At 38.8% G+C, this 66,092-nt stretch overlaps 2 pseudogenes; both read right to left on the bottom strand.

The window, feature by feature from the left end:
* Positions 1–11,429: 11,429 nt before the first annotated feature.
* Positions 11,430–50,198, bottom strand: LOC110540885 (5'-nucleotidase domain-containing protein 2-like; annotated as a pseudogene).
* Positions 50,199–54,868: 4,670 nt separating this feature from the next.
* LOC110566665 (PRELI domain-containing protein 1, mitochondrial-like) lies at positions 54,869–55,475 on the bottom strand (annotated as a pseudogene).
* Positions 55,476–66,092: the final 10,617 nt, after the last annotated feature.

Genomic DNA, 66,092 nt, shown 5'->3' with positions numbered 1-66,092 from the left:
GATTCAGGCAAGGTTTAACCCAATGGTTTTCAACGTTTCAGTGCTATGACCTTTAATACCTCACATTGTTTTCCTCACTTTGTGGTACCCTCCAAACATAACATAATTTTCTTGCAACTTCATAGTTGTAATTTTGTTACTGGTGTGAAACACATGTAAATACCTGATGTTCAGAATATGTGATTGACACTTCCCCAAAGGCATTGCAACCCACAGGTTGAGAACCACTTGATTAGTATCTAATTCAATGTGACTGCCTCTTTACAACATGAGTAGAAAACACACACACACACACACACACACACAAAATGGAGATAAAGTGATTTTAAAAGAAGAAGTAAAATTCTTACTACTTACAGAAAAGAGTGGTTGCATGTAACTTCTAAAGATATAGCAAGAAATCTTCAGATAAATAAACATATTCAGCAAGACTGAAGGACATACAATCATATGTAGAAATTACTTCTATTGTGTTATTATATACTATGATTGCTTATAGGCATCTCTATCATTATATATAATCATATGTAGAAATTACCTCTATTGTGTTATTATAGACATAAATGTCTCTGATTACTTATAGGCATCTAGACATCTCTATCATTATATATATATACATATATGTGTGTGTGTGTGTGTGTATTTACACAGAAATTATATCTATTGTTATACACTAAAAAGGAATAAATGGCCACTGGGGTTACATATACAATATAAATCTATTTGTTTGTTTATTTATTTATTTATTTATTTATTATACTTTTTATTTTTTATAATAATCACAGGTTATTTACTTTGTATCCCAGCCATTGCCTCCTTCCTCATTCCCTCCCAATCTCCCCTCCCTTCCTCACCTCTTCTCTGCCCCTCTCCAAGTCCACTGATAGGGGAGGTCTTCCTCCCCTTCCATCTGGCCCTAACTTATCAGGTCTCATCAGGACTGGCTGCAATGTCCTTAGCTGTCACCTAGCAAGGCTGTTCCTCCCTCGGGTGGGGGGAGGTCAAAGAGCCGCCATTGAGTTCATATCAAAAATAGTCCTTGTTCCCCTTACTAGGGAACCCACTTGAATACTGAGCTATTATGGGCTATATATGTTTCTCCAACCAAGGACCATGTATGGATATAACCTACAACCTAATTTTAAAATGTTGGATTTTTATGTTTTGATGAAAATTTACCAAAACATATATAGTGATCCTGAATTTAAAACACACTAACATTGTTGAAACAAATTAAAAAAATCTAAGAAGATAGTGGAATGTTTTATATTCATGACTGAACCATCATGGCAAAACTGTCAGTTATCACAGTTAATCCACAAGTACTGCTTAACATGGCATGTTTAACAAGGGGCTAGAGCCAAGCATATAGAAAGTACTCACCAAGTGAACAGTTATTAAACAAGTAATCCAAATAGAAAATGGAGCAAAAAATAGAAATGGGCATTTCATCAGAAAATATGCAAGTAGAAATAAGCATTTGCAATATGTTTGGTATCATTCATTAGTCCCTTGTGAAATACAAATTAAAGCCACAATGAGTTATTGTTACTCACTTTCTAAAATGAATAAAAAAAATTAAGAAATTTCATACAGCATGTAAGCACAAATTCAAACTAATTTCACACATTGTTGATGTAACTGTAAATTTTCACAGCAATTCTGGAAATTACTAGACAGTTTTTAAACAAAAGTTAAATGTGGAACTCCAATACAACCCACAAACTGTTCTCTGATATGTTTATTGCTTGGGAATGAAGAGGTTTTCACATAAAAGCCAGCGTAAGATAGTTTGGAACAGACATTTTCATAGCATGCTAGAACTACCAACAACCCTGTCACTCCTCAGTCTAGCAGGGTTAAGTCTCATAGTGGCATACTCTTCAATAGCATAAGGAAAAAAAAAACTGATAGGCATAAAGGTGTAAATAAATCTCCAGAGAATCAAGCTCCATGAAAAAAGTCAGAGAAGACCATACAAAATATGTTTCCATCTATGTGATTGCATCGACTAGCAAAATAGTATGGAAATAGAGGAAAGAATTGTAAAGAATCAAGGAATTAATGTGAATGGCAATTTGATTAGTAAGGGCAACATTAGAGAACTTTAAGTGTCAGCCAGGCTCTATAATTGGATTATTATAATATCAACATCCTAGTGTGATAGTAAAAAGTAATATAGACATAAATGTTTATGTGGGAGTCATTTGTTTAGATTTTAAACACTGAAGCACACTGTAACCCAGGACAATCCAGAACTTTCTATGTACCCCAGCTTGGCCTTGAGCTTCTCTTTCATGTCCCCAAGTGCTTTATAAGATTTACTATTTACTATTGTGAGTGCAAACTTGTACAATCACTTTGAAAATCAATTTGGCAGTTTCTCAGAAAACTGGGAATAACTCTCTCTCAAGACCCAGCTATACCACTCTTGGGAATATACCCAAAAGATGCTCTACCATGTCACAAGGAAATTGCTCAACTGTGTTCATACTAGCTATTTGTAATAGCCAGAATCTGGAAATGGATAAAGACATACATGGTATGTATTCACATATAAGTGGATTTTAGCCATGTAGTACAGGGGAGATAGAATAAACAGCAGAAGTGGTTGAAGAGAAGGAATACAGTAGAAGAGGGAGCTGAGAGAAATGAGGATGGAGCCCAGACCTGTGAGAACAGAGGTAGGAGAACAGAGAGCCTGCAGAGAGAAGAGATATGGTGGACGTGGGCAGCTCTGTGACATGCTGGAGACCTAAGCAGGGGTCAAGGAGACTGAAGATGACACCCTCCGACTATACAGGACTCCTAGGTGAGGGAGGGTAACAATAACACACCCACAAAAACTTTGACACCAAATTTACCCTGATTTTCAGGGATAAAAATAGAACTGAGATTGAGGGAATGTCCAATTAATACTTAGCCCAATCTGAGACCCACTCCATGGGAGAGAGCTAACCCCTGACACTATTAACTATACTCTGCTCTGCTCACAGACAGGGGCCCAGCATACTTGTCCTCTGAGTGGCTCCACCCAGCAGCAGATTGAAACAGATGTTGAGACTCACAGCTAAACATTGGGTAAAGTGTAGAGAGTCTTGTGGAAAAGTGGGGGGAAGGATAGAAAGACCTGGATGTGGCAGGAGTGCCACCAGAACAATATAGCCAACTAACCGGAATGCAGACTATCCTGCAGACACTGTAGCACCCACCAAGGACCATGCATAGACTGGACCTAGACCCCACACACAGATGTAGCTGATGGGCAACTCAGGCTTCATGTGGATTCCCTAGTAAGGAAAGCAGAAGCTGTCTCTCATATGCACTCTGTTGCCTGCTTTTTGATCACTCCCTTGTAGCAAGGCTGCCTTGCCAGGCAGTAGAGGAAGAGGACGGACTTGGTCCTGGTATGACTTGATGAGATGGGGTTGGGAGTGGGGGCTTCCTCTTTTCTGAGGAATAGAAGAAGAGGGATGGGGAAAGAAGGAGGGAGGAAGAATAAGATGAGAAGGAGAAGAGGGAAGGGATTCTATTGAGTTGTAAAGTGAATCAATTAAATAATGTAGAAAAATTTACTATTTGGAGCAACTATATAAATTTTAGCCAATTTCTCACTGTATGTTTTCTTCTTATAACTACATGCATATATACATACATATGTATAGACATGCATACATACATACACATTTATAGCAAAATTAAAACTTTTATAATGAAATATTTCATAAGATGAATAATACAAGAAAGGTATTCATATATTCAAAATTAAACACACATGAAGGGATTAAACCCGCTAATAAAGGTTTTTAAAGCTATAGAAATAAAAAGAAATAAAAGTTCAATACATTCATATGCAGGCATTTCTTTTCTCTGCCTTTTCAACTTCTCATATGTATGGATATATATTTATTTACAAATATTTAACTTCAAAATGTATATAACATTACTTATTCAATGAATTTTCCTGATATTCTATATAAAAGTTTACTCAGTTTAAATTTGAAATCTGATAAGATATAACAAGTCCATGTAGCAACCATACCAGTCTAGATATAAAAAAACTTCTATTGTGATTTCAGCCAATTTTAGTCTGTTCCCTCTTATTAAACACATGTAGTATTTTTGTGTTGTTTGGAACACTCTTAAAGAACAATCCCGCGAATCTGCCATTTCACTTGTCTTTTGGCCACTAAACACACACTCAGATGGCCTACTCTGCTTCTCATTTCATATGCTGCTCAAGCTCTCTCCTCTCTCACCTGCTCTTTGCAAATGCATTTAAGACTTCAGGAAGCCTTCATTCTTCTAATGCAGCAGAGAGATTTGTATTTTTTATGTAGCAGTTTTAATATTGAGATTTAACTAGACACAACAATATCTTTTTTTTTTTCCCAGAAAAATACAAACCTCTCACAGGCTGGGATATTAGGACAATTTATTTCTTCTGTATAGACTTAGATTTTTTTCAGACGCCTACTCTATTTAAAGTTCTTAAACACTTCTAAGTAGATTAGTAGGGAAAGGGGCTATAGACCTATTTTGGCGACTTCCTCCTGATTAGGGTCATTAGGTTCTTTGGGGGATATACCAATCTTAGTAATTAGAATACCAGCAATCAGAAAATCATAGTAGCAACACCAAAGAACAAGCAGCAGCAGCTGTGGTAGCACCACTCAACAGAAATACCAAGACTCCACCAAATGACAAGTCCACAAACTCCACCAAAGAAGCAAAAGAAGTCCTCTGGAGCATTTCTCTCTGTGAAAACCAACAAAGCATTGCAAACTGTTGCAAAGCATACTGATGCAAAATGCATTGTCTCACTGTGTGTGGCCTTCTATTTATTTCTTCTCAGAGTCCTCACAAGAAGTTTTCCAGATCCTTAAAACTATGCTGCTTCCGTGAGATAGTTTCTAGCTGACAGACATCACTCACCTTTACACAAGGGCTACTTTCTGCAAGGTTGTGGTATGATTGGTGTTTGAGAGGGCATTCCCATATCTCACACTTAGGACCAAAACAAACAAACAAACAAACAAACAAACAAACAAACTATTAAGATGACACAACTGAGTTTCCAAAGAAATCAGAAACTTTCACTTAACTTCTACAACATTTTTCTTAAAGGGCTAAGTCTGTGAAATGATTTTATATAGTCTTTTGCTGCTGAGTTGGATAATTAAATGAAACCCAGGTGAATCCTTTGTCATTGAATCCTTATGGCCTCCAATGATTCTTATCCCCAAGATAAACTGAAAGTATCATAGATAAAGGAATTTGATTGAAATCTTTACCAAGTAGTTAAGAAATCCTGCAAAAGCATGAGAAGGAAGGTCTATACCTCTTCTGATAATGAAAGAGTGATTGTAAATCTTATTGGAAGGACAGACGAAGGACAAACCCACATCCTTCAGTTCCCACACTCAATCTTGTATTTTAATAGATATGTTAGCAAAGAATGTATGCCTCAGAAAGTGAAAGAAAATCTCTAGGAAATGACCTGAGTCCTAATTTAGTTCTCAGTAGTGGTAGTTATCATGACAAGGTAATGCAGACGACAAATATAGAGCATAACAGTGAAATTGGCATGTCTGCAAACAGCTGTGCTATTCTGAATGGAAGAAACCACTAGACCTCTAACGTTTTTGAAAATTAGATAAATGCAAGCATCTTCCATGTAAGCACATAAGTGATGGCAAGAGCTCTTTATGGCTTGCACTATGCTGAGGCTTTGCAACCATTGTTGGTCTAACAAAGCCTTGGCTAGGGGCCATGTCCTTGCTGAGAGGCCCAGCTTTTAGTCTTTAGTAATTGTGGGTCTATTTAAAAAAATAGAAAACCCCTTTTTTCCTTTAGAAGCTTCAAATTTTAGTATAAGTGATCATCTGTGCTTTTACTGCTACTATTATAATCAAATATATTTTTAAAAAGTTTATCTTCAATGGCTCAGCATAATGGTATATGCTTGTAATGACAGCACTCAAGATGCTGTAACAGAATTACAGCAAAGCCACCCCATGTTACAGAGCTAGACCCTGTACAAAAAAAAAAAAGTTTAAAAACTAAAGAAAAAATGAATGAAAGATTAATCTTCAAACAAGTGGGTGTGTTTCAACTATTCAGGGGAAATTTATGAATTTTTGTGAAGAAAAGCAGTGCGAATTCTGAGTTGTTTCTTGTTGCCATACCTAAAAAGCCTTGAAAAGTCCTACAACAATGATTACGGGTTGGGCATCTATCTTACTTGTAGAAGTTGGAATATGATGAAAGCAATTGTATTACTGCACCTATTACAATATTTTATGTCAGGAAGATAGTAAGATAAGTCTTCCATAATAGCATATGACTTTGTATTCTAGCATGCTGGTAATGGAGTCTGTGTGCTTCAGGAGGCAAGAGAAGAAATCTGTGTCCTATTACTCCAGATTGTGAGTTTCCCCCCCTTTTTCAAAGGTAAATATATTCTGTCTGCATAAATAAAACTCTTTTTTGTTTTTCTTTTTTTAATACAGAGTTTCTCTGTGTAGCCCTGAATGTCTGGAAACTCATTCTGTAGATCAAACTGGCCTCAAAATCAGAGATCTGCCAGCCTCTGCCTCCTCAGTGCTGGGATTAAAGTTTTGGGCCTCTACCACCAGCTAAAACTCTTTTATTTTTTATTTTTTATTAGTTACATTTTATTAACTCTGTATCCCAGCTCTATCCTGCTCCCCCATTCCCTCCCAAACCCTCCCTCCCTCTTTCATCTCCTCCCTGCCCCTTTCCAAGTCCACTGACTGGGGAGGACCTCCTCCTCTTTCATCTGACCCTAGCTTATCAGGTCTCTTCAGGACTGGCTTCAAAGTCCTCCTCTGTGGCCAGTCAGGACTGCTCCTCCCATGGGGGGTGGGGAGGTCAAAGCAGATACTAAGACTCATAACCAAACCTTCAGCAGAGTGCAGGGAATTAGAGGAAAGAAGGAGTTTGTATGACTTGGAAAGGATAGGAGCTCCACAAGAACCAAATATATCTGGGTACACGGGTCTTTTCTGAGACTGACACTCCATTAAGGACCATGTATGGATATAACCTAGAACCACTGCTTGGATGAAGCCTGTGGTAACTCAGTAACCAATTGGTTTCCCATAGTAAGGGGAACAAGGACTATTTCTGACAGGAACTCAATGGCAGCTAAAACTTTTAATGTTAATGTTTTAAAGTACTTATGGAGATGACCAACTTGAAGAGAAGGATGACAGTAGTTTCTGCATCATGATTGTCAATACCCTGAATCATGCACTGTGAGGAAATTGATTCTTCTGAGCTAAATAAGCTGGGGAATGGATTGTTCCTCATCCTTCCAGATCAGCATGCAATGTAGTCAACACCTTGGCGTTATTAGCATGATATGGGCTGAAGGCTCTGCTTAGATTGTTGAATAACTCAAACTATGCAGTAAAATATGTGTATTATTATAGTTAGTTATTTCTGCTATACATAAAGGTATGTTTTATGAGTGAATTCAGCCTTTTATGTCACTGATGATCAGTGTGCTGAAATGATTTTGAAACAAAGATTTCATTTCATTCAAATATTTGAAAGTTTGCACAAGAATCCATCATGTTTAGAATTATAGCACATGCTCTGTTCATGTCTAGGCTTTTTTGCTTACATGAGGAAATAAAATTACAGGATGAGTTTGTATGTAATAGTGATCACATAAAGTTGCTATATGCAAACCTTCTGAATCAGTGTAAAGTTGTAATACATGGAATAATATTTATCATTACATATCTTAGTGTCTTTGATTTCTAATAGACATAAAGAATAAGGATATGGTAGTCAAACAATTCATTTATGTAGTACAAAGCATTAAAAAAAAGCCCACATTCCCAGGGAAAATGAAATGTAGAAAATAGAACTGAATTAAAATGAGCGATTAATTTATTCAGTATTTTACTACTGTGATAAAACAGATGTTCTGATTAAAAAGGAAAACAATACTGCTGAGTGGACAGTCATGTTTCATTTTTCTTTTATTTCTAAAGTACCTGGATTTGATCTTGCTCGGCAAACCCTGTGGCCGATTACAGGGCAGATAAAATGCATTCTAATAAATGAATAGCTTCAAATGTAGGCTTCAAAATCTTGAGGGAGAAAGTAGTTGTTTAGTGAGCAAATTTTGAATCATAAATAAGTTTATTAAAGGAGAATTTAAAAAAATTTGAATAAAGACAATATATTAATTACCACCACCAATATGCAGCTTCTACAAATAGATCTTCTAATTTTTTCCCACAAAAATAATATAATTAAATGTAGAATATTGTATTTGAATTTAGAAAATTGTAGAATTTAATATCAGAGACATAATGTTATAAGATGGCCAGCAGAAAATCAGTCTATTGCAAAGAAAGATCTAAACATGTTTAGAGTAACAATCACGACACTGAAAATAAATCCTGAACACAGAATTCTCCCAAGTCTGGAGAGAGAGAGAAAAACACACTTAGCAGAGTGTGATGAGGCGACCTAGATTGTCTGGCAGAACTGGTGTATCCAGAGGTTCAATGAAAGGGTATTGCCTGTGTCCCTCTAACTGTTCTCCTCTTCCTGAAAACGTATTAGGTAATATTGCTCCCTGTCAACGAGTTACAAGGAGATGAAAATGGAGTTCCGATGAGTAAGGAAGTTGAAGGAAGAAATGTTGGGAAACTCAAACCAACAAAGTCTACTGTTGAGAGTGTGTTCCTGAATATGAGAGAGACACTGAAACCCAGAGAGACAGAGAGGGACTGTGATTCTGACTTTCATTTTATCTATATCGACTTGCTTACTCTCTTGATGGGGAATGCAGATTTACCCATTATAGCGCTGTCTTTTTAGGGCAAAGCCATTGAAACAAGGCCATCTCTGATCATTTGGCAGCTGGCAATACTCAAACTGCTGGCCCCGAGGTATTTGTGAAAGTGCCCTTTCTCTTTGTGACAGAGATTTAACTTCCACAAAAATAAGTGTGATCTGTTTCCTCGAACGGATGTGGCGATTGATGCGTGCAAACAATGGGATAGGCGAAGTGAGAGCACAGAAACGGCTTTCGCATCCTTATCTGTGCTCTGATAGCAAGTAATGTGTAGTAACATTTCTGGTACATCTGCATTTTTTTTCTCGTTAAAATAACACGAAAATACTATAGTAAGGTCCTTTCATTTTAATCCCAGGTGTAGTGATATGGGGCTGCTTTGGACTGTCTACAGGAGGCGACTATGTTTTGCCTCCAGGAGTGTGGTTTTGCCAGCTGCAGAAAATTTCTGTGGTTGTGTAATGTTTGGAATTCTGAGACCTTTTCAGGGGATGTACAGATGCTGGATCCATGAGGGCCAGGTGGGCGGTTCTTGGTCACATGGGGTGGGCAGTTCTTGGTCATGTGGGGTGGGCGGTTGTGGTTTATGGGTAGCCATGGTCAAAGAAGAAGCAAAAGGAAAGAAGTTAGATTCAGAGATCCCTCTTTTTCTTTCTCACCTCCTCTCTCTTTCCTTTCCCTTCTATTCTTACTTCTCTCCTACCTACTGCTAGGAATGCAACTGGGAGAATAGAGGGTGGGGGAAGGCCCACGAAGTAGCAAATTGCAGCTACAGTACACTTCAGCCACTTCCCCTAGGTCGATGGTGAAAGTTCATCCTTAGTTACTTACTACAAATGTTTCTGAAGCAGTTTCCATCTTGGATTTCGATAGCATGTGTCTAGCATTATTCTTGGAGCTTGACAAAATAGTTAATTTCTTATAATCTGTTTTCTCAATGGGGTATTTGTTTCTGAGGTCAATAATTGTAACTTACTGATGGTTATTATATAGCCCAAACAATGGATATATGTCCTGGTGTGGAGTACTTACTAGCAGTCTGCACAATTGATTTAAATTAAGTGGATTATAAATAATACCAAGGTATCTCACGAAGGTATTAGGCAACTGTATCAGTATTTCCCTTCCAAGACTCAGAAAACATCAATAAAGAGGAAGCAGAATGTAAGGGCCAGAGGCCCTACCAGAGTCCCATAAAAGGTTCTATTCTAGACAAGACACACTGATCACTTTCTTGAAATACAGTGTCTGTGGTTCCCTGCACAAGATCAAGAAAGACCCAATTCCAATATAGATGAGAGATAAAATCTCCAAAGCCCACTTTTTACACAGAAAATATTGGCAGTCAATTGTCACTTAGGAGGGAGGGTCATTCTTTTTGGTGGATGTGGTCACTGGTAGGATTTTCATGTTTTACTGGATGCTCTTAAACCCCTGTATACATGAGCAGCAATAACTTAGTTATAACACCATTTTCTAGGAAAGGCATAAAATTGGAAGGAAGATATGTGGAGGGGGGAACTGAGGAAAGTTAGAGGGCAGAGAATAGAGATTAGGTATGATCATATATTATATACATATATATAGCATTCATAAGAATAAAGAAAAACAAACTATCATTCCTTTGAGATAGCCACTCTGCATCTCTCACCAGTTTTTCCATGTGTCTACTCTTCGAATGGGATCTGACATTTCCTTACTTCTACTGCCATTTACCTATCTCCAGTCCTATTTTATACTACCTGTTTCTAAAGTGGTTTTCAAGTAGTCTTCATATAAACATTGAAATGATGACTCTACTCAGGCACTAAGCCCCAAATAGGACTCAGTTGCCACCTGCTTCCCAAGGCTCTCTTGCAGCTTCTTCACTCAAGCTGCTTCACGAAAGTAAGTAAATTGCATGGTATATCTACTAGCCAGAATTTCCACTCTTTCACCTTTTCTCTGATAGAACTAAGGGTGATGAATGTCCTCTTGCTGACACTGAAGATTATATACATATATGGATTCAATAAATAAGCCATAGAAACAACAGGAAGACCATTACTGTTCAAGGGATGTCTGATGATAATGAAGAAAAGAAACTAGGGAGAGTGTTTAAGAAGAAACTACCTGCGGTGATACTGTAACCAAACATCAAAACTCCAGAGAAATAATTGAGCTGTGGAGTGAAAAACACAGGAACACATGCCAGCAACTGACATAGACTGGACTGGGTAGGAACAGTCAGCTGGACGTTCATGGATCATTAGTTCTTATAGATTCCTGGCGTTTAACTAAGGGTTTCCTGGGAGTGAGCAGAATTTCCCTTCCATTCTGTAGCACACGTTTGAAAACCTCCTAGTTAAATACTTAGGGGTGGTCCTCCTTTTAACTTCGACTAGTGTAATTATTTCTTCTTCTACTACTACTTCTTCTTTTCTTCTTTTTCTTCTTCTTCTTCTCTTTCTTTTCCCCTCCTTCTACTCCTCCCCTTCCTCCTCCTCCTCCTTCTTTGTCTTCTGGAAGATAGAGACCACTCTTTTTGTTTGTCAGGGTGTCTGGGGCTGAAAGGACAGATGGACTGTCCAGAACGATAAAAGTGCCTTCATGAGATGTGAGCCATGTTACCAAGAAAGGGTGCGTTCATGCAGCTGTTTCATCGCAGAGGAGTGCCTCATGCTTCAGGGGTGTGTGGTGCAGGTAGAAAGTGACGTCTACACAGTGGTTAAGCAAACTGTTGAGTGAGGCCATGTAGAGGTAGGAGAAGCACATGAAGAGCCTGGAGAAGTAGGTAGGGTTGGGGAAGATGCTCCCTAACTGAGCATTGAACAGGGCCTTTGTGATCTATCTCAGTTCCTGCTGCTCCTTCATCCCAGTAGCCAGCACCTGCCATGACTCTGCATCCTGACAAGTCTGCATGCTCTCTAGCAGCTGAGTGAGAGCCTGCTGCCAGGCCAATGAATGCATGTGCTGTTCTGTGTTGATGATGCATAGACCATGCTCCATCTCGGGGATGATGCACCAGCTATGCGTCAGAAGACATTGGTTAGGTCACTGTAGTGGTGGTCACCACAGCAGAGAATATGTGGCCCTCACCATTCTGTGAGAAGAAGGGAATCAAACAGGCTTTCCTGCTGATGGATCTTGCCCTTTTTCTAGGTGAGTTGTATGGTCCCAGTGGAGGGAACCCTTCTCATCAAGCTTTTGAAAAGGTTTGTGCCAGTTGTTGAAAATGTGGGGCTTGTTTGCCTGGACGATGAGTACATCGAAGAGTTGCTACCAATCCAGAGCCTACATGTTCTTGCCTTTGTCCACTAGCAGAACGGACCTTTGGTGATAAGCTATAGCTGTTTTCCATAAGCCTCCAAGTGGCTCAGGATGGCAAATATTTCATCCTCTCTAGGAATTTATTTATCCATGTCTTGCTCAACCCACTGGTGCATGAGGACCTTCACATGCACATCTTGGATGGCATCTGTCCCATCCTTGTAGAGGTGTGCTTGGTCAAACTTTAGACCATGGCCCAAAAAGTAGTCCACCACACTGAACAGCACTGTCGTCTCTGGGAGCAAGATGTCCATTAAATGTATGATAAAAAAGCCCTTGTTATAGAAATTTCTCATCTGGTATAGTGGGATGTGCTAGGTACCACCATATAGGTCAGTCATTTTATCATCTTACAGAGGGTGGAGCCACTGTAGGCTGTTTCCAATTTTTTTATTAATTACAGTTTATTCAAGTTGTAGCCCCCCTGTAGCTCTTTCCCACTCAGTCCCACCCTCCCTCCCCCTTCTCCATCCATGCCACTCCCTCAGTGCACTGGTAGGGGAAGTCCTCCACCCTTTCCCTCTGACACCAGCCTATCAATCTTCTCAGGAATGTCTCCATTGTCTTCTGTGGTCTGGTAAGGCTGCTTCCCACTCAGGACTTGGATCAAAGAGCCAGCCAATGAGTTTGTGTCAGAGACAGTCCCTACTGCTATTACTAGGGAACCCACTTGGACATTGAGCTGCCATGGGCTACATCTGAGCAGGGGTTCTAGATTATCTCAATAAATGGTCCTTGGTTGGAGTATCAGTCTCAGAAAAGACTCCTGGGTTTAGATTTTTGGATTTGTTGCTCTCCTTGTGGAGCTCCTGTCCCCTCCACATCTTTCTATCTTCCCCTTATTTCATAAGATTCCCTGCACTCTGCCCAATGTTTGGCTATGAGTCTCAGCATCTACTTTGATACCCTATTGGGTACAGTCTTTCAGCGTCCTTTTGTGGTTGGCTCCCTGTTTTCTCCCTATTCCTATGTTCATCCCATTTGGCTTTCTGAATGAGTACTGAACATCTTACCCAGTGTCCTACTTGTTGCTTAGCTTCTTTAAATGGACAGATTTTAGTGTGATTATTGTATATGTCTAATATGTACACATAAGTGAGTATATACCATGTGTGTCTTTCTGCTTCTGGGATACTCACTCAGGATGATCTTTTCTAGTTCCCACCATTTTCCTGCAAGTATCATTATTTCCTTGTTTTTAATTGCTGAGTAGTATTGCATTGTGTAAATGTACCACAATTTCTGTATCCATTCCTCCGCTGAGGGACATCTGGATTTTATCCTACTTCTGGCTATTACAAAAAAAGCTGCTAGGAACATGGTTGAGTAAATGGAACAGGAGACAACTTCCTAACAGAACACCAACAACAGAAGCTCTAAGATCAACATTCAATATATGGATCCTCATGAAACTGAAATGTTTCTATAAAGCAAAGTACACTGTCATCAGAACAAAACAACAGTCTACAGATTGGGAAAGGATTTTCTCTAACCCTGTATCTGACAGAGGGCTAATATTCAGAATATATAAAAAAAAAAACTCAAGAAGTTAAACAGCAACAAATCAAGTAATCCAATTAAAAATGTGGCACATAAGATTTCCTGCACTCTGCCCAAAATTTGATTATGAATTTCACCATCTGCTTTGATACACTGTTGGGCAGAGTCAGATAGTAAGACCTGGAGAGGACAGGAGCTCCATAAGGAGAGCAACAGAACCAAAATATCTGGGCACAGGTGTCTTTTTTGAGACTGATACTACAACCAAGGACCATTCATGGAGAAAACCTAGAATCCCTGCTCATATATAGCCCATGGAAGCTCAGTATCCAAATGGATTTCCTAGTAAGGGGAACAGGCACTGTCTGTGACATGAAATCAGTGGCTAGCTCTTTGATCACCTTCCACTGATGGGGTAACAGCCTTTCCAGGTCAAGGAGGAAGACAATGCAGCCAGTCCTGATGAGAACTGATAAGCTAGGATCAGAAGGAAGGGGAGGAGGACCTCCCCTACTAGTGGTCTTGGAGATAAGAATGGGAGGAGATGAGGGAGGGAGAGTAGGATTGGGAGAGAATGAGGGAGGATGCTACACCTGGGATACAAAGTGAATAAACTGTAATTAATGTAAAAAATAAAAATTTAATAAAAAAATGAGGTACAGAGCTAAACAGAATTCTCAATAGAGGAATAAAGAATGGCAGAAAAACCCTTAAAGAAGTGCCCAACATCCTTAGCTGTCAGGGAAATGCAAATCAAAATGACCCTGAGATTTCACCTTACATCCATCAGAATGGCTATGATTAAAAACTCGTGACAACACATGCTGGAGAAGATGCGGAAAAATGGAAACCCTCCTTCATTGCTGGTGGCAATGTAAACTTGTACAATAACTTTGGAACTCAATCTGGCCCTTTCTCTGACAATTGGGAGCATCCCTGCTAGGCCACACAGGAGGACTTTGTGGACAGGCCTGAATATACCTGATAAGCTAGGATCAGATGAAAAGGGAGGATGTTTTCCCCTATCAGTGGATTTGAAAGGGGCAGGGAAAGAGGGTGGGGTTGGGAGGGAATGAGGGAGCAGAATACAGCTGGGATACAAAGTTAATAAAATGTAACTATTATTAAAAAAAGAAAAAAGAAAAAGTAAAAATAAATAAATAAATAAATTGATTAATTAATTAATTAATAGTGCTACTCCAAGATCTTACTATACCTCTCCTAGGCATATATCCAAAAGATGCTCACATAGACCAGTGTTTTTTAACCTGTGAGCTGCAACCCCTCTGTGGGTCAAAGAACCCTTTAACAGGGGTCGCTTAAGACCATAAGCAGATCTGATATTTACATTATTATGTATAAAAGTAGCAAAATAACAGTTATGAAGTAGGAAACAATTTTTTTTTCCTGGAGAAAAAAAATTACCTTGAGAGACTCTATGAAAGGGTCACAGCATTTGAAAGGTTGAGAACCACTGTTGTGCATCAATATGGATTCATAATAGGCTGCATCCATATTTGTTGACTATTTGAATAAAATACTCTTTACTTTGTAAGAAAAAAAAAACTTTTTTTTCTCTCTTTCTTAAATGTTCAGCATGCTCTGTCATTTTCCGTAGAGTCCTAATCTCTTTTTTTTTCATGCTTCTGAAATTTTAATAATATTTACATATTCTTTAAAATGATGCTTTTCTGAGACCTGTTATCATGTATATATATATATATATATATATATATATATATATATATATCATAAGATTGAGTTTTGAAAAATATTGAGTCGAGTCCTAATCTCTTAAGGTACTATTCACTACTTCCTCCTGTTTCCTTGGTCTTTTAGCCCCCTACTACTTACTATGCATTATTTATTAGGATAAACAATACCAACATAGCTTACACAGCAGTGGTTTTTTTTTTCTCTTAGTTCTGAAGGCTGTATATGTGAAAGCCAGATGTGGGGAATTTTCAGTTTTGTTGAGGCCTTTTCTCATGGTTTATAGGTGTAAAACTTGGTTTTTCTTTGTCTCTGTTCAAAAGCATCTTGGTGTCCTTTCATGTACTCAGTTTTCCTCTTTTAGAGGGAACAGCCTAAATGGAGCAGTGCATAATCTCATGGCCTCATTTTATCTGACTATTGTCCTTTAAAGAATCTATCTGTAAATGCATTCATATTTTGGAGTTCCATTTTGCTATCTAATCTACACATTTTGGAGAATTACTATTAAAGTCCTTAACAGTGACTTTAACATTAATTTTCTGTCAGAGTTGGCACAATGCTGGTCACTGGGGGTTTAAATGTGGGAAAGCACTGATTCCCTAAAGGAATGTGACCTAGTTTGTTGGTATGATAATTACTTAATCATTTCTATCTCATTGTGATAGAAATGAAGCAAATATATTGAATGAGGTTGGATTGCACCTGCAAAATTGAACTATATGGAAAGAAATTCTTTCATATTATTTTTTAATTGTTAGGTTATCTCAGGTGGAAATTCTCCTTATTGGATGTATCACTGGATGTTTTAATTTCATTGATTTTTAATAACATATTTCCTATTTTTAGATAAATTTCTAAGTGGAGTTTTTAAAATTAAGTACATACAAGTTTTTCATGTGCTCATTTGACATGTTTGGTATAATTTGTAATTACTCTGGATATAAGTGGACTATTTAGAAGCAGCTGAGATCTGGGGCAATTACAAATCAACTATAATAATTTTGACAAAATTAGCTATAAGAAGAGTCATAGAGGCACATCTTTTCCTTATAATCATTAGATAAAGATTCAAACATATGTTTTACATTTCAATGTCAATTATCATTTGAGGACCATTAACAAAAGTTATTGATTGTCTTATTAGGTAAAGAAAACAGAATATGGGTTAAGTGTAGCCCTAGCATTCCAAGCTATCCAAAACATAATAATCTATCCAGATGACCCTGCCAATCACATGTATAAGGGCTAACCACTCAAAAGGGCGAGCAAGTTTTCTACCTTGTGTGCTGAACTATCTTTTCAGAGAGCTTAAACAGCATGTGAGGAGAGGGGCAAGATGGCAGCGCCGGGAGGACTCTCATTCTGAGCAGCAGCAGCAGCAGGATCAGCACAGTGACCAGCAATCAGAACTCTCGGCCATAAAACACAGTCATTGTGTTTCCCAGGTGAGAGGATACCCCACGGTGGGGGATTCAATCAGCTTTTAACTCACCCAGCTAAACCGCGGAAGAGATCCCGGTTCCGCCAGACGCTTGGCTGCCGGCCACCAGCCCCAGCCCAGAGCCACAAGCCAGTGTCTCTGGTCAAGGTCCCAGACTGAACCCTGTGCACCACACTATCAGAGACTGGAATTTTCAGTCGAGAGATAACCCCAGGGTACAGGAAACGATTGGGACCGGCCTTAGGTCACCCAGACATCCCCTGGAAAAGACTCAGGCGGGTTCCACGGGCACCCCAGGAGCCAGCCCTGAGCCAGAGCCTGGGACCCAGGTTCTAGCACAGAGCCCTGCCTGCCTGTGCGCCTGATTCGCCACAGGAGATAGAAACGGCGGGTCTGATCTCAGAGCACTCAGCTCACCCCCAACCTGAAAAGGTCCCTGGAAAATTACCCAGCTCAGGGAGGCACTCAGGCTCCCAAAAGCTGCAAAGGCAGACAAAGGCAGTTTCTGCGCACCAGACAGCTGGCAGAGACTGAGCCACCATCACACAGCTGTGCTCCAGGCACAGGCAGTTTCTGTGGCCAGCCAGCTGGCGGACACTGAGCAGTGTGCACCAGGGCAAAAAAAGATACTGGGAGTCCGTGTCTCCAGAGAATCTACGGGGAAGGAAGGAAACTACTGACCTAAATCACCCAATCCTTCCCTAGAAAAAGTCTAGCAGTCTAGTGGGGCCGAGGCGCCAGCACTCAGCTGTGCTCCAGACACAGGCACAAACAGTTGAGGCGTGCCTGATGTCCAACTGGGTCACAGCAGCTGATCATTAAATTTACAACAAGAAACCCAGAAACAGGGCAGCTGCCCTCAGGACTTCCCTGGGTGAGAGGAGAACCCTCTCGACTAACAAAGACCACAGTTACCAGTCAAGTCTATATCCCTGAGGTGAGCAACTCCTGAAAAAACACCAGCCATCCAGGGACTATACCCAAAAAGCTGAGAAGACATCCTTCAGGAAAAACCAGCTTTCTGCAAAGGGGATTCTCTCCACCACAGGATCCCCAGGAACCACCAGAAAATAACCCCAAACACCTAAGATAACACAATGGGTAGAGGCCAGCGTAAAAGCTCAAGCAACAAAAGACAGAGCAATATGGCATCTCCAGAACCCAGTTACCCAGGGGCAAGTAGCCCTGGATACCCCACCATAACTGAAATCCAAGAAGATGACCTAACAAGTATGCTCATGAAGATGATAACAGAGGAAACAAATAAGATTCGTAAAGACGTAGAGGAAGATAAACTCAAACAGAATATTGCCATCCGTAAAGAAATAGAGGAAGCTGCAGCCAAACAGTTTATGGCCTTTAGAAAGGAAATGCTTAAAACACTGAATGAAATGATAGAAACAGAGTTGAAGGAACTAAAAGAAAAACAGGAAAGTACAATCAGACAGGTGAAGGAAGTAAAGAAAACAACTCAAGACCTGAAGATAGAATTGGAAAAATTAAAGAAAACACAAATGGAAGAAATAATGGAAAGGAAGAATCTAGGGAAGAAAACAGGAACTACAGAGATAAGCATAACCAACAGACTATAAGAGATGGAAGAAAGAATCTCAGGTGTAGAAGATACAATGGAAGAAATCGATGTATCTGTCAAAGAAAATGTTAAATCCGAAAAATTCCTGACACAGACCGTCCAAGAAATGCAAGACAATATGAAAAGACAAAACCTAAGAATAATAGGTATAGAGGAAAAACAAGACTCCCTTCTCCAAGGCCCAGAAAATATTTTCAACAAAATCATTGAAGAAAATTTCCCCAAGCTAAAGGAGAGGCCAATTAGAATACATGAGGCCTACAGAACACCCAACAAATTTGACCAGAAAAGAAAATCCTCCCGCCACATAATAATCAAAACAGTAAGTATACAGAACAAAGAAAAAATACTAAAAGCTGCAAGGGAAAAAGGCCAAGTAACATATAATGGCAAACCCATTAGAATCACACCTGACTTTTCAACAGAGACTATGAAAGCCAGAAGGGCCTGGACGGATATCATGCAGACCCTAAGAGAACACAAATGTCAGCCAAGGCTACTATACCCCGCAAAACTCTCAGTCCTCATAGATGGAGAAAACAAGATATTCAATGACAAAAACAAATTTCAACAATACCTACAAACAAATCCAGCATTACAGAAGACACTGGAAGGGAAAATACAACCCAAGAAAGCTAGCTACATTCAAGAAAACACAGGAAATAAATAACCTCACTTCAGTAAAACAAAAAGCAACCAAGCACACAACCTGATGACCACAGCCAACATCAAAATCAAGAGATCTAACAGCCACTGGTCATTAATCTCTCTCAACATCAATGGACTCAACTCTCCAGTAAAGAGACACAGATTAACAGAATGGATACGTAAACAAAACCCAGCAATCTGTTGCATACAAGAAACACACCTAAGACACAAAGATAGACATTACCTGAGGGTAAAGGGTTAGAAGACGACTTTCCAAGCAAACGGACCCAAGAAGCAAGCAGGAGTAGCCATTCTAATATCTGATAAAATAGACTTTCAACCAAAATTAATAAAAAGAGATGGGGAAGGACACTTCATGCTCATCAAGGGAAAATTCCACCAGGAAGACATCACAATCCTGAACATCTATGCCCCAAATACAAGGGCACCCACATTTGTGAAAGAAACACTGATAAAATTTAAAGTACATATAGATCCACACACATTAATAGTGAGAGACTTCAACACCCCACTCTCAACAAAGGACAGGTCAACAAAACAGAAATTAAACAAAGAAACAATGTCTCTGACAGAGGTCATGAATCAAATGGACCTAACAGACATTTACAGAACTTTACACCCAAACACAAAAGAATTTACCTTCTTCTCAGCACCTCATGGAACCTTCTCCAAAATAGACCATATAGTGGGTCACAAAGCAAGCCTCAACAGATACAAGAAGATTGAAATAATCCCATGTATCTCGTCTGATCACCATGGAATAAAGCTGGACCTCAACAATAACAGAAATAACAAAAAGCCTACACACACATGGAAACTGAACAACTTGTTACTAAGCTGGATCAGGGAAGAAATAAAGAAAGAAATTAAAGTCTTTCTAGAAATCAATGAAAATGAAGACACAACATACTTGAACTTGTGGGACACAATGAAAGCAGTGCTAAGAGGAAAGTTCATAGCACTAAGTGCCTTCAAGAAGAAATTCGAGACAGCTCATTCAAGCACCCTAATGGCTCACTTAAAAACCCTAGAAAAAGAAGAAGCAGACACACCAAGAAGGAGTAGACAGCTGGAAATAATCAAACTCAGGGCTGAAATCAATCAATTGGAAACAAATAAAACAATTCAAAGAATCAATGAAACCAAGAGCTGGTTCTTTGAGAAAATCAACAAGATCGACAAACCCTTAGCCAGGCTAACTAAAAGGCAGAGAGACACCACCCAAATCAACAAAATCAAAAATGAAAAGGGGGATATAACTACAGACACTGAGGAAATCCAAACAATCATTAGGACTTACTTCAAAAGTCTATATGCCACAAAATTTGAAAATCTAAATGAAATGGACAATTTTCTTGATCGATTTGACTTACCAAAGCTGAATCAGGACCAGGTAAATCAACTAAATAGTCCTATATCCCCCAAAGAAATAGAAGCGGTCATCAAAAGTCTCCCATCCAAATAAACCCAGGACTAGATGGCTTCAGCGCAGAATTCTACCAGACCTTCAAAGAAGAGCTAACTCCAATTCTCTTCAAACTATTCCACAAAATAGAAACAGAAGGAATATTACCAAATTCATTCTATGAAGCCACAGTCACCTTGGTACCTAAACCTCAAAGACTCAACAAAGAAAGAGAATTTCCGGCCAATCTCCCTTATGAACATAGATGCAAAAATACTTAATAAAATACTTGCAAACCGAATCCAAGAACACATCAAAGATATTATCCACTATGACCAAGTAGGCTTCATCCCAGGTATGCAGGGGTGGTTCAATATACGGAAATCCATCAATGTGATCCACCATATTAACAAACTGAAAGAAAAAAACCACATGATTATCTCCCTAGATGCTGAAAAAGCCTTTGAAAAAATCTAACATCCATTCATGTTCAAATTATTGGAGAGATCAGGGATACAAGGCACATATCTAAACATAGTAAAGGCAATATACAGCAACCCTATAGCCAACATCAAACTGAACGGAGAGAAACTTAAAGCAATCCCACTGAAATCAGGGACAAGACAAGGCTGGCCACTCTCTCCATATCTCTTCAACATAGTACTGGAAGTCCTTGCTAGAGCAATAAGACAGTTGAAGGAGATCAAGTGGATACAAATTGGAAAGGAAGAAGTCAAATTATCACTATTTGCAGATGATATGATAGTATATGTGAGTGACCCCAAAAACTCTACCAGGGAACTCCTACAGCTGATAAACACCTTCAGCAAAGTGGCCGGATACAAAATTAACTCAAAAAAATCAGTAGCCCTCCTGTATACAGAAGACAAAAGGGCTGAGAAAGAAATTAGGGAAACAACACCCTTCACAATAGCCACAAATGACATAAGGTACCTCGGAGTAACCCTAACCAAGGAAGTCAAAGACTTGTATGAAAACAATTTCAAATCTCTGAAGAAAGAATTAGAAGAAGATATGAGAAGAGGGAAAGATCTCCCATGCTCATGGCTTGGCAAGATTAACATAGTAAAAATGGCCATCTTACCAAAAGCAATCTACAGATTCAATGCAATGCCCATCAAATTACCAACACAATTCTTTACAGACCTGGAAAGAAAAATTCTCAACTTCATCTGGAATAACAAGAAAACCAGAATTGCTAAAACAATCCTCTATAATAAAAGATCTTCCGAAGGTATCTCCATCCCTGATCTTAAGTTGTACTATAGAGCAACAGTTTTAAAAACTGCATGGTACTGGCATAGAAACAGAATGGTGGATCAATGGAACCAAACAGAGGACCCAGAAATAAACCCACACACTTATGGACACCTGATCTTTGACAAGGATGCCAGGACCATACAGTGGAAAAAAGATAGCATCTTCAACAAATGGTGCTGGTCTAACTGGATGTCTACATGTAGAAAAATGAAAATAGATCCATACTTGTCACCCTGCACAAAACTGAAGTCCAAGTGGATCAAAGACCTCAACATAAAACCAGACACATTAAATCGGCTTGAAAAAAAAGTGGGAAATACCCTAGAACTCATTGAAAACTTCCTGAACAGAACACCAACAGCACAGGCTCTAAGTGCAACAGTCAATAAATGGGACCTCATGAAACTGAAAAGCTTCTGCAAAGCAAAAGAGACCATCATCAAAACAAAGCGACCACCTACAGATTGGGAAAGAATCTTCAACAACCCTTTATCTGACAGAGGACTCATATCCAGTATATATAAAGAACTAAAGAAGCTGAAAAGCAGCAAACCAAGTACTCCACTTAAAAAATGGGGAACAGAGCTAAACAGAGAATTCTCTGTAGAGGAATACCGAATGGCAGAGAAGCACTTAAAGAAATGCTCAACCTCACTAGCCATTAGGGAAATGCAAATCAAAACAACCCTGAGATTTCACCTTACACCCATGAGAATGGCCAAAATAAAAAACTCAAGTGACAACACATGCTGGAGAGGTTGTGGAGAAAGGGGAACCCTTCTCCACTGCTGGTGGGAATGTAAACTTGTACAACCACTCTGGAAATCAATCTTGCGCTTTCTCAGACAACTAGGAATAGCGCTTCCTCAAGATCCAGCCATACCACTCCTGGGCATATATCCAAAAGAGGCTCAAGTACACAAAAAGGACATTTGCTCAACCATGTTTGTAGCAGCTTTATTTGTAATAGCCAGAAGCTGGAAACAACCCAGATGCCCCTCAACGGAAGAATGGATGTAGAAATTGTGGTACATCTACACAATGGAATATTACTCAGCAATGAAAAATAAGGAAATCATGACATTTGCAAGTAAATGGTGGGATCTGCAGAGGATCATCCTGAGTGAGTTGTCCCAGAAGCAAAAAGACACACATGGTATATACTCACTCATATAGACATACAACATAGGACAAACCCACTAAAACCTGTGCATCTAAAGAAACTAAGCAAGAGAGAGGACCCTAACTAAAATGTCCAATCCCCATCCGGAAAGGCAAAGAGGATGGACATCAGAAGAAGAAGAAAACAGGAAACAATCTAGGAACCTACCACAGAGGGCCTCTGAAAGCCTCTGCCCTTCAGACTATCAAAGCAGATGCTGAGCCTGATGGGCAACTGTTGGGCAGAGTGAATGGAATTTTAGGTAAGAACTGGGAAATAGTAAGAGCTGGAGAGGACAGGGTCTCCACAAGGAGAGCAACAGAACAAGAAAATTTGAACACAGGGAATTTCCCAGAGACTCATACTCTAACCAAGGACTATTCATGGAGATAACCCAGAACCCCTGCACAGATGTAGCCCAGGGCAGTTCAGAGTCCATTTGGGTTACATAGTAATGTGAAGAGGGACTGCCTCTGACATAATCTGATTGGCCTGCTCTTTGATCACCTCCCTCTGGGGGGAAGCAGCCTTACCAGGCCATAGTAGAGGACAATGCAGCCACTTTTGATGTGAACTGACAGACTAAGATCAGAAAGGAGAGGAGAACCTCCCCTATTAGTGGACTTGGGGAGTGGCATGCAAGCAGAGGGAGGAGGGAGGGTGGGATTGGGAGGGGAGGAGGGAGGGGCTTATGGGGGGATGCAGAATGAATAAAGTGTAATTGATGAAAAACTTAAAAAAAATGGAAAAAAATAATTTAAGAACCTTAAATGACTTTCAAAAGTGGAGGAAAACATGGAGTTAGTCAATTGGCATGGAGCACGTCTCACCCCTGGGGGCAATGGTCTCCTGAACCTACTCAGAGCTCGGACACCACCACTGCTAGTTCTAGAACTGATGCAGGATGTTCCAACGAGGGGGTTAAGGCTTCTCATAATATTTCCTATAAGCCCACACCTGTTTGTCTATATCCCCCATTTTTATTCATTATTAGCCAGATAGAGCCAAGTAATTGTGGTAATGATACTTGCTTTTTTGCCCAATGCTGGAATGCTAGTAAATTTAGGTATGCCCTAGTTACTCGCATGCCTCACTGCGTGCCTGTGCCTGTTGATGCCCCTCATGCTATGACTCTCTTCAGACAGAAAAGGGATCTTGGAACTACAGCCACCATTGTTACTACCATCTCATTGGCGGCTGTTGGAGCTACCACTGGGGCATTAGCCATGAGTCATACTGGGCAGACTGCTCAGACCCTGAATAATCATTTAGCCAATGTAGCTCATGCCTTAGTTGTACATAAAGGAATTAATGCTCAACTAAAAGGAAGCTTGATGGTGTTCAATCAGAGGAGTGACCTCGTGCAGGAGCAAATTGATACCCTATGGCAAATCGCTCAACTTGGCTGTCAATGAAAATATGCTGCACTTTGAGTCACTAGCATACAACATGAGAATTTTTCCTGTGCTGCAAATCTATCTAAACAATTGTCGAGCTATATTTTAGGTAATTGGACTGGAGAATTCGATACTACGATGGAGCAGCTGAGAGTGGCCATTGTCACAGTAAATTCTACCAGAGTGGACGCAGGACTAGCCACAGGATTATCATCATGGATTGCTGCAGCCATGAATCATCTGAAGGAATGTGCGGGCATGGGAGCATTAGCAGGCCTTCTAGTGTTGGTCTCCTTGGTTTGCCTGTGGTATATATGCAAGATTAGAGTCTCACAACAGTGTGATGCAGCCATGATCATTCAGGCCTTTACAGCCATTGAAGTAGGACATTCGCCCCAAGCATGGTTGGATACCATAAAAAGCTAAAATGTTACGCTCAGGATGCGAGGCTAAGCACTGCACTCAGGGTCAGCCGCTTTGGACCCAGAGAAGAGCATGTCTGATTGCATGCGGGTTGATACCCCAGGTCCCGCCTCTGTGAAAAAGGTATCAGACGGGTCTGATGCTCTTTGGGTGGATGACACCTAAATGAACATCGGTACAAAGTCCCAATTTATTTCTAATATCAGAGATCAGACCTCTACTCTTGCCTGATGCGTCTAAAACAAAAAGGGGGAACTCTAGAGAGCTGCGGAATGCTATGCCTTAAAGATGGAGCTGGTTTCCACCTTCCACCTTCCTGATGGTGAGTGTTCTCTGTCAAGAACAACTCCACATTTGGCTAAGACTGAGGATCTGGCTTGCTTCCATGTATGTGGACCTATCTGAATTGCCCACGTGGCACACCTGGGTTGGCTACCCAGGGGCTATTTAAGCTGTGGGCTGGCTTTCCCCAGGGTCCGAGGATTGTTCAAGGTTCCTGAATAAACTGCATTGAAAAAAAAAAAAAAAAAAAAAAAAGACAGCATGTGACAAGTTACCATTATAATGCAAATTACAATTATCATCTTTCCTCTCCACCAAGGTTGTGCATTTTATTGTTATAATGAGCCATAGGTCACTCTTTGAACTCTAATGTGTTCTTCATCCTATGTCTTCAGCTTCTGCTCTTTTTTTTTTCCCCGACTGTTTTTTCACAATAATTTTGCAAGGCTTCGTGTGAGGTATGCCTGACCTTACTCTGCTTTGCCTCCTTGTCTCAGCACCATTCTGAATAGTAATGTGAAATTATCTGCTCTTTCTGTCCATCCTATGTGAGGCAGATCATCCCATTTCCTAGAACATCCATGTTGTGTTTTCTACTGGCCTACAAGTCACTTAACAGCCGTCTGCATTCTTAGATTGACAGCTATAACACCATAGTGTTTTGCAAAATTCTCTTGCTTTGTAGCCCAAAGGTATAACATAAAACATACCTTATTCACTCTGCTTGATCTCTTCTTAAAAGCCTCCATCTTCTCCTGTCTTCACAGACAAAATGTGAGTACAATACAATAAAATGCTTACAAATTTTTATATTTTATACTATGTCTAATTTACAAATTAAATGTAATCGTTAGTATGTGCATATACAGACATCCACCTAGTACAGAGAAAGGGATTCTAAAGTGTCCATTGTGTACTTGAACCACTCAGGCAAAAATATTCTTTTTGGAAGTAATGTAATTTAATTTTTGTTTTCTTAAAAGAAATATGATTACACTCTGGAGGCAAAGGCAGGCAGATCTCTGAGTTTGAGCCCAGCCTGGTCTATCTAAAGAGTAGCTTGATGCCTGTCTGGTCTACAGAGCACATTCCAGGACAGCCAAGGCTAGGCAGAGAAACCTGTCTTGAAAAATTTAAACAAAACAAAAAACAGAAAAGAAAGAAAAGAAGATAAAGAAATATAATATAGCTATTGAGATTTTGATCTTAAATAAGTTTGACAGGAAACATTTATCAAGAAATCCATTTGTATCATTTTAACTCTAAAATTTATTATTATGAACTTGTTCATAATATCTTGTTAAAATTATTTAAGCTTTAGTTTGAAGAATATGACAAGTAAATTACAAGGAAATTATATCACATTATGTTCAAAGATCTAGACTTCTTATAAAAATATGAACTATTCCCAAAATATACTGGTGGATTAAATCTAATGACATTTAAAATTGATACTGTATCACTATAAAGTGTTTTGTTCCAGGAGTACATTATATGAAGGGAATTTGTACTTTTGACTATCATAGTTAGAAAGAAAATGGTAAACAATTAATGATCTAAGTCAGAGATGGTGACAAGCTATGGTGTCCTCAAATAAATGTCAACAAGCAGTTCTGAGGCAAGACAGGAGACTCAGCCTAGAGATTGGTTAAAATAGAGGTTATTTTAGAAACTGCAGATATCCTTCTTACTCTGGATTACAGGGTTATTTGCTTCATGAAAACATTTATAAGAAACAAATCACTTTGTGTGTCTTGTGAAATAAGTCACATCTCAAAGATATATGATTATTTTTAGGACTTAATTTTAATTATTTTATTAATGTCCACATGTGTCTGGGGGTATGCCTCCAGTGTGTGGGTGTTAAAAGAGAGCAGAAGAGGGCACCAGATCCCCTGGAGCTGGAGTTATAGGTAATTGTGGGTGGAACTTTCACCCACTTTGACCTTAGAATGATGGAGAGGATCTACTGATTAAAAAAAAAAAAAAAAGAAAGAAAGAAATCAAAACTAGAAAAGACAAAATAAAGTTAAAATTTGTATCAGAATTAAAGACCATAAGAACTAAATACAGTGTGACTATTTTATAAGTTACTTATATTTTAAAAAATGAATTATTAATATATGTCCATATACTATTTACAAAAACAAAAGATAGTTGAGAGTACTTCCAGAAACATGCAAACTTACTAGAGTTTAATTTAGTGCAATCTTTAATTGCTCATATTGTCTTTTATTATCATTTCATTATAAAGTAGTGAAAGTAGGCTAAATCAGATCGACTTATATTTATCTATCTTATTTCCTATAGGAGTGATTGAACTAATAATTCCTTTTCATTTTTAATGGACTGAGGAACACATTAGTTCTTTTTTTATATTATGTTATAAATAGTGCCTAACACATGAATTGGCAAAGTCAGCAGTAAATGAAAAGTTTATATTTTTTTGAGGCAGGTTCTCATATATACTTAACATTGAGCTCACTATTAGTCAAGTGTAACCTTGAACTCCTAACTCTCGTTCCTCCATCTCCTTTAGGTTGGGGTTACAGGTATCTACCACCATATTTGTTGTATGTGTTGCTGGAGATCAAACCCAGGGCTCTATGGATGCTGGTCAAGCTCCCTGTCAACTGATCTACATCTCTACCCAAAAACACACATTTGTGTTTGTACTTGATGATCATCTTTATCTTTGAAACTGATAGTAATAAACATATAGTGATAGTAGAATTAATACTATAAACGTAAGGAAGCAGGGAGAAAATTGTGTTCCTTCAAACTCACTACTTCCAATCCTGCTCTTAGAGACTATACAAGCCAAACATGTTGAAGGCAAAATTATCATTAGCATTCCTACCTGATCTTCCTAACCCTTCTGCAGAGTTTGCTTATTTTAACAGTTGTATTTGCAGTGGAGTCTGTACTGAGACAGGCAGTAACCACAGTAAATCAGGAGAATGATTCTCTCATTTCCAACCTCAGGCTCTGTGCAATCAAAGAAACTATGAACATCTGCCTGCATTCTGATTGCCATGTTCGCTGATTCAGTACACCCAAATAAGCAACAATTAGTCTGTTCAGCATGTGTCGGAAGACCCGTCAAGTTAATTCAAATTAAGACAGAATAAATTGAATCCAGTTGGCATTGTGCATATTTGTACGCAAAGTTTAAGCAACCATCAACTGTGCTATGCTATCTCATGTTTACGAGGAAAACGAGAACATATTGTTACCCAATTCCAGAAATAACTATTCTCCATCCTGACCTTACTGATGTCATTGCCTGGATATATTTTTGGTGGGCTTACAATTCTTTAAGCACAATTGTCTTCTTTCGATCAATTAGCTCCTAGAAGCACAAATAAATTTCATATCTTGTGACTTAAGACTCTTAATAAATTATATTTCTCAAAAGTGAAAAAATTTAGGTCAGTGATTGGCATTTAGTTCTTAAATTTTCAAAAAGTGGAAATGCCTTGAGCATCAGCAGCTACATTTCCACAGCTACAATTGGATATAGTCTTGCTCTGCCAAAAAACTTTCTGGGCCTCTAAGCTTAGTAGGAAAACTGATTTTTAAGGAGATATTGACACTATCAGGAATATGGCATGCTCTTAGAAGAAGAATGTTTGAGTAGAGTGACATTAATTATACGTTCAGTATTCTACTTGTCATATGTAAACAAGGCCTCATGTTGCATATCTATTGATGTCCACTTTGAGTCATGTGTGCAGATGAGGACAAAAACGTGCTAAATGCTGGTGAATTTCTAAGAAAATGCTCCATAGTGCTCCTCTATTGCTTAGAAACAGCCCTAAGTAGTCACATACAGTCCCTACATATAAATTATTTACAACACATATAGGTATTTTACTATAGATTTTAGCTATAAAATTGGCATTTCTAATGGAAAAAGAAAACCCATAAGGAAAAATAAGTAATATGAACTTCAAATGGTTAAATAAGCTCTCGAAGTAATTCTTTTGGTGGCTGATTTGGATGATTTGCAGTAGGCATAATCTGAAGCAGAGCTCTCTGCCCTTAGAGGCCTGGTGGCGAAGTTGGGCTACCAGAGCTGCATTGGACAGAGCTCTGCATTCCTTTGCAGAGTGCTCCCACATGCTACAGTTGTACCTGTGCTTCAGTAAGTACACATGCTCATGTCCACCTTTCAAGTGCAGCTATAAAACTTTAAAAGCACTAAAATTCAGCTATTGTGAAATCTATCAGATACTCAGCCTCAAAAAAAAAATATCTGTAGTCGTTGTCATTTTTCAAGCTATAGGATTGCTTGTAAGTCACGTCTATCTACTTTAAAGAGGTTATAGAAAATCATATTTGGATTGAACTCTCTGATAAAAAAAGAATCACATTTCCAAGATGAAAAACATGTAATGCATTTATTTGCATAAAATCATGTAAGTTTCAGCAGCTTCAGAAGTGACAGTAATTAAGATCCACACAAGGTTCTAATTAATGTTCCTATTGCTTAGGTAAAATTTTGATGTTAAAGAGTAGGGCCCCACAATTTCTGCATCCATTCTTCAGTTGAGGGGCATCTGGGCTGTTTTCAGCTTCTGGCTATTACAAATAAAGCTGCTACAAACATGGTTGAGCAAATGTCCTTAGTGTGTACTTGAGCCTCTTTTGGATGTATGCCTAGAAGCGGTATGGCTGGATATTGAGGAAGCACTATTCCTAGTTGTCTGAGAAAGCGCCAGATTGATTTCCAGAGTGGTTGTACAAGTTTACATTCCCACCAGCAGTGGAGGAGGGTTCTCCTTTCTCCACAACCTCTCCAGCATGTGTTGTCACTTGAGTTTTTGATCTTGGCCATTCTCATGGGTGTAAGGTGAAATCTCAGGGCTGTTTTGATTTGCATTTCCCTAATGGCTAATGATGTTGAGCATTTCTTTAAATGCTTCTCTGCCATTTGATATTCCTCTCCAGAGAATTCTCTGTCTAGCTCTGTTCCCCATATTTTAAGTGGATTACTTGGTTTTCAGTAATTTTTTAAGTGGATTACTTGGCGGATTGTTGCTTTTCAGCTTCTTTAGTTCTTTATGTATACTGGATATGAGTATTACTCAGCAATGAAAAATAGGAAATCATGAAATTTGCAGGTAAATGGTGGGACCTGGAAAGGATCATCCTGAGTGAGTTGTCCCAGAATCAAAAAGACACACATGGTATATACTCACTCATATAAACATACAACATAGGATAAACCCACTAAAATTGGTACATCTAAACAAACTAAGCAAAAGAGAGGACCCTAACTAAAACGCTCAATCCCCATCCTGAAAGGCAAAGAGGATGGACATCCGAAGAAGAAGAAAACAGGAAACAACCTAGAAACCTGCTACAGAGGGCCTCTGAAATCCAGAAGAAGAAAACAGGAAACAAACTAGGAACCTACCACAGAGGGCCTCTGAAAGCCTCTGCCCTGCAGACTATCAAAGCAGATGCTGAGCCTGATGGTCAACTGTTGGGCAGGGTGAATACAATTTTATGTAAGAAGCAGGAAATAGCAAGAGCTGGAGAGGAGAGCAACAGAACAAGAAAATTTGAACACAGGGAACTTCCCAGAGACTCATACTCCAACCAAGGACTATTCATGGAGATAACCTAGAACCCCTGCACAGATGTAGCCCATGGCAGTTTAGAGTCCAAGTGGGTTACATAATAATGGGAAAGAGGGACTGCCTCTGACATAAACTGATTGGCCTGTCTTTAATCACCTCCCCATGAGGGGGGAGCAGCCTTACCAGGCCACAGAAGAAGACAATGCAGCCATTTCTGATGTGATCTGATAGACTAAGATCAGAAGGAAGGAGAGGAGGACCTCCCCTATCAGTGGACTTGGGCAGGAGCATGCATGCAGAATGGGGAGGAAGGGTGGGATCGGGAAGGGAGGAGAGAGGGGCTTATGGGGGGATACAAAATGAACAAAATGTAATTAATAATAATAATAATAAAGTAAAAAAAACGAGTAGGGTCCCATAACCCATAAAAATAAGCTTCTGAATACAGCTACCACTCTTCTTTGAAGGCCACATTTAGAAAAAAAACTTTCTCTCTATGAGAAAAAAATCAAAAACAAAAACATATGCAGAACAGATAGGCTGCACCTTTTGATAGGGAAGGTGACAGGGATAGTTTGCTTCCTGGTCATCCAAGTATTCTGGCTGACAGCTGAGTTTGTTCATTATTATTTCTCAAACTATTATCTAGGAGACACCGGATGTTTTCTTCAATTTCACCCTTGATGCCTCAGACATATTAATAAGTTTTGCAGATGCTGTGTTAATATTAAGAGATGAGGTGAGAGGAGAAAAAAATCACTTGTTTCTTATACATTAAATTAAAATGCCTTGACATCCTATTTCTTATTTTATGTATTAAATTCAAATGTATCATCCTTTGCTTGACATCTAGAGGGTGATAGTTCTTTAATGCCCAATCCTATGCCAGGTGAACAGAAAGAACAACTGAGGGGAAATATAATTCATAGGCAAGTGGCACCATTCAGAAACATCTGGTTTCCAAGATGTTGATTTGGTTACTAAGATGAATAAAGCCAAATCTCATCTGTAAACCAGACATATTTTATCTTTCTTTTTGCTATTATGATATTTCAGGAGTCCATGACTATGTTGGATAAGTTAAGGGTCATATTTGTCTTAGTTGGCTAAGATTTATTACTTCCGTTTTTGTATTTATGTGTTCAGATGTTTTTCCAGGAGTTGCTGATTTGTGTACATGAGTACACATATTGGCACAGTCCAGAAGAGGGTGACTGGTTCCTAGGAGCTAGAGGTACAGGTGCTAGCAAGCATCCTGACAGGAGTGCTGTCAGCAGAACTTAGATATTTGGAAGAGCAGTGTGAGCTCTTTACTGCAGAGTGGTTGCTCCAATCCCATACCTGAGCATTCTAAAATAAGATATGAGGGCATTTGTCTGTCTTCCACTTAAGACCATATTTGTACACATGAAAATCTCCATTTCTTTATTTACTAAGTTTTTCTTTTGAGCATAAAAACAATAACCTTTTCAAGGCAACCGTAATTTGATATATTTTCCCAGATCAATATGATCTTTTAATATGTATGTCATCATAGATATCTGGCAATATTTGCAACATTAACTGTGTTAGGCATGCTGTCATTCTTAACAGAAAAAAATAATGATTAAGATGTATAAATATATAAAATAAATGAGCAGATAGAAAATTTGGGTTTTCTGCCACAGCTCGAGAATCTTCCTTTAAATATATACAAAATCTCTAAAATCAATATTGTTTACATTTTTAAAAGATTTTCTTTAATATCAGATTACTGGGGGGAGGGAGGCCTATTTCTTCATTTATCATTCTTTCCCCAGCCACTTCATAACCTTGGCAAGGGTGGATAGTCCAAAATATATTGATTCTACTCTCAATGCATAGTAACTTGTTTTAATTTTTAAGGTAATTTCAATGTATTATAACAACAATAAAACATAAATTATCTCTTTAGATGTATTAAAGATGCCAGTATTCATATTATCTATCTATCTATCTATCTATCTATCTATCTATCTATCTATCTCTAGATCTCCCCTTTTTATCTTTTCTTTTGAGACAGAATGTCAATATGAAGCCGTAGCTTGGGTGGAATTCACTGTGTAGACCAGACTGGCTTCAAACTAAGAGATTCACCTGTGTCTGCCTCTGCCTCTGCCTCTGCCTCTGCCTCTGCCTCTGCCTCTGCCTCTGCCTCTGCCTCTGCCTCTGCCTCTGCCTCTGCCTCTGCCTCTGCCTCTGCCTCTGCCTCTGCCTCTGCCTCTGCCTCTGCCTCTGCCTCTGGGGTGCTGAGATTAAAGGCATGTGCGATCATAGCTAGACTTTACCATTCGTTCTCTCTATATATAGATATACCTTTTTACTTAAGAATAAGCTTCAGGGATAGTGATGGTTCAGAAACTTTTGCTCGTGTAGAGGACAGAGGTTGAGTTCTCAGCAAACACATAGTGCCTGTGCTCAAAAATGCCTGTCACTGCTTCCATGGAGTCTGATGTCCTTCTTTGAGATTCCACAAATAGTATCATTTATATGAATATACACAGACATGCAATATACATAAACATAAGGCGAATATATTGTCAGTTCTCTTAATTTGTTGCTGTGGATATGAGTTTCTATATAGCGGATTTTTTTTCCTCAATATAATTTGTTCCCACCTGATACCTTCTTTTAAGTAATATTTTTATTCTTTTTTGAGATTATAATTTAATTACGTTTCTGCCTTCCCTTCAGCCCTTTCAAACCTCCCGCATACCTCTCCCTACTCTTTTTCAAATCTATCGCCCCTTTTATCACTAATTGTTATGTCATGGCTATATGTAAGGATACATATAAATCCCTAAATATAACCTGTTCAGTCCATGTAATGTTACCTGTATGCGTGATTTCAGTGCTGAACGTTGGAGAAACAGTTTGTGTGCTCTACTCTGAGGAAGACCTCTCCTCCTCCCAGCTTTCTTTTGTTCCCTTCAGTTCTTAGTAAAGAGAAGCGAGGCCTGGTACTGTAATCCTAGCTAACTGCTCTATGCTAGTGAAGTCACAGATATTTGAGGAGAATGTACAACCACTAAATATTTACTAAATCTCTAACAACAATCTAAACATTTGCCCTCATACCCATAGATAACATGTCATCCTTACCCATCTTCAAGAAAACTTCTTTATGCAAGTGTCATAACCACTACAGAAAGTTGCAGCCAATCAGAGTGCAGAATTATGAAGCCCAGTTCCAGTGGCTGTATCCGCAAACATTCACTCACAATGCAGAACAATGGAAAAGAGTGGGCAGAAGGCTCTAAGAGACAGAGGAACAGAGTTTGCTATGAGATTGTGTCTCCTAGGAATGTCAGAAGCTACACTTCAAGTCTCACTAACAAGACTGCCAAAACTTGAGTTGAACAAGGATGATACCAATAAACATACCAGACTGTGTGAAGATTCAGTTTTATAGAAACTGGCTTTTTATTTTATTTTTTTTTTATCAGTTACATTTTATTAACTCTGTATCCCAGCCATGTCCCAATCCCTCATTCCCTCCCAGTCCCTCCCTCCCTCCCTCCCTCATCTCCACCGTGCCCCTTTCCAAGTCCACTGATAGGGGGGACCTCCTCCCCATTCATCTGATCCTGTTTTATCAGGTATCTTCAGGACTGGCTGCAAAGCCCTCCTCTGTGGCCTAACAGGACTGCTCCTCCCTTCGGGGGTGGGGAGACCAAAGAGCCAGTCATTGAGTTCCTGTTAGAAATAGTCCCTGTTCCCCTCACTTTGGGAAACCAATTGGTTACTGAGCTACCACAGGCTACATCTGAGTGGAAGTTCTAGGTTATATCCATACATGGTCCTTGGTTGAATGTCAGTCTCAGAAAAGACCCTGTGCCCAGATATATTTGGTCCTTGTGGAGCTCCTATCCTTTCCCCATCAGACTAACTCCCCTTCTTTCTTATGATTCCCTGTACTCTGCCAAAGGTTTGGTCATGAGTCTTTGCTTTGAAAACACTGCTAGTTAGAGTCTTTCAGATGCGCTCAGTAGACTCCTGTCATACGTTCAATGCACATCCCATCCGTCTTTCTAAATGAGGATTGATCATCTTACCCCATGCCCATTCAATTGATTATCTTTTTAGGTGTATAAATTTCATTATGTTTATCATATCTTATAGGTCTATATAAGTGAGTATATCCCATGTTTGTCTTTCTCCTTCTGGGATATTTCACTCAGAATGATCTTTTCTAGATCCCACCATTTGCCTGCAAATTTCATGATTTCCTCCTTTTTGATTGCTGAGTAGTATTCCATTGTATAAAAATACCACAATTTCTGTACCCATTCCACCGTTGATGGACATCTGGGTTGTTTCCAGGTTCTGGCTATTACAAATAGAGCTGCTATAAACATGGTTGAGCAAGTGTCCTTTTTGTGTACTTGAACAAACTTTGGGTATATACCTAGCAGGGGAATAGCTGGGTCTGGAGGAAGCACTATTCCTATTTGTCTTAGAAAGCGCCAGATAGCTTTCCAGAGTGGTTGTACCAGTTTACATTCCCACCAGCAGTGGAGGAGGGTTCCCCTTTCTCCACAACCTCTCCAGCATGTGTTATCGCTTGAGTTTTTCATCTTGGCCATTCTGATGGGTGTAAGGTGATATCTCAGGGTCGTTTTGATTTGCATTTCCCTGATGGCTAATGAGGATGAGCATTTCTTTAAGTGTTTTTCTGCCATTCGATATTCCTCTGTCGAGAATTCTCTGTTTAGCTCTGTTCCCCATTTTTTAATTGGATTACTTGGTTTGCTGCTTTTCAGCTTCTTTAGTTCTTTGTATATACTGGATATTAGTCCTCTGTCAGATAAAGGGTTAGTGAAGATTCTTTCCCAATCTGTAGGCAGTCGTTTTGTTTTGATGACAGTATCCTTTGCTTTACAGAAACTTTTCAGTTTCATGAGGTCCCATTTATTGATTGTTGCTCTTAGAGCCTGTGCTGTTGGTGTTCTGTTCAGGAAGTTGTCTCCTGTGCCAATGAGTTCTAGGCTGTTCCCCACTTTTTTTTCCAATTGATTTAGGGTATCTGGTTTTATGTTGAGGTCCTTGATCCACTTTGACTTTAGTTTTGTGCAGGGTGATAAATATGGATCTATTTTCATTTTTTTGCATGTAGACATCCAGTTGGTCCAGCACCATTTGTTGAAGATGTTGTCTTTTTTCCATTGAATGGAATTGGCTTCTTTGTCGAATATCGAGTATTCATAGGTGTGTGGATTTATTTCTGGGTCTTCTATGCGGTTCCATTGATCCTCCTTTCTGTTTCTATGCCAGTACCATGCAGTTTTTATTACTGTTGCCCTGTAGTACAGCTTGAGATCAGGAATGGAGATACCTCCAGATGATCTGTTGTTGTACAGGATCGTTTTGGAGATTCTGGGTTTTTTGTTTCTCCATATGAAGCTGAGAATCTTTTTTTCAAGGTCTGTAAAGAATTGAGTTGGTATTTTGATGGGAATTGCATTGAATCTGTAGATTGCTTTTGGCAGTATGGCCATTTTCACAATGTTAATCCTACCAATCCATGAGCACTGGAGATCTTTCCATCTTCTGATATCTTCTTCGATTTCTTTCTTCAGAGACTTGAAGTTTTTCTCAAACAGGTCTTTCACTTGCTTGGTTAGGGTCACACCAAGGTACTTTATGTTATTAGTTGCTATTGTGAAGGGTGTTGTTTCCCTAATTTCTTTCTCAGCTTTTTTGTCTTTGGTATATAGGAGGGCTTCTGATTTTTTTGAGTTGATTTTGTATCCTGCCACTTTGCTGAAGGTGTTTATCAGCTGAAGGAGTTCTCTGGTTGAATTTTTGGGGTCGCTCATGTATACTATCATATCATCTGCAAATAGTGACACTTTGACCTCTTCCTTTCCGATTTGTATCCCCTTGATCTCCTTTAGTTGTCTTATTGCTCTGGCTAGGACTTCAAGTACTATGTTGAAGAGATATGGGGACAATGGACAGCCTTGTCTTGTCCCTGATTTCAGTGGGATTGATTTAAGTTTCTCTCCATTGAGTTTGATGTTAGCTATAGGCTTGTTATATATTGCCTTTACTATGTTTAGGTATGTGCCTTGTATCCCTGATCTCTCCAAGACTTTAAACATGAATGGGTGTTGGACTTTGTCAAATGCTTTTTCGGCATCTAAGGAGATGATCATGTGGTTTTTCTCCTTCAGTTTGTTTATGTAGTGGATTACATTGATGGATTTCCGTATGTTGAACCACCCTTGCATGCCTGGGATGAAGCCTACTTGGTCATGGTGGATGATATCTTTGATGTGTTCTTGGATTCGGTTTGCAAGTATTTTATTGAGTATTTTTGCGTCAATGTTCATAAGAGAGATAGGCCTAAAGTTCTCTTTTTTTGTTGGGTCTTTGTGTGGTTTAGGTATTAAGGTGACTGTGGCATCATAGAATGAGTTTGGTAGTGTTCCTTCTGTTTCTATTTTGTGGAATAGCTTGAGGAGAATTGGAGTTAGCACTTCTTTGAAGGTCTTGTAGAATTCTGCACTGAAGCCATCTGGTCCAGGGCTTTTTTTGGAGGGGAGACTGTTAATGACTGCTTCGATTTCCTTGGGAGATATAGGGCTATTCAGTCTTTCTACCTGATCTTGACTTAGTTTTGGTAGATGGAATCTTTCAAGAAAATTATCCATTTCATTTAGATTCTCAAATTTTGTGGCATATAGGCTTTTGTAGTATGACCTAATAATTGTTTGGATTTCCTCAGTGTCTGTGGTTATGTCCCCATTTTCATTTCTGATTTTGCTGATCTGGATAGTTTCTCTCTGCTTTTTAGTTAGTTTGGCTAAGGGTTTGTCTATCTTGTTGATTTTCTCAAAGAACCAGCTTTTTGTTTCATTGATTCTTTGGATAGTTTTATTTGTTTCTAGTTGATTGATTTCAGCCCTTAGTTTGATTATTTCCAGCCGTCTGCTCCTCTTGGGTGTATCTGCTTCTTTTTTTTCTAGGGTTTTCAGTTGGGCCATTAAGTTGTTTGTATGTGATGTTACGAATTTCTTCTTGCAGGCACTTAGTGCTATAAATTTTCCTCTGAGCACTGCTTTCAATGTGTCCCATAAATTTGGGTATGTTGTGCCTTCCTTTTCATTGAATTCTAGGAAGTCTTTAATTTCTTTCTTTATTTCTTCCTTAACCCAGCTGTCATTGAGTAGTAAGTTGTTCAGTTTCCATGTGCGTGTCGGCTTTTTGTTGTTTCTGTTGTTGTTGAGGTCGAGCTTTAGTCCATGGTGGTCAGATAGTATACAAGGGATTATTTCAATCCTTTTGTATCTGTTGAGGCTTGCTTTGTGGCCCACTATATGGTCTATTTTGGAAAAGGTTCCATGGGGTGCTGAAAAGAAGGTGTACTCTTTTGAGTTTGGGTGAAATGATCTGTAGACGTCTATTAGGTCCATTTGATTTAGGGATTCTGTGAGTGCTTTTATTTCCCTATTTGGTGTCTGTCTAGTTGATCTGTCCCTTGGTGAGAGTGGAGTGTTGAAGTCTCCCACTATTAAGGTATTAGGATCAACGTATGATTTAAGCTTTAATAATGTTTCATTTACGAATGTCGGTGCTCTTGTATTTGGAGCATAGATATTCAATATTGTGATGTCCTCTTGGTGGATTTTTCCTTTGATGAGAATATAGTGGCCCTCCTTATCTTTTTTGATTAACTTGGGTTGAAAGTCTATTTTATTAGATATTAGGATGGCTACTCCAGCTTGTTTTCTGGAACCATTTGCTTGAAAAACAGTTTTCCAGCCCTTTACTCTGAGGTAGTGTGCCCCGCCAGTTCAGTACTGCTCCGCTGCCATGTCCCGCTGTAACTGGAGACTGGCTTGCTAGTCCCAATGCTTTCTGGGAAGTCCTGGGATCTCTTCGTTGTGCTCTCCAAGCTTGGGAGGCCCAGTGCCTGGTGTGTCCAGGTTGTATGACGTTTCTGCCTGGTTTTGGTGAGTATATAGCGTATTCTCTGTCACTGTGGGATTGGGCGGGCCGTACCGTCAGTGATGGCGATCCTGCGGAGCTAGTATGGTGTCTAGCAGATTCGCGCCCTGGGAGGATGGTGCAGCCGCTGCGCGAATCTGGGACTCCGGGGCACGTACTGCTGGCTTTTGTCTGCCGCTAAAGTGCTTGGGGCTCCGTCTCAGTGGTTGTATACCCCAGGCAGTTAGGTCTGCGCTGAGAAAGATGAGTCCGCTGTGCTGCTGTGCAGAGGAGGAAGGAGGTCTGGGGGAAGGGAGTGCCGCAAGAACAAAGGATCTTTTCTCTCCTTCCCCAAGCAAGTCTCCGGGTGACCGGAGGCCAAAGTTTTCACCTCCTGCGATGTTCTCTGGTGTTCAGAAAGCCTCGCTGTGGTTTTCCTGGGTTGGGGGTCCTTCCATTCTCCAACTCAGAAGATCAGGTATCCCACCGCTCAGAAACTGTGTGTGCTAGTCGCCATCTTGGCTCCGCCCCCCTTTTTATTTTTTAAAGTCAAAGAGTAAGTTGCAAACATCTTTATTTTTACATACATGAGTCTAAAAATCACTAGTCAACTAATAGAGATGTTACTACTATATAATTTATGGACCTTATCAAAATACCAAAAATTATTCCAGTAACTAATCCCATATCAGTATTGCTTTCTTGATTTGTTGGTTTATTATCGTTTAACCTGGAAGAGTGCTCCTCCATTTCACTGTATGCTTTTGAAGAGTTTAATTAAATGATTTTGTTTTTGCAGGATTTTAATTTGATTCTCTTCACAATTAGATTCAGGGTAGGAATGTTGGTCAAGAAGTGCATGGAGTGTCACTATGCCTTTCAACTACATGTCTCAATATTCACTGATAATTTGCTTCAATAGAAGTAGTTTTAAATGTGATAGGTGTGCAAAATTGAAGACTACCACAATACTATACTCTAAGTTATTTTTTTTCAGTTATTTTTATTAATTTATATTTTATTTATTAAAATTTATTCACTTTGCATTTCAGTTGTAGCCCCCTCCTTCCTTCCCTCCCAATCCCACACTCCCTCCCTCTTCTTCTCCTATGCCCCTCCCCCAGCCCACTCATAGGGGAGGTCCTCCTTCCCTTCCCTCTGACCCTAGCCTATCAGGTTTCATCAGGACTGGCTACATTGTCTTCCTCTGTTGCCTGATAAGGCTCTTCCCTCTCAGGGGTTGGTCATCAAAGGGCCAGCCTCTGAGTTCATGTCAGAGAGAGCCCCAGTTCCCTTACTAAGGCACCCACTTGGAGACTGAGATGCCATGGGCTACATCTGAGCAGGGGTTCTAGGCTATATCCATACATGGTCCTTCGTTGGAATATTGGTCTCAATCCTCATTTAGAAAAGCAAACTGAACGGGCATTGGACAAAAGAGAAAACAGGGAACAGGACAGCAGCCTACCACAGAAGGCCTCTGAAAGACTCTACACAACAGGGTATGGAAGCAGATGCTGAGACTCATAGCCAAACTTTGAGCAGAGTGCAGGGAATCTTATGTATGTTATTTTTTTTCACACAGTAGTATCTGTGAGAAGACACTTTAAGATAATACAAATATTCTTGTGTTTATTACACTCTTTTCCACTACGTTAGAATTCATTGATGATTCTCATGTGAATATTTACTGCTCTAATGATTTCAAAACAATGACATTTTTATCATTCGTATCCATCATAGAAAAGAGGTATAGAGAATGGATCAAAATAACAAAACAAAACAAAGAAATCCAAGTTTGTGGCTATCAGTCTATTTATACCTGGTTCTTACACTTGTCATACGCCTCTTTGCAGACATGGCCCTGGGTTACTACCAACCACACATGGGGCAGAGAGGCACCTGCTCTTGTTATAATATGTTCACTTACAGTCTCTGCAGTTGCTGAAGTCTGTGGTAGAGCAATATCCTTGGATAGTGCAGGAACAGTTGTGGTCCCAAAGAGTTCAAGTAGGTGCTGCAGTCATAGGTCAGGAGAAGACATGGCACTCGGGATTTCCTCAGGATTTTCTTCTATTTCTATCATTCTTTCTACCAGAAAACTTTTTGTCTCCAGTATTTTCATGGTAAGAAAATGTTATACACACTAATTTTATCCCACAGACTTGTTCAGAGTTCCTTACATCTCACCACCACAACTGCCCTGTGCTTTTATCCATTGATTTTTATTTATGTATTTTATGTATATTGCAAAAGAGTGCTCTATTTGCAAGTATGCCTCCATGACAGAAGAGAGCATCGGATCCCATTAGAGATGGTTGTAAGCCATGATAAAGTTGCTGGTAATTGAACTCAGGACTTCTGGAAAAGAAGCCAGTTCTTTTAACCAGTGAAACACCTCTCTAGACTTTATTAATTTTTTAACAATGTGTTTGTTGCCTTATATACTTGTATATTTGGTTTATAAACATATTCCTATCTGAATCATGTGCAATTAGACAATGCTTACTCCAATTTTCTATTTTTGCTTTTAATGTTTGCAATTCTGTCATATAAGGCAAAGAATACTATCTCTTATATTTCCAATGTATTTATTTACTTTCTTATAAGGTACTTAAAAACACAGCTTAATAAATTTTATTTTTCTTTGGCAAAACTGTCCACAATTCAGGAAGGATACTATTAATTCATGTTTTAAAACCTGAATAATTTATGAGGAAGTTATATGGAATTTACCATCACTCATTCTTCTCAACAAGTTGTCAACCTAAATACTCTAAATAATAATAGTTATAAAATAATTTTAAGGTTTTTTTATTTTCTTTTTTGTTATTAATTACAGTTTATTGACTTTGTATCCCAATTGTACCTTCCTCCTCCCCTCCCAAACCTACCCTTCCTCCCCCTGCCTGATACCCCAACCAAGGACCATTCATGGAGATAACCTAGAATCCCTGCACAGATGTAGCCCATGGAAGCTCAGTGTCCAAGCGGGTTCCGTAGTAATGGGAACAGGGACTGTCTCTGACATGAACTGTTTGGCCTGCTCTTTGATCACCTCACCCTCCAGGGGGTGTAGCCTTACCAGGCCACAAAGGAAGACAATTTTTAAGGTTTTTAAACATTTTTTTTTACTCTTAAATTTAGGGACTGTCTCACATGAACTCAGTGGTTAGCTCTTTGACCACCTCCCCCTAATGGGAAAACAGTTTTGCCAGGCCACAGAGGAGGATAATGGAGCTAGTTCTGATAAGACTTGATAAGCTAGGGTCAGGTGGAAGGTGAGGAGGATCTCCCCTATCTATGGACTTGGAGATAGGAAGAAAGGAGAGGGGGTGAGATTGGGAGGGGCTGAGGGAGGGGACTACAGCTGGTATACAAAGTGAGTAAACTGTAATTAATATAAAAATTAAAAAAGAAAAAATATGTATGTAGTTTTTTTTTAATCTAAATTTGTCCAACAACATAATTGGCTATTGAGTAGTTCTTTCATGCTTTGAAACTCATCAATCCCATTATGGTTTACATGAGCAAAGCACACACACACACACTCCTAGATATAGATCCCTCTCATTTTGGATCAGGCTGTTTCAGTCTCTCCTTTGTGTAAACTCTTGTCTTACTTCATTAAATAAACATCTGATTGAAGGGTATGTGTGTCTATTGGATCTTTTTTTCTTTACAAAGGTCAAAGGAGAAAACTTTACATGCTAAACAGAAAGGAAGTTAATAAAATGCATTAATATTTTTCTGTAATTCTCTTCCTTGTCAGAGTTATTTTACATTTTACAGCTTTCATAAAACTTTAATAATCCTTCTAGCAAATTCTTAGCTTGTCTCAGATACCTGCTAAATAGTAGCAAGTATATTACTTTTAATTTCCTTTTCCACTGATAGAAAAACCACCGTCTAACCCTTGTGTTTTCTTGTAGATAGTGAAGATAAACTTCTAAAGAAAAAAAAATATTTGACCTAAGGCAAAATCATGTTCTATGTGTGAATATTTTTTAATTTATAGTATGATTTTTAGTAAATTTGATAAATACCATATGACTTATTTCCAATTCAGTTTAATCCAGATACCAAAGTATTAGTTAATAGTCAAAATAATTGAGAGAATGTTCTATTATCTGCCTTGCATACTTAAAAAAAAAATTGAGGATTTAAACTGAACTCAAAGTACTTCCAATCCAAATGAAGAATATATGTATTTCTTTACCTCACCACAAGCTATAAGAAATAATTAAATATGTGCCACAGATTTTTTTTAAATCTATTCGGGAGTCTGCCAGGTTGTCCTCTGAGAGATGCTACCCAGCAGTGCCTCAAAAGATATGCTGAGACATACACACCCAAACATTGGGTTTAGGATTAGAGATAGGGCATAAGGAGTCTTGTAGAAAAGTGGGAGGAAAGAGAAAATGACCCAGAGGTGACAGAAGCCCCAAAAGAAGACCAACAGAGCCAACTCATCATGGCCCAGAGGGTCTTGCTGAGACTGAAATATTAACCAAGGACAATGCAAGAAATGGATCTAGACACCCAACAAAGATGTAGCAGATGGGCAGCATAGGCTTCATGTGGATTCTCTAGTAAGGAAAGTGAGGACTGTATCAGACATGGACTGATTGGATAGCTTTTAGAACACTTCCTTCTGGCAGGACTGCTTTTGCCAGGCCACAAGGTCAGCCAGGTGGATGGGAAAGGAAGTTCATTTTTTCTGAGGAACAGGAGAGGGAAAAGAAGAAGGGGGGGGGTAGAACTGAGAGTGGAGGAGGGATGTGGCTACAACCAGGATGTAAAGTGGATAAAAAATAAAATAATTAAATATAAATTAAATAACTTCAGGTAATATACTGAAATAAAATAATGTGTTATGGCCATGAGTTCCATTTGTAGAAAATGGATTCAGTGAATATTTAAGAGTGTCACCATTCCCACTAGCAATAGCGGAGGCTTCCTCTTTCTCCACATCCTCTCCAGCAAGTATTGTCACTTGAGTTTTTGACCTTAGCCATTCCGATGGGTTTAAGGTGATATCTCAGGGTCTTTTTGATTTGAATCTCCCTGAAGACTAAGGACATTGAGCATGTCTTTAAGTGTTTCTCTGCTATTCTATATTCATCTACAGAGAATTCTCTGTTTATCTCTGTACCCCATTTTTTAATTGGATTACTTTATTTGTTACTTTTTAACTCTTAAGTTTTTCTTATGTTGTGGATATTAGCCCTCTGTAACACATAGGGTTGGTGAAGATCCTCTTCTAGCCTGTAGGCTGTCATATTTGTTCTGACAACAATGTCCTTTACTTTACCAGAAGCTTTTCAGTTTCTTGAGGTCCAATTTATTGATTGTTGATCTTAGAGTCTGTGCTGTTGGTGTTCTGTTCAAGAAGTTATCTCCTATTCCAATGAGTTCTAGGCTCTTCCCTACTTTTTCTTCTAACCAATTTAGTGTGTTTGGTTTTATGTTGAGATCTTTGATCCACTTAGACTTTAGTTTTGAGCAGAGTGATAAAAATGGGTCTATTTTCATTTTTCTGCATGTAGACATCCAGTTAGACCAGCACCACTTGTAGAAGATGCTGTCTTTTTGCCATTATATGGTTTTGGCTTCTTTGTCAAAAATCAAGTATCTGTAGTTGTGTGGATTTTTTTCTGGGTCTTTGTACTACTGCTTTGGAAATCAATATGGTGCTTTTTCAGACAATTAGGAATAGTGCTTCATCAAGATCCAGCTATACTACTCCTAGGCATATATCCAAAATATGCTCAAGAACACAATAAGGACATTTGTTCAACCATGTTTATAGCAGCTTTATTTGTAATAGTCGGAACCTGGAAAAAACCCAGATGTCCCTCAGCTGAGGAATGGATATAGAAATCGTAGTACTTGTATACAATGGAATACTACTCAGCAATTAAAAAGAAGGAAATCATGACATTTGCAGACAAATGGTGGGATCTAGAAAAGATCACCCTGAGTGAGGTATCCCAGAAACAGAAAGACACACACAGTATATACTCACTTATAAGTGGATACTAGACCTATAATTTAGGTTAAACATACTGAAATCTGTACACCTAATGAATCTAAGCAAGAAGGCGGTCCCTGGGTATTATGATCAATCCTCACTCAGAAAGACAAATGGGATCATCATTGGAAGAAGGAGAAAACAGGAAACAGGACAGAAGCCAACCACAGAGGGCCTCTGAAAGACTCTACCCAGCAGTGTATTAAAGCAGATACGGAGACTCTTAATCAAACTTTGGGCAGAGTTCAGGGAATCTTATGAAAGAAAGGGGAGATAGTGGGACCTGGAGAGGACAGGAGCTCCACAAGGAAAGCAACAGAACCAAAATATCTGGGCACAGGAGTCTTTTCTGAGACTGATACTCCAACCACGGACCATTCATGGATATAACCTAGAACCCCTTCTCAGAGGTAGCCCATGGCATCTCAGTTTCCATGTGGCTTCCCTAGTAAGGGGAACAGGGACAGTCTCTGACATGATCTCAGTGGCTGGCTCTTTGACCACCCCCTCTCTGATGGGGGAGCAGATTTGCCAGGCCACAGAGGAAGACAATGCAGCCAATCCTGATGATACCTGACAAGCTAAGGTCAGATGGAAGGAGAGGAGAACCTCCCCTATCAGGGGACTAGGAGAAAGGAATGGGAGGAAATGAGAGGGGGTGGGATTTGAAGGGAATGAGGGAGGGAGCTACAGCTGCGATACAAAGTGAATAAACTGTGATTAATGTAAAAAAAATAAAAATTTAATATAAAACAAGTGTCATTGTAACCAAAACAATATAAATATATAGTTCTTTTTAAAAAAGCACAAGACTATCACTAATAGACATATTGCCTAGCAAACCCCTGAACCCATAAAGTTTCCAAAATTCCAAAATGACTTCTAAAGTTTGAGTTGAACATGAACAACCCTAATAGACATGACAAAGTGTAAGGGAAAGTTCATGAGACCACAGCTCTACACAAAGACCTATACGCAATGAAAGAAAGCTGGGAGTCAGAGAGGTAGCCCTATCCAGGGAAAAATACACCAACTGGTTGTCCAATGCCAAACCATCAGCCCTGAAAAGCCACATAGAAGTGACTTTGTGCAGACCAAACAGGTTACATATTTGTATATGAATGCATGCAATCACAATTAGTGGGAAAAAAAAAAGAGGTGATGAATTTAAAAAAGAGCAGAAAATGGTAATGGGAAGAAGGCATGGAGGGAGGAAAGGGAGAGGTGTCATAATTATATCATAATCTCAAAAAAAAAGGAAAAAAAAAGGACTAACCTGGTTAGTGCCACCCAGTTTGCATTGCAGAGACAGTATCTGTTTTTCTCTGGGTTCAATTTGAAACTCCAGGACAGCCTTTCCTTTTTCAGCACATAGACACTACATTTGTTGCAGGTGATCTATCTTCATTGAAAGCTTCACTCAAGTGCCTTCAGCGCTTAATGCTGTTAACAAGAATAGGGGCTGTCTTAATCCACTGTCAAGAGAGATCCATGAGAAATGGCAGGGACGATGAGGAGAAAATACATAAACATAAAAGAGGCTCTGTGGAAATTAAAAATGCAAGCAATAAACACAACCTGACAAATGAACTTTGAAAGGAGGAACAAACTTGCAATTTCAAACAGAAGATTTCAGGGAGTTAGCCATAAAAGAATTACCACGGAAAGGTAGATAATGTTTTAAATCTTCCCTTTCCTTATCCGTGAAAGGACTATTGACCTAGAGTTCTGAGATATTGAGAGAATATAAAATGACCTTGCCTCAACACTTAGGGTGAAATAAATTAAACTTATTTGCTAAGTAAGCTTGGGGTTTATTGGCTATTTGTGACAGGCTGGTTTATTATTAGGTTGTTTTTAATAAATGGAGATAGGATAAATTGGGAAGGAAAATATTCCTGGTCATCTTAGCTCATTTAAGCATCCCCTGTGAATTACTCATTAATTCTGGTTTAACCTTCAGCCTAAAAATCTATGAGTTTATGAATCTTAATCTTTAAAATATGACAACAAACAGGCTTTGTTCTCCATCCTCTATGAAAAATATTATTGCAGATTATTGTGTAGAATTACATTTTATACTGTAATTCTGGTTTTATTCTTGATATTAATAAATTACAAATATCATGGCAGGGATATTTGTAAAAGGGTTTGGAGAAAAGTAATCAACAAATTTTGATTTTAATGAAGACCAGAGTTTAAATCTCCTGAGCTTACAGATAACCTCCCCCCTGGAGGTGCAGTCTTCCCTGGCCACAGAGGAGGTCAATGCAACCTGTCCTGATAAGACCAGATAGGCAGATGAAAGGGGAGTAGGACTAGGGGAGGGGCATGGGGGAAAAGACAGAGGGAGCTTGGTATTGAGAGGAGACAAGGGAGGGGGCCCCAGCTGGGATACAAATTGAATAAATTGTAATAAGTGATAATAATAAAAAAGATGTTTAATCATACAACAAGGACATTTGCTCAACCATGTTCACAGCACCTTTATTCATAATAGCCAGAGTCTGGAAACAACTCAGATGACCCTCAAAGGAGGAATGGATGCAGAAATACACAATGGAATACTACTCAGCAATTAAAAACAAGAAAATCATGAAATTTACAGGCAAATGGTGGGAACTAGAAAAAATCATCTTGAGTGAGGTATCCCAGAAGCAGAAAGATACACATGGTATATACTCACTTATAAGTGAAATATAGTCATATAATGTAAGATAAACAATGACAACAACAAATGGATATTTAATTAGGTTTTGCAGTCTTGGTGCTTCCCTGGGGAGGTGTGAGGTGGAGACAAGAAACTCCCAGAAAGTTCAATGGCCAGTTATCCTGGCATAGGCAAGATAAGAATACTGAAGGGCTCCTGCTTCAAACAAGGCAAAAGATAGGACCCACCTGTGAAGATATCCCCTGACTTCCATATGTATGCCATGGTTTCCAAGCACTCATATTCATACACAAGGATGCTTGTACATGAAGTCACACATTACAGAAACACACACACAATGTTTCATTTAATTTTTAAAATTTTAGTATTAATTTCTTTCACAGTTTATTCATTCTATAACCTGATTGAAGCCCCCTCCCTCAACTTCCCCCTTTTCCACTCTCCCTCCCACTATCAATCATCCTCTGCCTCTAGTCCTCTGAAAGGGGGAGTTCTCCACTATTACCATCCACCCATAGCTTGTCAAGTCTCATCAGGACTGCCTGGATCCTCTTCCTCTGTGGCCTGGAAAGGCTGCATCATCAGGGGCGAGTGATCAAAGAGCAGGCAACTGAGTTCATGACAGAGGAAACTGCTGCCCTCACTCAGAGATCCACATGGAGACACGGCTGCCAATCAACCACATTTGAGCAGGTGGTCTAGATCCTCTCCATGCATGGTCCCTTGGTTGGTGCATCAGCCTCTGCAGGACCCCCTTGGCACAGATCTTTTAATTTTGTTGGTCTCCTTGTGGGGATCCTGTCCCCTCCATGTCCCTCTATTCACACACTGATCTTCTTCCATACTCCCTGTACTCTGCCCAAAGTTTGGCTGTGAATCTCAGCACCTGCCTAGATCCCCTTTTGGGTAGATCCTTTCAGAGTACCTTCTTATAGTAGGCTTCCATCCTGTTTCCTCTCTTCCACCATTTCTGGTATCTATCCTGTTTGCCATTCTGAATAAGATTTTTTTTTATATTTTTTATTTTATTTTTTTTATGTTTTTTATCAGTTACATTTTATTAACTCTGTATCCCAGCCGTGTCCAGATCCCTCATTCCCTCCCAGTCCCTCCCTCCCTCCCTCATCTCCACCGTGCCCCTTTCCAAGTCCACTGATAGGGGGGACCTCCTCCCCATTCATCTGATCCTGTTTTATCAGGTATCTTCAGGACTGGCTGCAAAGCCCTCCTCTGTGGCCTAACAGGACTGCTCCTCCCTTCGGGGATGGGGAGACCAAAGAGCCAGTCATTGAGTTCCTGTTAGAAATAGTCCCTGTTCCCCTCACTTTGGGAAACCAATTGGTTACTGAGCTACCACAGGCTACATCTGAGTGGAGGTTCTAGGTTATATCCATACATGGTCCTTGGTTGAATGTCAGTCTCAGAAAAGACCCTGTGCCCAGATATATTTCTGAATAAGATTTAATCATCCTCCCTAGGGCCCTCCTTAGAGTTTAGCTTCTTTAGGCCTGTAGATGGCTATCCTATATTATACAGTTAATATCAGCTTATAAGTGAGTGTATAGCATGCCTGTCTTTCTGTTTCTGGGTTACCTCACTCAGGATGATCTCCCTCCCATGTCCAGCTTCCCTTCCCAACTTCTCAGGGTCCTTTTCTTTGTTATATCATCTTTGTTACTTATCTAAGAATAAATATATAAATATAACTGCTGGGTCCATTCAGTGTTGCTTGTCTGTATGTTTCCAGAAAGTATTATTTGTCATTGGATAAGAAATTAGAGGGTTCATCCCTGGGAAAGCTAATTCCCCCTTTCTAATCTATTGTTAAATGCTTGTTGCTCTTCATCTAGGGGTAGGACCCTGTGGGATTTTCTCCAGTTATATTGATTTAGAAATATTTATTGCATTCACTTTTATTGTTCACTGTCTCCAAACCATACAAGTGGTAGTTATAATGTTGCAAAATTTGCGTTCTACTTTTATATTAAGTTTTTATGATGTATATATCAACCAAAGAGTGATTATTATGAATTAACTGTGATATTAGTTATGACTGATATAAAAATGTAAGTCAGTATCCAAACACATAGATTGCTTTCCTTGAGACGGTCATGGTTGAAATTTGCTTTCCACATCCTGTGGTAGACAATAGATAAGCAAGAATGCCACCTGTATGTAATGGAATCTTATTCGGCCTTGCAAAGGAAAGATATTAGAATATGAGTGAAACCTTGATGGCATTTTCATTGGAAACTGTGGGAAGATGGTCCCATATGCCCATGTACTTGATTTGGTCCCCGGTTTGGGGAATTCCTCAGTAAGAATTAGGACATGTGGCCTTGGAGATGTGTCACAGAGGGCAGGCTGTGAGGTTTCAAAATCCACACTATTCTCTCTGCCTCCAGCAAGATTCCACATGGAAGCCCTCAGCTATATTACTAAATGCCATGCGTGCTTACAGCTGCCATTCTCCCCACCAAGATGGTCATGAACTCCTGCCCTCTGGAGCCATGAGACCCAAAGTAAACATTTTCTTTTATGAGTTGCTTTGTTCATAGTATTTTATTACATAAACTGCAAAGTAACTAAGACAGAAACCACGGGGAAAATATAGGGTACTATCAACTAAACCAGCAAAATTTAAGGACAATTTAAAATGTAGCATACACAGAAGCTCTCCTTGTCTTCATCTGAAAAATTAAAAGAGAATGTTAGGTTATGACTAAGGGCAATAATATTAACAAAGGACCTTTAAAATTAATTATTCTAAAACTTTAATCACTCTAACAATTAAAAAAAATCGTTCAGCAATATTAGGGATATTTCACAGCCATCTCAAAAAATTTCCCTCTTAAAAAATTGGAGGTCCACATACCCGCCAAACAGGAGCTCTGTATGATCTTGGTAACCACCATTCATTTTGTTTTTCGACATGTTTACTTCTATAACTAATTTAGTTTAGTGAAAGCACAGTTTTTTCATTGTTTATTTCACATCCCATAATATATTCAAAGTTAACCTATATGTTAATAAATCAGGATATCTTTACATTGTACAGTTGAGTTTGACATTTAAAAAAACTATTGAATTGCAATTACCTCATCTCATATTATGTATACAATTATTTATGTATATATTTTATGTATACATTTTCAGTAAATTATTTATGATTTAATAAGGCCATGTTAATTAGACATGATGACTGACATGGTGAAGGCATTATCCCCCTTGCTCCTTTTTAATGCTTATTGATGTCTTGTTAAACTAGTTTTAAAACTGTTTCATACCTCAAGGTCCAAAGGCTCAAGTTCCTAAGTTGGAGGAGTTTCTTGCCAGACTTTCATCTTTGTTGAATATTTCCCAGTGGTTTCTGAAATGAGTCCCTCTGAGGATATTGTTGAAATATTGTGTGCACTGCTGCTCGTTGAAGCCAAGAAATGCTGCAGAGCTGCTCACGTGAGCTGTTCTAATGGTTCCTGTTTAGTAGCAACTGAGGAATTCTTGCAGATGGGTTTATAATAACACTTTGTTAATGTTTTTTTCTTTCCTTCTTCTTCTTTTTTTTTTTTTTTTTTTGTACAATGCCTTTTCATCCCAAGGAAACCCAAGAGGAAACTATAGCATTCAGGAACAGTGTTTGCATATTAATTAATATATGCCTGAAGTTTTAAGTGTTCCTTCTTAAAATGCTAAATGTGCCTAGTGAAATTTGTTTATAAAATTTACATTGTAGCACAGGAAAAATTCTCATGTTATATGTTAGTGACTCAAAGTCCAGCATATTTTCATTGACAGCCAAGTTGAGCGATTTGCCATAGGGTATCAATTTGCTCCTGCACGAGGTAAGGATCTGGATTGCTTCCATGTATGTGGACCTATCTGCATTGCCCACGTGGCACGCCTGGGTTGGCTACCCAGAGGCTATTTAAGCTGTGGGCTGGCTTTCCCCATGGGTCAGATGATTGTTCAAGGTTCCTGAATAAACTGCATTGAAAAAAAAAATTTACATTGTATAGACTGAACAGGTTGTATTTATGTAGTTAGAGAACACACACACATACAAACACATAAAAAATACATATATTTGTGCCGTTTTTTGTTGTTGTTGTTTTGTTTTGTTTTCAAGACATGGTTTCTCTGTGCACTCCTGGCTGTCCTGGAATTGCTTTGTAGACCAGACTGGCCTCGAACTCACAGAGACTGCCTGCCTCTGCCTCTGCCTCTGCACATGCTGGGATTACTGACATGTGCCACGGAGCCTAGTAGTACATATATTTGTAAAAACATTTTTGAAAAGATGTAGGGACTTAAAAAAGAGTAAGGAATGTGATACAAAGAGGGTTTGCAGAAAGGGAAGTGCAAAATCATATAATTAATCTGTATCTCAAAGGTAACATTATATATATTTAAGATAAAAACTAAAAAAAAAAAAAAAAATGTCTCCAAGTTGTACACAGGATTAGTATCTGAGTTCTCCATGAGGTATTTTTATTCAACATTTTGTTTTCAAAGCCTTTTCTTTGATGGTTGCTAAAATATGAAGAATAAGAGTTTTTATATATTTGCTATTAAAATTAACATTTCTACTCAATACCGCTGGGGTAAGTTTTGGTTATGTGAAGGTAATTCAGAAAAACATTTAAAAACTCTACCACTATAAAGTTTTACATTTGGATATACTTTATGGATTAAGATTTAATATTATTTGTTTATTTGACTATGGTTACTATGAAGTACATCCTTTAGCAGAGATATCCTTGCACAATTTATTTTATAAACTAAAGTTAAAGTTACTAATTCTCCATGAGCAATATGTTAAATAGGATGTGATTTTTATACATTCCTTACAAATTTGGTAATTCATTATTGATTTCTAGTATCATATATATATGTATATATATACATATATACATATGTATACATATATAGATGTATATATACATATATACATATGTATACATATATAGATGTATATATATAGATATGTATCTATATCTATCTATCTATCTATATGATATGGCCCCATTTGTGGTGCCACATGTTTCTCTGGCAATTCAGGTCTATTATCAGAACTCTTGGACTCAATAATAAAAGAATTTAAGAACAAAGTCAGAAGAAAGAATGTAGAAAATCTGATTATAGTTTAAAATGAAAACTGTAGGACAAGCCACATGGCCTTTCCCAGAAGACGAAGGTGGAGAAGATGAAGAAAAACAAGACCATGTTGTGCCAGAATTAAGCCAGTATGTTCAACAAGGGATGTCACCTCAGCTACTTGGTGGCAAAAAAGAGTGGAGAGAGCTTCAGAGAAAGAGGGAGGAAGCCTAAGAGTTAGAAAGATCATGATAAGAAAACAGGTAGAAAAGGGAAACAGAACATTATGTTTTTCTGAGTAGGTAAGAAAGCAAGCAGTTATAGCAAGTTTCTTTGCTGTGGGTCTGTTAGCAACTGCATAAAGGAAGAGTGTGGAAAGGAAAAGTGCCTGATATCAGGAACAGGAATTTGCTAGGTTAATCTGCCTTCATGAGGGGTGGTCCCTTAACCAGGTACTACACACCTCAAGCTGGATTAATCCTTAAGGGATAGGTCAGTGCCATGTCTCCACCTTGGGATAGAGTTCTTTCTTTTGACTAATGGACATTCAATGCTACCATAACATCACCTTAAACTAGATTAAGACAAGTCTTATTCTCTAGTCAAATATGAGTACCATGGCCTGGGAATGTTCCTAATATAGTGATGAAAACATAAACTAAAATGAGGAAACCTCTGCTCTAAGTCTCACATGTTATCTGATGACATTCTTAACTAAGTTAATAGATTCCTAAACATTTATGGTATAGTCATAGGATTTTAGCTCATACACAGAGACGGATAAGAAACAGCTATTTTAGGAGATAATGATATTCCAATATGTAACATAATTAGGCTCTTAGCCTTCACCAGTTCAACCTGTTCACAACCATTGACATTCAATCAGTTAGTCATCCTCTTAAAAGATTTGCTCAAGTTGTAGCTTCTTTCTGGGTCCTGTCTTCACATAAAGTTTCACATTTCAAGTCACCATTTAGTTTTCTTGAAATAGTGTTCTGTTTTCATCTGCGTGTTTTATTGCATTCTGACTTTTAAGTTTATCTAACTTTTGGGAAACTAGTGAGAATAATTTTAATTTATAGTTGTGTGGATCTTCTAATTTCTTTGCTTTTCTGGGGTGTATTACAGCTGTCTTCTGTGTTTTATAACATTTGGGATATTAACAAATGAGTTACTTTAATATGAAAACTGATATAATTCTTTGTTATAATTCTTGCTTAGACAGAAAACAATTCATTCGTGAACATATTTCCAGATAGCCATATTATATTAAAATTTTAATTATTAATTTATTTATATCGGTGGTCTACTTTACGTTTATTTTATTGGCAGTATTCTTGTATTCTTGCATTAAATGACAGGAGGTTAGCACAAATGTATAGCAATGTTCTTTTGTAAAGCCAGCCCTTGGTATTTGTAATATGAAGTTAGAAAGTTACGTAAAGTTTAAAAAAATAAGTACAGTATTCCGACAACTACTTCTAATTTGTTGTGGTCCAAATTTAAAATAATCCTTATCCAGCAATGTAGATATCACAATTCATAGGGAATATTACAGTTTCTCTGAAATGCAAACCTGATGTCAATTACATTCAAAGTAATCATGAAAACAGGAGTGAGGAAAGGAATACAATGAACCAACCTTGCTGAGCTACAGTGTTCCAAAGGTTAACCTCCTGCCAACTTTTTTTTTGTCTTTTTTTTATTTTAGTGTTTTTATTTTAATGATTGAGATGTGATTATAATTTGTAATGAGTGAGAAGTTGAGATGGATTTCTGATTCAATAAAAGGGAGTAGGTAAAAGTAAAATACATATATTCATTGATCTTTTGCTACAAGTAGAAATTTGGTTTATTTTTTTTTTATCAGTTACATTTTATTAACTCTGTATCCCAGCCGTGTCCTGATCCCTCATTCCCTCCCAGTCCCTCCCTCCCTAGATGAATGGGGAGGAGGTCCCTCCTGCCAACTTTTAAAATGGTTATAACTGTCTCTCTTTATTTGCTTAATGGGAACTGCTTGAGTTCAGGAAGTATCTTTGCTGTGCAGGACTGAGAGTAATAGTAAGTACTGAAGGCACAGGATCTCATAATCTAGAGGAGAGGCACAAGTGGGTGGGTGCAGCAAACAGGGAAAACAGGGGAATGACAGGAATCTGCCCTCAGGCTTCTAAAAGACTGCCAGTTTATTAAAACAGAACAAACCAAAACAACAACAAAAAAACAAAAACAAAAAAACTTGAATGACATTGCAAGAAAATTTAGTCTAGGATTTTATTCTTAAACCTTAACCTTATTTCTCCGAAAGTTTTGCCACTTTCAAACATCTTTTCATTTTAAAGATTTCTATTTTGTGGGGGAGGAAGGCAATCAAATCATGTTTTTCTGAGTACCTGTTATGTGCTAAATACTGTTCAGGGGGCTTGGGGCACAGCAGAGACTAAAGCAAGGAGCCCTGGCCTAGTGGCACATACACTGTATCATGTATGACCATTTCTCCTGCTCACTGGTCATGACTGTGGGCAGACCACGGCACCTCTCTGCCCACTGGGCCACTGCACTGGGTGTACTGCCCATGCTGTCTCCCTTGTTTTATCTTTGGCTGTCTCAACAAATGTTGTGGAAGGGTCCTCATCTTGCAGCTTTGCCAAGATACACTCAACACCCTTCCCTGTCTTGGTCACACTGCTTTTGAACAGAGCAAGACCAAATTCCAGGACAATTCTGGAGAGGAGACCCAGACTTCCTCGTGGATTTTCATCTAGCCGCTATTGTCAGAGCTCACACAGTAAACCCATCTATCCTCCACTGCCATCAGCCAGGCATGCTTGGTGTTCCAGGTGAAGGTGGTCATGGTCTGATTCTGTGGGTCCACAAGAGCGTCTCCCAAGATGTACACCAAGTGAGCAACGTTGGCAGGAAACTGGCTCTTGCCAACATAAGACCCTGTTGGTTTTGGTGAGGACAGAAGTTTCTGGTCAGTGTCAACTCCTGGTCGTTATATCTTTGGTTAAGACGAGTTTGCAATAGGGATTAGGGTGCCATTGTCAGAAGGGAGGGAGGGCACTTGTCCGAAGAACTACAGAGCATGCTCTGGCCTAGGAAACATTTCACCATCATATAGATCCGGGAGGTCTCAGTACCTGTGCAGCATCAGGGTAAAAAGCCGGTTATGGGCCCCCTGGCTTGGCATATGCAGACGCAGACCGAGCTCTCTGCTCTATCACCGCCATGCTGTGCCTAGGTCCTGACTGCCACCATGAGACAAGATTTGTATATTTTTTCCTTTTTAAAAATGTTTGTATTTATTACAATTTATTTACTTTGTATCCCAGCTGTAGCCCCTCCCCCCTCTCATTCCCTCCCAATACCACCATCCCTCCCATGCCCCTCTCCAAGTCCACTGATAGGGGAGGTCCTCCTCCCCTCTCCCCGGACCCTAGCCTATCAAGTCTCATCAGGATTGGTTGCATTGTCTTCCTCTGTGGCCTGGTAAGGCTGCTCCCCACTCAAGGGGTTGGTAATCAAAGAGCCAGCCACTGAGTTCATGTCAGAGACAGCCCTTGTTCCTCTTACTAGGAAACCCACTTGGACACTGAGCTGCCATGGGCTAAATCTGAGCAGGAGTTCTAGGTTATCTCCATGAATTGGTTGTAGTATCAGTCTCAGAAAAGACCCCCTGTGCCCAGATTTTTTGGTTTTATTGTTCCCCTTGTGGAGCTCCTGTCCCCTCCAGATCTTTCTATTCCTCTCTTCTTCCATAAGATTCCCTACACTCAACCCAAAGTTTGGCTATGAGTCTCAGCATCTGCTTTGATACCCTGCTGAGTAGTCTTTCAGAGTCCCTCTGTGGTAGGCTCTTGTCCTGCTCATTTTTCTCCTTCTTCTGATGTCTATCCTGTTTGCCTTTCTGAATGAGGTTTCAGCCTTTTCTCTATGGTCTTCCTTGTTGTGTTACTTATTTAGGCCTGTAGAATTTAGTTTGTTTATCCTTTACTATAAAGCAAATATCCACTTATAAGCGAGTATATACTATGTGTATCTTTATGCTTCTGGGATAACTCACTGAGGATGATCTTTATTTCTTGGAGTAAAGGGGCTCAATATAGACAGCTTGTGGATTTTGTTATATCTTACTATTAGAGCTTTGTCTTATACAGAGAAGAGCTCCTGATGCTCAGTTTCATCTTACAACTTCTCAAATCTCCTCAGATGAGACTGTGAGCTCCATCTTACTGTGTAATAATATGGTAGATAGAGAAGCATTATTGGTGTTAGAATCATTCAGAACTTCTTATTGTTTCCATAGGCCACTTCCTCCACTTCTCTTTGTTTTTATCTCCAGTATTATACTAGTTTCTTCAAGGAGAATTCTTTTTCTGTGGAAAGTTGAAAATATTTAAAAGTTTGGAAGTATATGTCTCTCTGGGTACCACTTAATCAGTGCTGGATACTGAGAGAATTTGAAGATGCAACTGTTGTGCATTGTGCAGGTCAAACAATGTGGTGTAATTTATATTGCCGAGTTCACTGTGGGATCAATCCGAAGCTGAGGTTTTTCTTTTCTTCTTCCATTTTCTGCTTTCCTCATACAGATATCTTTTGGGATCACTACCTTAATAAATCACCTGCACACATGTCCTGTCACAGTGTCTGCTTCTTTGTGGTAGAATGACCTAAATCAATGAGATTTTCTATAGCTATTCAAAATATTTTAATAAAGGTTATTATCATATAATGAGAAGATTTTATACAGGTGATTCAGAATGCTGTGTGTGTATGAGTGTATGTACATATGTATATGTGTGTATGTACATTCATGCATAGAAAGCAGACTGAGACAAGATGCATCAACATTTCAGACTTCTGGATTTACAAATGTGGTACACCGGAGCTAAGCAGGAATTTATGCCTTTGAAAAAACATATAAAGAAAAATGTAATGTAAGATGATTTGTACATATTTGAGTAGATGAAATGTATAGAAATGTTTGTGTTCATCCAGCTTCATTTTTTTTTTCTCACTGTATGCTTGCAAACCAAACCATGTGCCAATCCCTCACAGGCTAACGTTTTCAAGCTCTTGGTTCCCAGTTGGTAGGACTACTTGGAAAGGTTGTGGAACATTTAGGTGAAGGGTACAGTGGAGGGAAGTGGATCTTTGGGATCCGAATCCACGTATTTTAAGCCGGCTCTTGTTCTTCCAAAGCTGTCTGTGTTTCCTGGTCCCACTACAATAAACTGTATCCCCTCAAACATAAGAGTTAACCCAAAATCCAAGGCATTCAAAAGGGCGTAACAAGAAAAACTATAACCAACACACACACACACACACACACACACACAGAAGCAGGAAGACACACAGATAAAGACAGACAGAAGCGAAAGGGAAATTTCCATGTAGCAGAAATGTGTATATCTTGACAACAAACATGAGAATTGAAGTTTTTTTGACAGTTCTTATTAGTTTCATGTAAAAAAACATCAACTTAATCACCTTGAAAAAAAAACTGGATCGCAATGATTCTAAATTTATCTAGTAGTAGTATGGTACAAAAAAAAAATCAAGGAGGATATCAAATAAAAAAAAAGTAATTGGCACATTTGACAAACTGGAAGTAAATAGAAAGAGAGTAATTTGTTAAAAAATATTGTTACAGTTTGAGTTCCCTAAGAAACAAAAATCTACTTGGTCATAGAATAGCATATATTGACTTATTTGGGGAAAATCTTGAGTCAGTTCGTGTGGACGGAATAGGAAACATAATAAATCATTACGGAAAGATGATGACAATTCACTACATGGGAAGAAGCTTGAGCATATGAAGCTTGAGTAAACCTTCAAGTTGTGCTGGTTGGGTTAACAAGCTGAGCACCTACATTGTATGACAGACATGCCATTAACAATGTCCCAGAAGGAAATCATTTGGCATCAGTCTCTCTTTAGCCACGATATCTAGATAGGAGCTTAATAGTGAAAGGCTGTGCGAGCTTCTCTCCTTCTGGCTAAGACAGTAAACATTTTCCTTGTGAAGAAGGAAAAGAACAGAGCATCACAGACAAACATGCTTCTTCCAACAATTCAAAGAAGTTTGAAACTAAGTTCCCAGAGTAAAGGAATTACTTCAGAGTAATAAGTCAAATTGTATGTATGTAACCTATTTTGTTAGTTTTATCCTTAGGGTGCTAGGACAAGAATTGTGGATTTTTAGGGTTATAAGTCATGCATGGCAACTCAGGCTATGCTTGGGATTCTGAGTCTAGAGGATTGCCGTGGGTTTTAGGGCAACAGAGGCTACCTAGTGACTCCCAAAAGTTCTACATTACAGAGACTCTGAACAAATAAAACAACAAGCAGACAGATAAACAAAACCAATCACAAAAAGTAATATTTAAAAGACAAAAAGGCATTAGACACTACCCTTAAGTGATAGGGTAATTATATTTGTTATATATAAACAACATATATTTATGATATATTTATATAATATGATATATAATGAATATAAAATAAATATATTTATGCAAATAGAGACACACTACTGCCAAAATCTATATAATAGATATAATATATAAATAAAATATGTAATTATATATGCGTGTGTATACACACACACACACACACTTCATGCATCATTTATCCTTAAATCCTTTCAACACAGCCTATTTCACTATTTAAGTGCCAGTGGATTTCTGCTGGTTATATTTTGGATTACCCTGGTATGTTTTACATTTCCAATATGCCATTTTAAAAGGTTCTGTCTTCTTGCTTTGGGTACCCATATTATGTATTGTTTCCTGTCCATTCTGATTTTTTTTTTCCTATGGTCTTCCCATCTCTGTGATTTGAATCCTGGGTAGTTGCTCTTATAGCTTAGACTTGCTTATATTTCTTCATCCAGTCTCATCTATATGCTAATAAGTCTCCAACTCCTCTGTCAATACCTGTTGTCAATCCTGGCTTCAGCCTTGTTCAGTCAGTTGACGCCTTATCACTTTCAATATTGTGTAGTCATCTCAAATTCAGAATAGATAAAATTAAATTTACCACATTTCTTTCTCAAAGCTATTATTTCTACATAAAAAGTAATAATTGGAGTATAAATTTTTATTAAACTAATTGTAAATTAAATTATTAAGGTAAACTAATTGTAATAATTTATTTTAAAATTCAATATATAACAGATCTGATATGAAGGAGATTTTTTGATGGAGGTGGAGAGAAACAAAGAGAGAGAAAGAGAGAGAGAGAGAGAGAGAGAGAGAGAGAGAGAGAGAGAGAGAGATGGTGGGGGCCTCCAGGAAAGAAACCAAGGCAGACAGAATGCAAGAGGAGAGAGAGCTAAGAGGGGTCATTCCTTATATCCAGGACCCCTGCCAGCTACAACCAATGCTGAAATCACAGGTGTCTAAGCAAGCCAGGAGTGAGCAAGTGCATGACTTGTGAACTAACACTAATCTAAGTATGCATGCATGTATCCATTACACTTTCAATGTCAAGAGACAAAGTTAAACAGTCAGCCTCTACTTATGTAAATTTTAAATGGAACATGATCACACATATGAAGACATTACTTTAACATATGGCCACTTCTGCTTTTTGAAATCAAATAAGATAAAAAAAAAAGAATAAAAATTAGCAGCTATTATTAAGGCCTGAACTATGTGGGACCTCCAAATGTTATACCCAGTTCGCAAGCCCCCCAAAAATCTACAGAAATTGACTCCGTTGCAAAACACATGAGGGTCTTTTTATTGTAAATTACAAGCTGCAGCTTGGGCCCACACAGCCCCACTGCCAAAGCAGTTAGTTGGGTGATTTATAGATTCTGGTCCCTCCCAGCATGCCCAAGGCAGGGGCAATTCCTGCCTGGCAAGCATCTATTGGTCAAGATGCTACATTTTTAATCAATTGGCTATAGGAAGGTTCCCAGACCATTGACCGACCATGACCAGGTGTCCCTCCCTAGGGGGAGGGTCCAGTTTCCTAGCAACTGTATTTCTAGTGGGTGGGGAAAGAATGCAGTGAGGTAGCTCTCCCCTCAGGGCATTACTAACTTCTTTTCCGCACCTACTTTAGGTCTTAATGATCGCTGCTACTTTATCTTTTGGTCTCTCAAAACATAATCTGGTGTACTTATTAGTTTTGATTGTCAGCACTCAGGGAATTTTAGATTGGATATAAATAAAGGAGAGTCTAAGTCTCTTTTTTTTGCATGCTATACAAAGGATATATGTGATCTCACATGACTTCCCTATCTTCACTTTCTTTTTTAATTTAATTTAATATTTATTAGTGTTCTCCCTGCATATATGTTTGCCTGTGTGCGCCTGGTGCTTTTGTATGCCAGAAGAGCATGTTGGATAACAGTCATTCCAGATGATTATGAGCATCCTTGTGAGTGCTGGGCACCAAACCTGGGTCCTCTGAAAGAACAGAAAGTGCTTATAACCAATAACTCCTGTCTCCAAACCCTGGCTACGTTTTCTTGCATTTATAAGCAGAAGAATTGGTAAGTGTTGGTAGCGATTGGCTCTAAACAGACAGTCTTTTCCCCCTTATAAATATAAAGATTGGGAGGTACTGGGGCAACAGGCTTCACTTTCATGGATGGGAATTTCAGGAATGCAACACATCTACGGTTTCTCAGTGGTTTACACATGGTGATGAGGCACAAATGACCACATCTTCATGATCCATAGAAGTATAACATTTATGTTATACTTTTTATGTACATCTACATAAAAGTATAACAACAATCACGTTATGGACATTCTGTTCTTGACATTGAAGATGTATGTTACTATAAACTGTAATTAATAAAAATAAAAAATAAAAAAAAAAGAATCTCTCCTCCTGGAAGAATGCTAACTGCATTCTCAAGTTGATGTGGGTACTGAAAGACATTATCACACCCTTGGCACCAACTGACCTTGAGAGAAATTGGCCTTTTTATAACTGTCTTTACCCAAGCTGTTTTAAGACTTGAGGCTTCATTAGACAGTTTTCTGGAAGGCTAATTCAATACCTCAATTACATCTCCCAACTAAAACTTAGTGGCACACAAGATTAAATTAAATTCAAGTTCGAAGTTTTTCATGGGCACTGAAATTGTATTTTTGAACTATTTTTCTTCATAACTGTATAATTACATTTTAATTTTTCTTTTTACTATAATGAAGTTTATTGTGATATTATAATTACCCTAAGCAACATTTCTATGACCGAATTATTCCTTAAATATTATTTTTTAGGCTTTCATAATGTTTTATTAAAAAATTTAATTTTTTTAATTTAGTTGATAATAGGTCTTCTTGGAGAAACACACCTTTGAAGTAAACTCTCCCAGAATTTTAAGTAATGAAAAATAGTAACAGGCAAGGAGAATGAAGGTTACCAAACAAGTCCCATTGATGTATCTGGTCACAGTTTTAGGAGATGACTCACTCTTTTTCCATGCATTCATGAAGTGTGAAAAAGCAATCAAATGTGTAACAAGTGAAGATAAAAGGAATATTACATCAATAATAAATGAAGAGTTTTAAGGTTTTTCTTTAAGAAACAATGTTTACAAAATCCAAATTATCAAGTTAATTTACAAGAAGAAACATAATAAGAAGCAAACAATTGCAATAATAATTAAAACAGTTCTCAATAATGAGTATAAGCCAAATTGAATAACAAAACTGGAGAGGAAGAATGAGGAAAAAATCTCAGAGCTAAGATTTCTTCACTCATATTTGTTTACTTCTCTGACAAGCCATGGACAATTTTAGGTTTGGAGAGCTAGTACGGTGAGAAGTGTGACCTCCTGCCATTGTGAAAATGTGCTTCTTCCCTTGAAAGCCACAGCGACAGGCATTGCCTTCAAATTCACTTAAGGATGTGTAACCCTGTCCAAGTCTGACTTCATTGATTTTGATCCTTCTTGAATTCTTGGAACATGAATTTCTGGCTCATAATCTGTGTTGGCTGCCTTGGGATCCATGTCAGCATCATCTCCTAACCTTGTAGAACACTGAGCAATTTCAACCTTGACAAATTGCCCAAATGGAATTTGAAATGATTGAATGAACAAGGAAGCTTAAATGTGTTGCTAAAACTATCTCCACTGCTCATGGGCATTGCTAGTTGCTGATTTTTTATTTATTAAATAGGTGCCTATCCCACTTTCTCACACCTCTGTTTACAAAGCCATGCATAAGGCAATAGAACTGATGGCTTCTGGGAGGTTTTTAAGCTTCCTTTTTTGGTTAATGAAGCTCTTTTGGAAGAGCTAAAGTCACCTTGAGATCCAGCTCTGTTCCTATTCCAGAACATCCAGTAGCTGATTAAACTGAAATGGATGCTTTCAGTACACACCCTCACAACCCCCCACTTTTAAATATATGCAATTCATAATTACATGCACATGCCCATAATGCATATATTAAAAGTGTTAGAGTTAGTGTATAAGGAGATGATAATGACCCTACTAGACACCAAACAACAAAATGTAAAAGACTGAGTACAAGCAATGAGCCACCTCTTTTGAAGTGGCAAGTCCCATAAAGCCCCAAACATCACAGGCTTTGTCTATGATTTTGTCATACCCTAGAACTGGAGAGTAAGAATCTATTGCTGAGCATAAATCACACTTTGGTTATAGATCTTGAAGAAATCAAGCTTGTTCTGACCTTGGAGCTCCATCCTTCCTGGTTCGCTTTTACATGTTCAAAGGTGCTATGCAACCACCAGTTTGTCAAGCTGTGAACCCTGTGAGGTAATAATTGGCCTAGAAGGACATGTTCACTGGTGTACTAGTGATATAAAAATAATGGGAGCAAGCCATAACTTTCTGAGTGGATCTAAGTCCCCTTCCACGAGATGAAACTCACAGCTAGAACCATCATCAAGCCAAAACCTATGATTAGACAGGCATTAAGCCTTACGGAGAACTTTCTATTATTGTTTTGTTAAACATTCATGGTATTAATTCTACTCCAATGATTTACCTCTATCTTTATAGATTAATGTTCACCTAGTCATAATACCAATCCATTTTCTCCTCTTAAATCACATTGACATTTATAAAAAAAAAAAAACCTTGAGTATATTTTTTTGTATTATCAAAACTATTCATTCCAATGCATAAGAGGTGTCAAAATTGTCGATTTTGTGAAGTTATGTTGTCTCACAAGATAGTTTGACAAAAAAGCAAGAAGGGGCAAAAATCAAGGAGGGACAAATTGGAGGGTTTTGAAGAAGGAAATAAGAAACAATGTTATGCTGTAATTGCAATAAAATAAAAGGAATAATTTAAAATATATTTTAGAGTAAAATGCTAGTTCTTATTTAGTTTTTGCTTGTATAGTCTAATATCCTTAAAATACAATGAAGACATTGCTCCAGTTTCCTCCTCCTCCTCCTTTTTATTTTTGAGGCCAATTGGATTTATTTCTCACTTTAATATTAAATGAGAAGTTTCAAATAAAACAGCAACCCATCTTATAACATGGTCATATGCCTTAAGCACAAAATGAAACCTACCAGCTTTTCTTTCTTTCTTCTCAAAATTTTTATTTATTCATTTTTACATCCCAGTCATAGCCCCCTCTTCCTCTCTTCCACGTCCCACCCTTTCTCCCTCTTTCCCCTATCCTCCTTCATCTACTCCTCAGAGAAGGGAAGCCCTGCCCTTCTCAGCATTTCAACTTGCATCAGGACTGAGCTCATCCTTTTCCCCTGTGGCCTGGCGAAGTAGCCGAAGTAGGGTAAAGTGATCAAAAAGCAGGCAAGAGAATATATGTCAGAGTCAGCCACCATTACTCCTACTACAGAATCTATACGAGGACTGAGCTAACCATTGGCTACATCTGGGTAGGGAGCCTAGATCTAGTCCATGCATGGTCCTTGGTTCTTGTTTCTGTCTTCATAGGACTCCCTGGACCTAGCTTAGTTGGTCTTGTTGGTCTTCTTATGGAGCTCCTGTACTGTCCGGGTTCTTCTATCCTTTCCCCCACTCTTCCACAAGGCTCCCTGCACTCCATCCAATGATTGGTGTGGGTCTCTGCATCTGTTTCCATCAGGTGCTGGTGGAGCCACTCAGGGGACCGCTCTGCTTAGCTCCCCCTGGCAAGCATAGTAAAGTATCATTAACCATGCCAGGGGTTGACTGTTTACCCTGGGTTGAGTCTCAGGTTGAGCTGGTCATTGATTAAACATTCCTGCAACTTCTGCTCTTCAGTCTTCAGGACTCCTGTTACTAGTAGTCTCAGCTAGAGCCACCCTCATTTCCTTCCAGAAGCCTACCCTGTGGTAATTCTCCAGCTTTTCACAGTGAAGTCCCCATCCAAGGTTTCTCTTCTCTCTGCAAACTCTCTGTTTTCCCACTCCCACTCTCCCAAGGTCTGATATCAACCCTCATTTCTCTCCATGCTCCCTCTTTTATTTGTCCCCTCACTTCAGCCACTTCCAATGTCTGTTCTATTTCCACTTCTGAGTGGGAGTTAAGCATCCTCCTTTGTGTCCTCCTTGTACTTATCTTCTTTGGGTATGTGAGTTGTAGTATGGTTACCTTGTAACATATTGTTAAAATCCACTTATAAGTAAGTATATACCATGTGTGTCTTTCTGGGTCTGGGTTACATCACTTAAAATGATCCATTCTAGCCACATACATTTTACTGCAAATTTCATGGTTTCCTTGTTTTTGATAACTGAGTATTATACCACTGTTTAAATATAGCATTTTAATCTGTATCCATTCTTCAATTGAGAGACATGTAGGTTGTTTTCAGATTCTGATTATTACAAATAAAGCTGCTATGACCATAGCTGAGCAAGTGTCCTCATATGAAAATATCTTTTGGGTATATGCCAAGGAATGGTATAGCTGTATCTTGGGGTAGAGCTATTCCCAATCTTCTGAGAAAGTGATTTCTCAGATTGATTTTCAGAGTGGTTGTATAAGTTTCCACTCCTACCAACAATTGAGGGGATTCCCCTTTCTCCACAGCATGTGCTAACACTTGAGATTTTGATATTAGTTATTCTGATGGGTGTAAGTTGGAATCTCAGAGTCATTTTGATTTGCATTTCCCTGATGATTGAGGAAGTTAAGAATTTCTTTAAGTGCTTCTCAGCCATTTGATATTTCTGTGTCGATAATTCTCTGTTAGGTTCTGTACCCCCTTTTCTAATTGGATTATTTTGTTTGCTGGTGTATAATTTCTTAAGTTCTTTATATATTTTAGGTATTAGCTCTTTGTCAGTTGTAGGGTTGGTGAAGACCTTTTCCCAATCTCTAGGATGTCATTTTGTTCTGTTGGCAGTTTCTTTTGCCTCACAGAAGCTTTTCAATTTCATAAGGTCTCATTTATTAGTTGTCGCTCTAAGAGCTTGAGCTGTTGGTGTTCTGTTTAGGAAGTTGTCTCTTGTGCCAATGAGTTCAAGGCTCTTTCCCACTTTCTCTCTAATTTCCTTAAGTAATTTCTTCTTAGAGGTCCACAGTTTAAATTTAGAGTCTTATGGCAGCATGACTGAGGTCCTGTATAGAAGTTTAGACAAAGGACCAAGTTAATTAAGACTTGTCTGGCCTGCTGCAGAGAGTAATCAGACTTGACCACATTCCTTCCAGCACTTAAGAGATAACATTTCCTGGCAACCCAGCCAGAAGGCCCTTACTTTGAGACCGCTGAGTGTGCTATGTACCCGCCTGCGGGACTAGTAATTCGTGGGGTCTTCGAAGAGGAC

Source organism: Meriones unguiculatus, chromosome 10 (assembly GCF_030254825.1).
Source record: "Meriones unguiculatus strain TT.TT164.6M chromosome 10, Bangor_MerUng_6.1, whole genome shotgun sequence".
NCBI classification, from domain to species: domain Eukaryota; kingdom Metazoa; phylum Chordata; class Mammalia; order Rodentia; family Muridae; genus Meriones; species Meriones unguiculatus.
This window is presented reverse-complemented; position numbering and strand designations above follow the sequence as displayed.